The 69,680-nt window shown below is 34.9% G+C and overlaps 8 protein-coding genes, 1 long non-coding RNA gene and 1 pseudogene across 12 annotated transcripts; 5 read left to right on the top strand and 5 right to left on the bottom strand.

Moving 5' to 3' along the window:
- The first annotated feature begins 13,383 nt into the window (after positions 1-13,383).
- LOC107958962 (pentatricopeptide repeat-containing protein At4g21065-like) lies at positions 13,384-15,500 on the top strand (annotated as a pseudogene).
- Positions 15,501-17,245: 1,745 nt separating this feature from the next.
- On the bottom strand, positions 17,246-19,077 carry LOC107958961 (probable sugar phosphate/phosphate translocator At4g32390). Its single transcript, XM_016894889.2, has one exon. The coding sequence runs from the start codon at positions 18,717-18,719 to the stop codon at positions 17,670-17,672; it is 1,050 nt and encodes a 349-aa protein (XP_016750378.1). The 5' UTR covers positions 18,720-19,077; the 3' UTR covers positions 17,246-17,669.
- Positions 19,078-26,710: 7,633 nt separating this feature from the next.
- LOC107958959 (L-type lectin-domain containing receptor kinase IX.1) lies at positions 26,711-29,632 on the bottom strand. The gene is made up of 3 exons (XM_016894886.2): positions 28,866-29,632; positions 27,995-28,720; positions 26,711-27,888 (listed from the first exon to the last, which is right to left on the bottom strand). Exons 1-3 carry the CDS (start codon positions 29,269-29,271, stop codon positions 27,083-27,085), a joined length of 1,938 nt encoding a protein of 645 aa, XP_016750375.2. The 5' UTR covers positions 29,272-29,632; the 3' UTR covers positions 26,711-27,082.
- A 148-nt stretch (positions 29,633-29,780) lies between these two features.
- On the bottom strand, positions 29,781-34,123 carry LOC107958960 (DEAD-box ATP-dependent RNA helicase 15). 2 transcript variants are annotated; one of them, XM_016894887.2, is made up of 12 exons: positions 33,935-34,123; positions 33,703-33,822; positions 33,380-33,480; positions 32,854-33,026; positions 32,523-32,754; positions 32,303-32,421; positions 31,730-31,786; positions 31,452-31,636; positions 30,785-30,929; positions 30,617-30,700; positions 30,479-30,542; positions 29,781-30,171 (listed from the first exon to the last, which is right to left on the bottom strand). In XM_016894887.2, exons 2-12 carry the CDS (start codon positions 33,816-33,818, stop codon positions 30,161-30,163), a joined length of 1,287 nt encoding a protein of 428 aa, XP_016750376.1. In that variant the 5' UTR covers positions 33,819-33,822; positions 33,935-34,123; the 3' UTR covers positions 29,781-30,160. The 2 variants fall into 2 exon arrangements, with proteins under 2 accessions (XP_016750376.1, XP_016750377.1); XM_016894888.1 differs by lacking the exons at positions 33,703-33,822; positions 33,935-34,123 and having other exon boundaries at positions 32,854-33,128.
- A 2,051-nt stretch (positions 34,124-36,174) lies between these two features.
- LOC107958956 (RNA-dependent RNA polymerase 6-like) lies at positions 36,175-42,211 on the top strand. 3 transcript variants are annotated; one of them, NM_001400392.1, is made up of 4 exons: positions 36,190-36,464; positions 36,756-36,895; positions 37,574-40,353; positions 41,093-42,211. In NM_001400392.1, the coding sequence occupies exons 2-4, from the start codon at positions 36,841-36,843 to the stop codon at positions 41,966-41,968; spliced, it is 3,711 nt and encodes a 1,236-aa protein (NP_001387321.1). In that variant the 5' UTR covers positions 36,190-36,464; positions 36,756-36,840; the 3' UTR covers positions 41,969-42,211. The 3 variants fall into 3 exon arrangements, with proteins under 3 accessions (XP_016750374.1, NP_001387321.1, NP_001314612.2); XM_016894885.2 differs by lacking the exon at positions 36,756-36,895 and having other exon boundaries at positions 36,175-36,464; positions 37,585-40,353; NM_001327683.2 differs by lacking the exon at positions 36,756-36,895.
- Positions 42,212-43,074: 863 nt separating this feature from the next.
- LOC107958953 (phospholipase D alpha 1) lies at positions 43,075-46,200 on the top strand. Its single transcript, XM_016894876.2, has 4 exons — positions 43,075-43,217; positions 43,565-43,621; positions 43,698-45,555; positions 45,662-46,200. The coding sequence occupies exons 1-4, from the start codon at positions 43,113-43,115 to the stop codon at positions 46,093-46,095; spliced, it is 2,454 nt and encodes an 817-aa protein (XP_016750365.1). The 5' UTR covers positions 43,075-43,112; the 3' UTR covers positions 46,096-46,200.
- A 279-nt stretch (positions 46,201-46,479) lies between these two features.
- On the top strand, positions 46,480-48,924 carry LOC107958954 (uncharacterized). The gene is made up of 6 exons (XM_041112977.1): positions 46,480-46,492; positions 46,614-46,721; positions 47,837-48,065; positions 48,255-48,342; positions 48,584-48,650; positions 48,745-48,924. The coding sequence occupies exons 3-6, from the start codon at positions 47,960-47,962 to the stop codon at positions 48,796-48,798; spliced, it is 315 nt and encodes a 104-aa protein (XP_040968911.1). The 5' UTR covers positions 46,480-46,492; positions 46,614-46,721; positions 47,837-47,959; the 3' UTR covers positions 48,799-48,924.
- A 5,620-nt stretch (positions 48,925-54,544) lies between these two features.
- On the top strand, positions 54,545-58,657 carry LOC107958952 (EIN3-binding F-box protein 1). Its single transcript, XM_016894875.2, has 2 exons — positions 54,545-54,978; positions 55,924-58,657. Exons 1-2 carry the CDS (start codon positions 54,954-54,956, stop codon positions 57,855-57,857), a joined length of 1,959 nt encoding a protein of 652 aa, XP_016750364.2. The 5' UTR covers positions 54,545-54,953; the 3' UTR covers positions 57,858-58,657.
- A 1,050-nt stretch (positions 58,658-59,707) lies between these two features.
- LOC107958951 (uncharacterized) lies at positions 59,708-62,157 on the bottom strand. The gene is made up of 2 exons (XR_001700748.2): positions 61,670-62,157; positions 59,708-60,625 (listed from the first exon to the last, which is right to left on the bottom strand). It is a non-coding gene; the product is annotated as an uncharacterized lncRNA (long non-coding RNA).
- A 420-nt stretch (positions 62,158-62,577) lies between these two features.
- LOC107958948 (G-type lectin S-receptor-like serine/threonine-protein kinase SD2-5) lies at positions 62,578-66,222 on the bottom strand. Its single transcript, XM_041112976.1, has 3 exons — positions 65,951-66,222; positions 65,642-65,772; positions 62,578-65,230 (listed from the first exon to the last, which is right to left on the bottom strand). The coding sequence occupies exon 3, from the start codon at positions 65,214-65,216 to the stop codon at positions 62,742-62,744; it is 2,475 nt and encodes an 824-aa protein (XP_040968910.1). The 5' UTR covers positions 65,217-65,230; positions 65,642-65,772; positions 65,951-66,222; the 3' UTR covers positions 62,578-62,741.
- Positions 66,223-69,680: the final 3,458 nt, after the last annotated feature.

Here is a 69,680-nt window from a genome sequence, read left to right as displayed (position 1 = left end):
TTAAGATCTGAAGAAATTTGATAAAAATCGATTTTCGAGCCTAGGGGTAAAGTCGTCATTTTGTGAAAATTTAGGGGCAAAATGGATATTTTGCCAAAAATGTGAGTTTTTGATTGTATAAATTTATTCAGTGATTAAATGAGTGAAATATTATTATTTTAGATAAAGAAATACAAAATCTGAACCCAGATCTGGGGAAGGACAAGCAAATAGATTAAATCGTCTAGTCGCCTACATTTTGTAATCCGAGGTAAGTTGTATGTTAATAATGCAACTATATTGCTATGATGTATGAATGATATATTATTGCATAAATTGTTTGATTGTGATTTTGAGAACGCATGTCGAGAAATTAATGTGGTAAAACTTCCGATTGAACATTTAGAATAGACTTGGATATTCGTACCATGACATTGGGTGGTATGTGAGCCAGTGTAAGACATGTCTGAGACATGCATCGGCCACATTATAAGAGTTAGTGTAAGACATGTCTGGGACATGCATCGGCCTTGAGATATAGAAGCTAGTGTAAGACCTATCTGAGACATGGCGTCAGCTTGCGCGTCAGTGTAAGACCTGTCTGGGACATGGCATCGACACCGATAGATGAGAACCAGTGTAAGACCTGTCTGGGACATGGCATCGGCCTCGATATATGAAAGTCAGTGTAAGACCTGTCTGGGACACGGCATCGACTTTAATGTGCTAGGCAGTATAAGACCATGTCTAGGACATAGTGTCGGCATCTTATCCCACGTTTGGGGTTATTGAGTATCCGGTAATATTTCAAATGGTTCAACAGAAGATTTATGATTTATATCGAAATGAGAAAAGTTATGACCATGTAGTGAGTGATACAGGTACCTAATTGAAATGTATGAGATGTGGGCTCAATATATGCCCTATGAATTGTATTGGATGGTGATGAGTAAGTTGTACTTATGTCTATTTATTGTATACATGGACAAGCTATGAAATGTTATGAGCATATTGTTGTATGATAATTAGTTGATGTTTATTTTCATGCAACTTACTAAGCTATGTAACACCCCTTACCCGTATTCGTCGCTCGAATAGGGTAGGAGGCATTATCGGAGTTTACCGAATTAATTTTCCATTAATACGAGTTAAATACTATTCATTTACTAAAACATGTCATGGCGTCCTTTAGATGGGCCTCCAAAGCCCAAAACATGCTTCGAGACCAAACCATAATTAAATTGAAACCATAGGGAATTTTTCGTAAAATCCCAAAGTTTTATTTTTTTTTATTTTTTTATTTTTTTGCTCAATATAACCCCTTTATAAATATCTAACCTTCCCTGCAAATTTTAAAACCGAGACCAATCCAACCAACCAATTCATTTCAATCAATTTGATACCAAATTATACTACTATTATAATTATAATATTTAACATATTCATCATTCTTTACTTTAATGTATATTTCTTAAACAAGTCTTAGTATTTATATAATCATCAAACGTTATACATGCCATATAAATCAAAAAGAAATTTACAAAAGCTACCGGAGATAATCTGGATAGTGTGATCCTCTGTGTTGATCCGATCCTCCGTATACTTCCACGTCAATCTACAAGAGACATTGATTACACTCATGTAAGCTTATAGAAGCTTAGTAAGTTCATAGGTATAAAACATAAATCTTACCAAATATTTATACACTTATACAATATACACAATTATTAAGTTCACCTGTCAACCACAGCCATTGGTGAGTTCCCTTGTATAAACTTACTACTACTTATCCATTTCCTTTAATCCTTTTGGGCCCATTTGTCACATATCATTCTTTAACCAAATTAGGGAATGGTTACGGAAAATTGAGTACTTCACTTTCACTTTGCCATAGTATAACTATGGTCTTGCGTATGATCACTTATCACCTTTTGAAGTCATAGTCCTACCACGGTCTTACACTGATCACATTTATCACTTGTCACTGATCAGATAAGTGTAGCTAAAACTACCACTTATCACTTATCACTTGTCACTGATCAGATAAATGTAGCTAAAGCTACCACTTATCACTTATCACTTGTCGCTTGTCGCTTGTCACTTATCACTGATCAGATAAGTGTAGCTGAGGCTACCACTTATCACTTGTCACTGATCAGAAGTACTCAAATCCGACATTCCGCTCAATTTAACCATTTATTCGATTTTTGTGTTGTTATTTTATTCTCTATTTATTAATAAATATATTTCATCATACATATTACATTATATAATTCATAAAATTAACATATAATCATTAAACTTCAACCACATGAACTTACCTGGGTCGATTTGCAAAATTTGTGAAAGTTTAGGGACTAATCAGCTACTTTTTCTTTTCCTCGACTTGCTTCGGGTTCTCGATCTATCATTGTAAAATCATTCACTTATCAGTATTGACTTCATCTTCAACCCGCTTATAAGTAATATTATATATAATTTCATTATTTACTTATGTATATTCCAATGCTGCCCATCAGTGCCATAGTCACTAAATTATTTTTATCTTTAGCTACAGAACTCCAAATTAGGATCCGCTAATTTTACCTAAAACTAGACTCATATATCTTCTTATAATAAAGTTTTTAGAATTTTTGGTTTAGCCAATAAGTACAGTTTATTCTTTAAAGTCACCCCTGTTCTGCTGTCTGACAATTCCGACCCTTCTTCACTAAAAATTAATTATCTCTTTGTAAAGAATTCAGATGATGTCCATGTTTGTTTCTATTGAAAATAGACTCATTAAGGATTTTAAAAATATAAATTTAAGATCATAATTACTTTATCCAATTTTTTATGATTTTCCAAAGTCAGAACAGGGGAACTGGAAATCATTCTGACATTGTCTCACAAAATCTAATATATCTCATGATCTACAATTCCGTTGCTTACACCGTTTCTTCTATGAGAAACTAGACTCAATAAGCTTTAATTTCATGTTTTTTCATCTTCTAATTGTATTTATAAAATTTATGGTGATTTTTCAAAGTTAGACTACTGCTGCTGTCCAAAACTGTTTTAGTACAAATGTTGATTTCAATTTTTGCCCCAAATTTCACAGTTCATACAATTCAGTCCTTTTTCAATTAATCCCTAAATGAAGCTAATTTTTCCCAATTAATGCCTTACCTAAACATTCACTTTCTATTCAATTCTTTCAATAAAATCAGCATATAAACAATCTAAAACTCTAATTCCATGCTAAATCATCATATACTTCCAACACATATTCATAACAACTTCCAATTTCTTTCATAGAATCAAAAACTAATGAATTCAACAAGTGGACCTAGTTGTAAAAGTCATAAAAACACAAAAATTTCAAGAAATAATCAAGAATTGAACTTACTTGAAGTAAAAATATGAAAAACCAGCTTAAGAAAACCCTTCTATGGTGTTTTTTTTCTGATGAGAATGCAGAAAAATAATGAGAATTCTAGATAATTCCACTTTAGTCCTAGTTTATTAAGTAAATTTTGTAATATTCCAATTTTGCCATTAATTCATCAATTTTCCTGCTGATTTCATGCACCTTGCTGTCTAGCCCAAAAAGACATTGGGTCTATTTGCCTTTTAAACCCTCTTTCTTTTATCATTTAAGCTATTTAATCATTTTCCATAATTTTACATTTGTTACAATTTAATCCTTTTTATTCAATTAACTATCGAAACTTTAAAATTTCTTAACGAAACTTTAAGTCTAACTTATTAACACTCCATAAATATTTATAAAAATATTTATGGCTCGTTTTTAAATTTTCAAACTCTCGATATCTCATTTCCGATTCTAATTTTTAAAATTTTAATTTCTAGTACACTATTCGCTATTTCAAAAAATTTTCTAACTTCACACTTAACTTATATTAACTAAATTATTAATATTTTCTACTCATTTGCCGGATTTAATGATCTCGAATCACTGTTCCGACACCACTGAAAATTTAGGCTATTACAATTCTCCCCCTCTTAAGAAATTTCGTCCTCGAAATTTGTTACCTGAAAATAGGTTCGGATATTGTGATCTCATTGATTCCTCTGTTTCCCAGGTTGCCTCCTCCACACCATGTCAATGCCACAACACTTTTACTAACGGTACCCGTTTGTTCCTTAACTCTTTAATTTCCCAAGCTAGAATTTTCACCGGTTCTTCTGAATAAGTCATGTCGGGTTGGAGCTCTATTTCTGTATGTAATACATGTGATGGATATGATCTGTACCGTCTCAACATAGACACATGAAACACGTTATGAATCTTTTCAAGCTCCTGGGGCAAAGCCACAGACCGATTCTTTCAATGATTTCATACGGCCCGATAAATCGGGGGCTGAGTTTTCCCTTTCTACCGAACCGCATAACTTTCTTCCACGGTGACACTTTCAAGAATACACGATCACCCACATTAAACTCTATATCTCTTCTCTTTAAATTTGCATATGATTTTTACCGATCGGAGGCAGCTTTTAAACAATCTCGAATAATACGAACTTTTTCTTAGGTTTCCCGAATCAAGTCCACTCCCATTAGTTTTCGTTCACTTAATTCAGACCAATATAATGGATTTCTACACTTTAGTTTGATAACTATTATTATAAGCAAATTCGACTAAAGGTAAATACCTTTCCCAGCTGCCACCAAACTCAAGTACACAACACTTTAACATATCTTCTAAAATCTGAATCACTCGGTCTGACTTCCCGTCTGTCTGAGGATGAAAAGCTGTGCTGAAATTTAATTTAGTGCCCAAAGCCTCCTGTAATTTATTCCAAAATCTCGAAGTAAATCTCGAATCTCGATCCGAAATAATAGATATTGGAACTCCATGTAATCTCACAATCTCAGAAATATACAATTCCGCTAACTTCTCCAATAAAAAATTTGATTTGACTGGAATAAAATGTGTCAACTTTGTCAATCTATCAATGATAACCCAGATTGAATCTTTCTTTTTTGAAGTCACAGGCAATCCTGATACAAAATCTATCGTAATGTGTTCCCACTTCCATTCAGGAATCATAATAGGTTGTAATAAACCCGTTGGTACTTGATGCTCTGCTTTCACCTGCTGACAGATTAAACATTTTGCAACAAATTCAAAAATCTCTCGCTTCATACCAGGCCACCAATACATTCTTTTTAAATCGCAATACATTTTTGTACTACCTGGATGAATAGACTACTTACTATTAAGAGCTTCAACAAGAATATCATTTTTCAATTCTGGATTATTCGGAACACAAATTTTATTACGATAACGCAACATACCACCATCATCAACGCTATATTCCGAACTCAAATTATCCTGAATTGTTTGTCGGTTCAGCACTAGTTTCGGATCATCACTCTGTAATTCACGGATCCGTTGAAGGAATGTAGATTTTACTTTCAATTCTGCTAATACTGAGCCATCTTCATTAACAGACAAATGAACATTCATTGCTCGAAGTGCAAACAATGATGATTTTCGACTAAGTGTATCAGCGACTACATTAGCTTTCCCCGGGTGATAATCAATAACAAGATCATAATCTTTCAATAGTTCGAGCCACCGTCTCTGTCTCAAGTTCAGCTTTTTCTGTGTCATCAAATATTTCAGACTTTTGTGATCGGTATACACATAACATTTTTCCCTTATAAATAATGTCTCCAGATTTTTAAAGCAAACACAATTGCGGCCAACTCTAAATCATAGGTAGGGTAATTTTTCTCGTGCGGTTTTAATTGTTGAGAAGCATATGCCACTACTTTCCCTGATTGCATTAAAACACAACCCAAACCATTTAAAGATGCATCACTATACACAACATATGGTATACCTGATTCTGGCTGAGTTAACACTAGAGCTTCTGTCAACATCTTCTTCAACTGGTCAAAACTTTGTTGGCACTCTTCAGACCATACAAATTCAACATTCTTCTAAAGTAGTCGAGTCATCGGTAAGGCAATCATTGAAAAAATTTTAACAAATCGGCGGTAGTATCTCGCTAATCCCAGGAAACTTCGCACTTCTGTTACGTTCTTTGGAGTTTTCCAATTTACCACTGCTGACACTTTACTTGGATCTACTCGAATTCCTTCAGCTGAAACAATATGACCTAGAAATCCAACCTCATGTAGCCAAAATTCACACTTGCTGAACTTTGCATACAACTGCTTCTCTCTCAAAGTCTGTAACACACTTCTCAAGTGTTGTGCATGATCAGGCTCGGTCTTCAAATAGATCAATATATCATCAATAAATACAACCATGAATCTATCCAAATAAGGTTGAAAAATCCGATTCATCAAGTCCATAAATGCAGCAGGGGCATTAGTTAAACCAAATGGCATTACCAGAAACTCATAATGACCATACCGAGTTCTGAAGGCAGTTTTTGGTACGTCACATTATTTAACTTTCAGCCGATAATACCCAGATCGAATATCTATTTTTGAAAACACAGCAGCACCTCTCAATTGATTCGAACAAATCATCAATGCGGGGCAAAGGATATTTGTTCTTGATTGTAACCTTATTTAATTGTTTGTAATCTATACACAATCTCAACGAACCATCTTTCTTTTTCACAAACAAAACAGGTGCACCCCAAGGAGATGTACTTGGTCTAATAAACCCCTTATCTAACAATTCTTGCAACTGAGTCTTTAACTCTTTTAATTCAGTCGGTGCCATTCTGTATGGTGTTACAGATATTGGAGCTGTTCTTAGGATCACATCATTCACAAACTCAACTTCGCGATCTGGTGGTAAACCCAGCAATTCCTCAGGAAACACATTAGCAAATTCATTAACAACTGGCAACTGTTTCAATTTTGATTCAAAATCTCGAGTATCAAGAATATAAGCTAAATATGCTTCATTACCCTTCCGTATTAGCTTCTGAGCTGAAAAGGTTGAAATAATTCGGACATTATCTTTCATATTTCCAAACTCAGTCGAAATCATTTCTTCTGTCTGATTTTTCAAATCAATCCATTTCTCTCGACAGCTCACTACAGTGTCATGTTTTGTTAACCAATCCATCCCCAGAATAATATCAAATTCCCGAAAGGGTAACAACATCAAATCAGCAGGGAATTCACAGCCTTTCACTTTCAGTGGACAATTACGACATATTAAATTAACCATCACACTTTGACCTAATGGATTAGTGACTTGTATATCATAATTAGTGGACTCAACAGATAATTTCTTTTCAGATGCTAGCATATTGCAAATATATGAATGAGTAGACCCAGGGTCCATTAATGCATAAATAGTAACATCATAAAAATAGAAAATACCAGCAATTACATCAGGAGCCGTAGCCTCTTCCCTTGCTCGAATAACATAGGTACGTGCTGGTGCTCTATTCTCTGATTGACTAACTGGTTCTCTCATACCCGAACGGGTAGCCCCTGTAGCACTGCTCTGGCCCGAACCTCTACTTATTTGGGGAGTGGTTCTCTGTATCTTTTTCTGATCCACTTCATCTTTTTGTAGCTGGGGACAATCTCGAATAAGATGATCAGTAGCCCCACATTTATAACAAGCCCCCATCTTAGTCTTGCATTCACCGAAATGATGTCTTCCACAATATTGACACTTAAGCCGGAGAGTATTCTGAACACTGCTCACACTTGCTGCAGGTCTATCAAATACCCTGAAATCAAATTGCTTGATCTACCTCTACCCAATCTTCTCGGCACGGATGTAGTTTGACTAATTTCTTCTCTAGATTTCTTTACCGGTAAATCTGAAAATGATTTAGAAGCACCTCTTTTAAATGACTCTTTATTTTTCCGATCTCGTTGCATTTTTCTATTATATACTTCTTCGAGCTTTTGAGCACGGTCTGACAGAACAACGAACTCCCGTATTTCATTACCCCCAATCATCATTCTAATCTCATCATTTAACCCTTCTTCAAATCTGGTACACATTTCTTCTTCAGTAGGTACAATGTCTCGAGCATATTTGTTGAGGTAGACAAATTCTCTTTCGTATTCAGCCACTGACTTATTTCCCTGCCATAGATCAAGAAATTCTCTCTTTTTCTTGTCTAGATATCTTTTCCCCACATATTTCTTTTTAAACTCGTTCTGGAAAAATTCCCAAGTAAGTTTTACTGCAGGTACTACAACTTCTACAGTTTCCCACCAGTTATATGCTTCTTCCTTTAACAATGAGACAGCACATCATAGATAATCCTCTGGAGAACAAGCCATCTGTTTAAAAATTCTTACCAAACTCTGTAGCCAATACTCAGCTTTTACAAGGTCATCATCTGATCTCCCTCGAAATTCCTCAGCTCCAAACTTCCTAAGCTTTTCAATCGGAGAACGTTTACTAGTTTCAATTATTGAAGGAGGTGGAGGAGCAACCGGAGGTACCACAAGTGGTGCAGTAGGGGGAGGAGGTGGTTGAGCCTGACTTCTTTCTTGTATCATCTCCTTATACCACTGATTCATAACTCCATAAATCATATTTTTAAGTTCTAGTTCTCGCATCATAGAAATTGGAATATCACTACTTGTTCCTTGTTCAGAAGTCTGCACTCTACTGTTAACTTTCTCCTGTTCAGTACGTTCAGATCTATCTGACATCTTTATAATCGAAGAATATCTATAAAAATGACAAAGATTAGATCGGATCATACACATCACACTATCACAGATTTATATGACATGTATTTCTAAACACTTTACATGTAACACATGTTCCGAGAACCGGCTAAACCGGGCTCTGATACTACTAAATGTAACACCCCTTACCCGTATTCGTCGCCAGAATAGGGTAGGAGGCATTACCGGAGTTTACCGAATTAATTTTCCATTAATACGAGTTAAATACTATTCATTTACTAAAACATGTTATGGCGTCCTTTAGATGGGCCCTTCAAAGCCCAAAACATACTTCGAGACCAAACCAGAATTAAATCGAAACCATAGGGAATTTTTCGTAAAATCCCAAAGTTTTATTTTTTTTTATTTTTTTGCTTAATATAATCCCTTTATAAATATCTAACCTTCCCTGCAAATTTTAAAACCGAGACCAATCCAACCAACCAATTTATTTCAATCAATTTGATACCAAATTATACTACTATTATAATTATACTATTTAACATATTCATCATTCTTTACTTTAATGTATATTTCTTAAACAAGTCTTAGTATTTATATAATCATCAAACCTTATACATGCCATATAAATCAAAAAGAAATTTACAAAAGCTACCGGAGATAATCTGGATAGTGTGATCCTCTGTGTTGATCCGATCCTCCTTATACTTCCACGTCAATCTACAAGAGACATTGATTACACTCATGTAAGCTTATAGAAGCTTAGTAAGTTCATAGGTATAAAACATAAATCTTACCAAATATTTATACACTTATACAATATACACAATTATTAAGTTCACCTGTCAACCACAGCCATTGGTGAGTTCCCTTGTATAAACTTACTACTACTTATCCATTTTCTTTAATCCTTTTGGGCCCATTTGTCACATATCATTCTTTTACCAAATTAGGGAATGGTTACGGAAAATTGAGTACTTCACTTTCACTTTGCCATAGTATAACTATGGTATTGCATATGATCACTTATCACATTTTGAAGTCATAATCCTGCCACGGTCTTACACTGATCACATTTATCACTTGTTACTGATCAGATAAGTGTAGCTAAAACTACCACTTATCACTTATCACTTGTCACTGATCAGATAAATGTAGCTAAAGCTACCACTTATCACTTGTCGCTTGTCGCTTGTCGCTTGTCACTTATCACTGATCAGATAAGTGTAGCTGAGGCTACCACTTATCACTTGTCACTGATCAGAAGTACTCAAATCAGACATTTCGCTCAATTTAACCATTTATTCGATTTTCGTGTTGTTATTTTATTCTCTATTTATCAATAAATATATTTCATCATACATATCACATTATATAATTCATAAAATTAACATATAATCATTAAACTTCAACCATATGAACTTACCTGGGTCGATTTGCAAAATTTGTGAAAGTTCAGGGACTAATCAGCTACTTTTTCTTTTCCTCGACTTGCTTCGGGTTCTCGATCTATCATTGTAAAATCATTCACTTATCAATATTGACTTCATCTTCAACCCACTTATAAGTAATATTATATATAATTTCATTATTTACTTATGTATATTCCAATGCTGCCCATCAGTGCCATAGTCACTAAATTATTTTTATCTTTAGCTACAGAACTCCAAATTAGGATCCGCTAATTTTACCTAAAACTAGACTCATATATCTTCTTATCATAAAGTTTTTAGAATTTTTTATTTAGCCAATAAGTACATTTTATTCTTTAAAGTCACCCCTGTTCTGCTGTCTGACAATTCCGACCCTTCTTCACTACAAATTAATTATCTCTTTGTACAGAATTTTGATGATGTCCATGTTTGTTTCTATTGAAAATAGACTCATTAAGGATTTTAAAAATATAAATTTAAGCCCATAATTATTTTTCTCCAATTTTTTATGATTTTCCAAAATTAGAACAGGGGAACCCAAAATTATTCTGACATTGTCTCACAAAATCTATTATATCTCATGATCTACAATTCCATTGCTTACACCGTTTCTTCTATGAGAAACTAGACTCAATAAGATAAATGGATAATGAATGTAGACCGAATTAAATGGTAAAAATTTATAAGATATGAAGTGAAGTTAAGTGATTGAATTACTATGAAGTTAAAAGCTAAAGCTCGAATATATATATGAATAACAAATATTATTGTTTTATTGATTTACGAAATTACTGTAAAAGTTACATGGTTTTAAGCAAATATTATATTTTTTTATATGTATTTAGTTTATAGAAATACCACTGAGTTTATACTCAACGTACGGTTGTTTCATTGCGTAGGTTAAGCTAAAGAAAGATCGTCGAGTCAGCATCCAAAGCCGATCCCGAACTCAACAAGGTAAAATATGTTAATTGTTGATAATGGCATGTACCTAGGCTATTAAGTTAATAGAGTAAAAACGTTCAAGAATGGTTTAAAGATGTTAGATCATAAAATGAAATATACATGCTTGAAAGTTAATATAAATAAGTTGTTTAAAATTGTACACAAAAATTTTAAGTCAATCTAGACTATGGTACCACTGAGAGTACATTGGTTGAATGTTTTATTGTCAAGTTGGGTTAGCATTAAGTATGTTTAATCGAGTTTTAATCATGTTGAAAGTCGTTAAAAATGTTATCTTAAAGCTTAAGTTTTTACAGGGTTAGTAACTTGCAAAACGAAGCTCATCATAGGTCCACACGGTCAGGTCACACAGGTGTGTAATCAGATCGTGTGATACACACGGCTTGCACACGGGCGTGTCGTTAGGCCGTGTGTCTTCTGTACCCAAAATGTTCTTCAGTTAGTAAATTGGAAATACTACACGGGCTAAGCACACGGGCGTGTGCTTTGGCCGTGCGAAATTAACAGATTCTAAAGATAAAACAACACGGTGTTCCCACACGGACTTGTAAGAAGGGTACACGGGCGTGTCCCCTAGATTGCACGGGCGTGTGACATTGTTCACGAAAGGGAATTTTTAAGTTTTTACGAAAATTTTTATAAGCTTCCGATCAAACCCCAGTTGGATTCAAATGTTTATAGTAATCAATATAAGCCCATTTAAGATACAAAATGACATAATTTTAATTTATGTATCATAATTATCCCTATTTAATGCTTAAAAGTATTGTAAAGACTGGTAATACTCCGTAATCCTGTTCCGGCGACGGGACCGGGTTAAGGGGGTGTTACATGGGTCATGGACACGGGCGTGTGTAAGGCCGTATGAAAACCCCTGTAGGTTCGAATTTGGAATTTAATTCACACGGGCTCAGGGCACGGGCGTGTCCCCTTATGCTTAGGCCTTGTGAACCACATGGGCCTTTGGCACGGCCAGGTCAACAGGGCCATACGGACATGTGCCCTGTTTTAAGTGACATTTTTCAAAGTTTTCAAAGGCGTTCGAATTAATTCTAGATAGTTTCAAAAGCTCAATTTAGGCCTCGTAGGCCCATATTAAGAATCTCACTAAGATTGAAACGTTTTAAATTCGATCACATTTTATGATTTGAAATGATTGTATGTATGCGTTTAAGTCAAGTAATGCCTCGTGCCCAATCCCGGCCTCGAACTCTGGTAAGGGGTATTACAATAAAAGTGGTCCTTTTTGTTTTATTGTTTTATCTTTTAATTACCTAGTTTTCAAATTTTTCTTTACCAACTTTACTATTTGTCATGATTACGAATCCATGCTTATCTACTATCACTTGACCTAATTTCTGAATTTTCCTTTAGCAGCTTTACTATTTGTCATGATTATAAATTCATGCTTATCCACTATCACCTTTAATGGTCTAATTACCATATAAGGACCTCTACATTTAAGTTCAATAGTTATTTAATACATTTAGCTAATAGGACACAACTTTCGCACTTTACGCAATTTAGTCATTTTTATCAAATTGAACATGTAAATGGTAAAATTTCTTAACGAAATTTTTATATCATATCATTGTCATGCTGTAGATAATATAATAATATAAAAATCAATTTTTCTACATCAAATTTGTGGTCTTGAAACCACTGTTCCAATTTTACTAAAAATGAAGGTTCTGTTACTAACATGTTCACTTCCATTGTGGGTAATGTATTTGGGTTCAAAGCCCTGCGCGCTCTACGTCTAGAGGATCTGCGAATCCCTACTGCTTATATTAAAACTTTCCAAGGCCCGTCTCATGGCATCCAGGTTGAAAGAGATAAATTGAACAAGTATGGTCGCCCCCTATTAGGATGTACTATTAAACCTAAATTTGGGTTATCCGCTAAGAACTACGGTAGAGCAGTTTATGAATGTCTACGTTTACATTATAGATGAAAACAAGGAAAACAAAAAATGTGTATAAAATTTAAAATAGTAAATTTTCAAAAATATATCTAAATTCTTGAAAAGTTTAAAAATCAATAAATATGTAAAAATATTTCTAGAAAGCTGAGAACAAAAAATTCAAAAAAAACACAGTATTTTAGAAAATAAGAATTTTAAAAATAAAAAATATATAAAGTAAGAATTAAATTGAAAAAATTAGAAGTACAAAGAAAAAAAGATATTGTTCCTTAATTATCAGAAAAAATAAAAACTCCAGCCGGAAAATCCCCTTTCCATAAAGGGAAGCGAAGAACCCTGAGTCTTTGTTACAACAAAGCTCAATTATTAAAAACAGGAAAAGCCCAATCGACCCCGAGAAAGCTGAGCCCACAAGGCCCAGAACATTCTTTTATTGTATGAGTTTTGAAAACCCAAAACTTTTCCTTTCCCACAGGTTGCAGTCTTTTGATGAAAAAAGCAACCATGATTAGAAATATACTTCTTTAAGATCTATGTTTTCACTTATGAAATTAAAGATTGATTTTTGATGAACTGCAATGATTTTGCTTCCAACGTCTCTACATGCAAACTTCAATTCCAACACCCAAGCTTTTGTTTTTTCTCCGTACAATCGCAACATCGGCCACCGGCAGCTACAGCACTCAAAGTGCTGCGTCGGAACGCGGCTTCCTTACCCTTCTCCATTCTTGCAACACATTCTCAAACCTCCTCCAACTCCAAACCCAAATTCTCAAATTGGGCTTCCATAACAACCCTTTAATTCTCACCAAATTTATAGCCAAATCCTCTGACCTCAACTCCATTCATTACGCTCATTGCTTCCTCTTTTCACCCCATTCCAACACCGATTTCTACGATGCTTTCCTTTTTAACACTATTATCAAAGCTTATGCTCAATCTGGGGACTTGAAGCTCAAAGCTTTATGGGTTTTCAAATTGATGCTTGAATGCCAAGTTTTGCCTAATAATTTTACGTACCCTTTTGTTTTAAAGGCCTGTGCTGGCATTGGGGACTTGAATTTAGGCAAGTCCGTTCATGGATCATTGTTAAAATTTGGTTTTGATGGGAATAATCATGTTTTAAACACATTGGTACACATGTATTGTAGCTGCAAAGGAGGGATTGAGATTGGTCTTAAACTGTTTGATGAAATGCCGAAAAATGACTCAGTTCCTTGGAGCGCTATGATTGGTGGGTATGTTCGTTTGGGGCGATCGAATGATGCAGTTGACCTATTTAGGCAAATGCAGATACAAGGTGTTTGCCCTGATGAGATTACAATGGTTGCTGTTTTGTGTGCTTGTACTGATTTAGGTGCACTTGAACTAGGGAGATGGGTTGAGTCTCTTATTGAAAAGAGAAAACTGAACAAATCTGTAGAGCTCAATAATGCGCTTATTGATATGTTTGCCAAGTGTGGTGATGTTGACAAAGCTTTGAAATTGTTTAGGACCATGAATGAGAGAAGTATTGTTTCTTGGACCTCTGTCATTGTTGGTTTAGCCATGCATGGGCGTGGATTGCAGGCTGTCTCTTTATTTCAGGAGATGATAAGAGATGGGGTTGAACCAGACGGTGTTGTTTTCATTGGATTGCTCTCTGCTTGTAGTCATTCTGGATTTGTTGGGGAAGGAAAGGAATTTTTTGATTTGATGAAGGAGTTTGCTATTTTGCCTAAAATCGAACACTATGGATGCATGGTAGATATGTTATGTAGGGCAGGACATGTTAGAGAGGCAGTGGAGTTTGTTCAAAAGATGCCTATTGAGCCAAACTCTATTATTTGGCGAACATTGGTAAATGCTTGCCGTACACACAGTGAACTCAAGCTAGGAGAGAGCCTTGCCAAACAACTAATACAAAACGAGCCTACACTCGAGGCCAATTACGTCTTGCTTTCCAATATATACGCAAAGATGTCCCATTGGGAGGAGAAAACCAAGGCTAGGGAAGTGATGGACAAGAAGGGGATGAGAAAGATCCCAGGGAGCACTATGATAGAGCTAAATAATAAGATTTATAGATTTGTTGCTGGAGACATGTCTCATAATCAGTTTAAGGAAATATTTGAGATGGTAGATGAGATGGGGAGAGAAATGAAGAGGGCTGGATATGTCCCTTCTACTTCGTAAGTTATGCTTGATATCGATGAAGAAGACAAGGAAGATAATTTGAATAGGCATAGTGAAAAACTGGCCATTGCTTTTGCTCTTATGAATACTCCACCAGGGACTCCTATTAGGATTGTGAAAAACCTGCGAGTTTGTAATGATTGTCATTCTGCCACTAAGTGTATATCAAAGATTTATAATCGAGAAATTATAGCAAGGGATCGGAGTCGGTTTCACCATTTCAAGGATGGTTTATGCTCATGTAAGGATTTCTGGTAACAAAGGAAAAAGATGAAAAACTATGTTACTCGAGTCTTCTTTAATCACCAAAGTATTTAAAAGTAGTAGAACTCCATTGGAATGGAGAGTTCTTGCCTGTAACATGTTTGGCTGGTTAGTTTAAGGTACAAGAGAAATAAAACAGTTCACTGCTTCTTCTTTTTTTTATGCAAATCCTCGCTTGAATACCATGCTTTAGTAATGAATGCTGACCAAATTTTATCAGAATATAGATGGATATTCCTCAAGGTGAAAGTTAGGTAATCCCAATTAACGATATTGAAGGTTTGAAATGCTGCCAAAATTTTAGGTCACTACTCACTAGCCGACTGGAGGAGACAGGGGGTGTGAAACTAGTTAAAAGCCTTAAAAAACAAGTCTTTGAATCAATTCATTAACTCAAATTTTGGTTTTCAACCAAGGGTATGAATGAATATGTGAACTTAAAATGGATATCCAAACCTCCCCTCTTTCTCGCCATTTCAGCCAAACTTTACTTGTTAGCCGAAAATTATTCGACAGGGAGCCACTGCCATAGGTAAATCTGTTCAGATTTTACCAAACCAGCATACAAACTGAAATCATGCTCATAATCACACGCAACCAGGTATTATTCTCCTTGCTGAAAAAGAATCGACTCAACCACTGCAAACAACTACAAGGAATCCCTTGCAATCTTCTTTATTTTAAGTGTCTTTGTTCCATTTGATTCACCATGATTATCCATCAGTAACATATAAAGCATTACTAGTTTCCGTAATAGGTAAAATCGTTTTCATTCACCAACAAGAAGTTTATGCGGCACAAACTCTTTAGTATAGTGGTAAGTGCACCTGCGCACCAGCATCAAGTCAAAATCATAAGCGTGAAACTGGAAAAATATAAAGCTTTGGGATTAAATTATGATCTAAGAAGCCCACTTTAACTACCAAACTCCATTTTATCTTAGGAAGATTCAACCGCTAGTGCCCAACGACAGGGAAAGAAAGGATCCTTTTTGAGCATCTAATGCCCCTTTTGCCTTTCTTTAATCTAGGATGGTTTCCTCCATGGCAGGACCAAATATTTTTAATGCGAGTAAACTGTGGTGAGAAAATATCAGCCTGAACAATCCTTATAACAATCTCCGGCAACTCCCAGAACACGGTTGCGGTTTTCCCAAATCAAATTCAAGGAATTGAGAAACCAACCCATACCAAAAGCCATGGGGGACACAAGTAGCACAACAGTCTACAAGAGGAACTAGCTCAGTGTTGAAAAAATGAACCATAAACTCATCTTTTGCATAACTAGATACAAAAATGTCTGGTGCCTGCTGATCTTTTCTTTTGGCACAAAAGAGACTATATTAGAAAAAAAGCAGTTTCAATATTAGATTGAGTTTACGTCACATATTTGGACTGATTTCAGGGTAAATCTAATTTGTCACAGTACTATGTCATGCCAAACCTAGCTAACATGTAGGAATCAGTACACAAGAGGGCGATTTCAAGGTAATCCAATTCTCATGGTATATTTGGACTGATTTCAGGGTAAATCTAATTTGTCTCAGTACTATGTCATGCCAAACCTAGCTGACATGTAGGAATCAGTACGCAAGAGGGCGATTTCAAGGTAATCCAATTCTTATGAACGTCATGCCAAACCTTGCTAACATGTAGGAATCAGTAAGCAAGCTGCGTTATTAGCACTGCCATTGACAATACTTTCTCTAGTCCCTCATTTGTGCTTCAGAATCATTATATATCTCAGAATTCATAACCCTCCCAAGACCTAAATTTAAAACTAAGGGGGAAAAAACAAATCGAAAAGAGAATCTACAAATTAGAACCAACGTATGTTATTAATCAAGCTGTGAGCGAAACATTGAGCAAAAAAAAGAAACCAGATAATAAGAAAGAAACATATATAAAATAAAATAAAAAAGCATTAAAACCCCGTGAATGGAAGGAGTACCTACAGTAATATTTGTCAACATCCCAAAAGGAAGAAGACATAAAAATTAAATAAAAAACAACAGAGTACAGGGCATTTTAGATTGTTCTTCCTCTACTAACATACATTAACCTGTGAAATAAGCAACATATGTGAATCACAATCCCCTGGTATTACTAAGAAATGAACATAATAACTAGTCTATGGAACGGAGGCCTAAAAACACAACATACCAAAACCCAAATGCAGCCAAATGGGGCAAAAGAAATCCGATCCCCTCATTTCCTTTTGCCCTTAAATGCAAACCTTCACGATCATCATCCCAACCACTCTCCCTTTAGCCCTTATCTGCTACCTCCTTCCATATCTCATATCCTAAAATTAACCACCGACAAGATCTAATTCTGAGATTCGCTCTTTTTGTCAGTTCCCTCACTTTCCCTTTCCTCCAGCAACCTCCCACCTTCCTCATCAGCTTGTGCAGCCTTCTTTTGTGCTTCTTTCGCCTTTAAAGCCTGTAACTTGGAATGATTATAATAGGCAACACCCAAGAATGCCAGACCATACCCAAACAAGTTGATGGGTGTTACGGTATCCTTAATAACAGACCATGAGAATGCAATCAACAACCAGTCCTTGACAACCCCAGCTACATTCATGGTCAAAGCAGAAGTCTTTCCAACAAGCAAGAACACAGCTAGATTAAGAGCAAAAGCACATAAAGAATTGGTCCCAAAAATGACGAAATCGAAGTGGAAACTGGATGTCTCTTTCAAAACTGGGAGCTCAACAAAAATCCATGGCACCAACAAGAAAACGAAACAGCATGGCGCAACATAATACAGAGAAGTAATCGGATTCAAGGTGATCCCTTTAGAAGTAAGCAAGATCTGGATCATAACCAACCTGGTAGCCTCAAAAGCAACGGCTCCCAGCTGCAACATCACTCCCCAGGTATCAAATTTAGCTTCACCATAAGCAGCAATAGCGACCCCTAAAGAGATCGACAACATGTTGGCCATAGTGTCAGTCTTAAAGCCCTCTTTTTTAAAAAGAACCCCAATGGAATAAACGGCAACAGGCATCAGGGCTTTGAGCATCTGAATAAAGGAAACAGACAAGTAAATGTAAGCGGAGTTAGAGAGCCAGAGGCTGAGAGAGTAAAGAGCACCGATGGGGACAACGGAGGAGAGATAAAGCTCTCGAGACATGGAAACGGGCTCGACGACTTTGAAGACTTTGATGAGGAGGAAAGCAAGGGTGGCACAGAAAGACATGTGAATCATGGTTAGAGAGATGGGGAAAGGCCAATTGTACATCTTCTTGTCGAGGATGTATTTGTTGTAGACGATGACGGTGAAGCTGAGGAAGATCCAGATTGCAACATAGGTGTAAGAGAGAAGGATCTTCTTGATGACGCCGTCGCTCAAAGACCCGCCCTTGCCCATTGTGTGTGATTTGGTTGATTGGGGAGATACCCAGATGGGGGAAAATGGTGGAGGAGGCGGCGGTGGGAAAGGGTGAGGGTGAGGAAGGGGTCAGAGCGGATTATAGGGAAGGAGTTTTCTCTGTTTTGACTTTTTGTGTGTGAGCGATCGACTGATGAAAAGATCTGGTTTTTAACGTGGCAAATATGGTAACTTCCTTCGGCTGTTTCCGTCTGCCGATTGGGCCTCTTCTTCTTGGGCTTTTCCATGTTTTCTCTTTTCAAAAATATTATCCTAATAATTTATTTGCATTCTACCTTTCAAACTCACTGATTCGTGGACTGAACTTGTAATTTTTATATCAATAAATTGGAAATTATTTTTTTGATAAATTCCTAAATTACAAATTTTCACTTTTAATCTCATAACTTCATTTTTAAGTCGAGAAAGAATGGAGTTTTCATTTCATAAAATACAGCAATCAATTTAATTTCCGCCACTGCATCAGAAGCGTGGTAGAAAATGACTTTACGTTGTTACACTTATTTACGGATAACGCTATAGTACCAACTCTAACAAAGTCGCACCCTAAATTACGCTTTTTGTTGTAACGCCTATTTTTCATGTTTGTTGAATTTTTAAACATGAATTCTTACATTAAATATTTGTCCGTGAATAATTTTAGTATTATAATAATAAAATCTAATCCATCTTTTTGCCATTTTCAATTCAAACGAATATGTAATTTGGATAGGATTATGGATCAATTATACTTAGCTTCCATTTCTCATGAATAAGTCTAAAAATTACTTCACTATTTCAATTGAGAACCAAAAATCACTTTAATAGTTCCAGCTTGTTAAATTTAATGATTTCGCTAATTATAATCTTGTAACAGCCTAATTTTCAGTGGTGTCGGAACAATAATTCGAGATCACTAAATCCGACAAATTAGTACGAAATATTATTAATTTAGTGAGTATAAGTTAAATGTGAAGTTAGGAAAAATTTTGAAATAGTGAATAGTGTACTAAAATAAATATTAAAATAATTAGAATCGAAAACGAGGTATCGAGACCTCAAGAATTTTAAATCGAGCCATAAATATTTCTATAAATTTTTATGGAGTGTTAATATGTTAGTATTAAAGTTTCGTCAAGAAATTTTAAAGTTCTGATAGTTAATTGAACAAAAAAGACTAAATTGTATCAAATGTAAAATTGTGGGAAATGATTAAATAGCTTAATTAATAAAAGAAAGAGGGTTTAAAAGGGAAATAGACCCAAGGTCTATTTGGGCTTGACGGCAAGGGCATGAAATAAGCAAGAAAATAAGGAGAATTAAGGGTAAAATTAGAAAATTGTAAAATTTACTTAATAAAGCTAGGACTAAAGTGGAATTATCTAGATTTCTCTTTATTTTTCTGCATTCTCATCAGAAAAACGCCATGGAAGAGTCCTATTAAGCTGGTTTTTTATATTTTTACTTCAATTAAGTTCAATTCTTGATTATTTCTTGAAATTTTTGTGTTTTTGTGACTTTTACAACTAGGTCCACTTGTTGAATTCATTAGTTTTTGATTCTATGAAAGAAATTGAAAGTTTCTATGCATATTTTCTGGAAGTATATGATGATTTGGCATGGAATTAGAGCTTTAAACTGTTTATATTTTGATTTTATTGAAAGAATTGAATAGAAAGTGAATGTTTGGGACCTAATTGTAAAAGAGTTTGAAGTTAGAGTTTTTTGTTGAAATTATGAATTTCAATAGTTATGAAATAACTTATAATGTTTAGGAAAATTATTAATTGAGAAAATTATCTTAATTAAGGGGTTAATTGAGCAATGACTGAATTGTATGAATTGTGAAATTTGGGGCAAAATGGAAATCAACATTTTGCACTAAAACTGTTTTGGACAGCAGCAGTAGTCTAACTTTGAAAAATCACCAAAAATTGTAGAAATAGAATTAGAGGATGAATAAAATATAAAATTAAATTTTATTGAGTCTAGTTTCTTATAGAATAAATGATGTAAGCAATGGAATTGTAAATCATGAGATATGATAAAATTTGTGAGACAAGGTCAGAATGATTTCGGGTTCTCCTGTTCTGACTTTGTAAAATCATCAAAAATTGGATAAAAATAATTAAGAGCTTAAATTTATATGTTTAGAATCCTGAATTAGTCTATTTTCAAAGAAACAAATGGTAACATCATTCGAATCCTGTACGAGAAGATAATTAATTTTTAGTGAAGAAGGGTCGGAACTGTCAGACAGCAGAACAGGGGAGAATTCAATGAATAAACTGTATTAATTGGCACAACCAAAAATAGTGAAAATTTTATGGTAAGAAGATATGTGAATCTAGTTTTATGAAAAATTAGTGGATCTTAATTTGGAGTTTCGTAGCTTCAGATATAAATAATTTAGTGACTATGACACAGGTGGATAGCTTGAATATTCACATAAGTAATTGGTGAAAATTATGGATAATGTTACTTACAAGTGTGTTATTTATACCAATGATGTGGATGGAGAGGAGGAGGAGGAAAAATATATGAATGAATCGTGTATAAATTGATCACATACCCGATTATAATCAATAAGTGTTGAATTAGAAGCGATATAATGTTTTATTTGGAATATTTATTATGAAATTATGATTATCGCTATAATGTAAAAATCGAACTTGTGAGTTTATATAACTAAATTTAGTGACTATTTGTTAATATTATTAAATTTCAATATTATTTTATAAATGGTGATTAATATTTATGCATGTTAATTGTTGAAAATAAGTAAATTATGTACAAAAGTTATGAAATTGAACTGAGAATTTCGGAGGAACGAAACGCAGGAAATGAGTACGATCTTTCAGTGAAAAAGATGAATTGACGGAAAATTACCCAAGTAAACCGAGATTCAGCATTTGTTGTGAATTCTCGTGTTTGCTTTCTGTTTACCTCTTATGAGTTTCCGTTAACTTATATGAGTTTCAGTCAACCCTTTTTGGGGTTTCAGTTCAGCTCTGGTGAGCTTCAGTTAGCCTTCGGGCTTCCGTTTAGCACTTATGTGCTTCAGCTAGCCTTCGGGCTTTAGATCACGATGTACTCAAATCCGTAAGCCATTCCTTGAATGGACAAGTTGGTAAGTCGTAAATGTAACGTGTGGAAAAAGAAATGTAAGTAATGTTATCGTTATTATAATTGAGCTCAATTATGTGATTTTGTCATTCAGAGATTGTGTTTGACAGGATCTGTTAGTAAATTATGAGTATGTGAATCAAAGTGACAGAATTTAAACACCTAATGAGGTTGAGCTCATTCACACGAATTTGTCATTTGAAATTGTGATTAACAGGAGGAAACAATGAATTGCATGTTTATCAATGGTTACACATAATTATCTGAAAACAAGAAAAATGACGGTTATTGATATACGGAAACGTGAGACATTGATATATGAATGTGGAATATGTTTGATAAATGTGTTCATTCTTAATTATGGAATTATGTACCTCATGTGTGCTATTTGCATAAAGATGATATTTCAAATACTTTGGTGAGTAAAGCTTAAATATGAAATAGTATGAAATCGAGACAAGTTGTTATGAAAAAATATTTAAATTATCTGTAAGTGTTTTGTACTTCTCGATAATGCTTCGTACTCTATTCCGGCGACGGATACAGGTAGGGGGTGTTACAAATCCTACTCGCTTGATTGAATTATTGTTATGATGTCACGGTTTGATTAAAAAATTATCACATACTCCATTATTTTACAAAATACAATTACATATTTAATTTTTTAATAATTTTATACAATAATTAGAAAAATGTAGATATGATGATATTTAAATTCAAAATCTCCTACCATTCCAATTAAAATTTAATTTATTTATTTTTTATTATAAATATAACTTTTTTTACCTATATTATAAATGTTTTATAATCTAATCAATATCTATATATTTAAATTATTGTTGAATTAGTGACACCTACTAATTCAATCCCAACTCAATTTTATTTTTATAAACTCACAAATATTTTTTTATGTTTTTATATAGAAAATACACTTAGGTGACGACCACATTATATTTATAAACATAACTTTAACTCACATTTAAATTTTATTTTAATTTTTATAATTTTATTACATAATTTCCACATTCTGCTATCATCCAGTACCATTTATGATTTTAGTCAAGGGAGTTGCAAGGAACGGGAAAAATAAAAAAGTTTGGAAGTGGGGAGGGTAGATTCGGGATGGCAAAACCTGCGCGTCCAAAGTCCAATGAGATTCATCACGTGGGCTGCATGCGCTTACGCTGCGCCTTATTCACTGCCTTTGCCACGTGACTGCCGCGTGTCTCACTACTTCCCCATCAGTTTTTTCACTCACGCTTGCTTTCCGCCATTTTAACTTTTTTTTTTCTTCCCAAAATGATAAATTTTCCAAATGAATTTTCATTGTTTTCTTTTCATTTCTTCCAAGTTAATAATTTTAAATTTTCATTTAACTTATTCAAAATTATTAATCATACGCTGGCGATATGAGTGAAGAATGATCCCGTAATTATATAAAAATCAAATGAAATTTTACTTAAAATTATTAAATTAAAAGTTTGAAGATTATTTTACTCATAACATTAATTTAATTAAGAAATAAAAAATAAGACACTTTTATATGTTATTTAAAATAATACACATTAATTGAAAAGGATACACAACATATCGTGTTAAAATTTTCACTATTAATTAACGATATATTATTTTGTATACAACACAATAATCATTTCATATTTAAAATAATCAATTTGTCAGTTATAAATGCTACATTAATAATATAGTGGTTCGCGTTTTTCGTTTTTAATCATACTAAAGTTAATGTCATGCTTACGCAGGGAATTATAATTTTTAATAATTTATTGTATCAAATAATAAAAATTAATTATAATTTAAATTCTTTTAAAATAATAATACTTTTATACAAGTAGAGGATAGGATAACACGATTCAAACCTGTATTAAACAGATATTTAACAAGAGTTCTGATCATCATTTCATATAAAAAAGACTTTTAAGTAATAATACCTATTTTATCTTTTTAATTGTAAAATAAGAAAAAAAATAATGTATTTGTAAGCAAAAATGTGTATGAGTCATAAATTAATTAGCAAGCAAACACATTGAACAAAATATTTAAATATATGAAGCAATTGTTTACTTAAAAAAAACTTTAAATATATCATTTGAAGTAAAATTAAGAATATTATTATTAATAATATCATATTTGTTAATAGTTATAATTAAATGAATGGCAATTTAAAAAAAATTAATTATTAAAAAAGTGTTTTGCTTATAGAGTGAGCTAAGTTAAAATATTAAGTCAATCAATAAAAGTTTAAGGGTGTAAATCAAAAAATATTTTTTATATATTTTGACAGTTTAAATATATAATTGAGTAATTTTTTTTTTAAGTTTGAATATCTTTCCCTCCCAAACGAATGGAAGAAAAAAAAAAAAGCTAACGTGCCAAGATTAGACGGTAAAACATCTACAGTATCTTATTCCATCTTCTTTTTATCTATAATTATAGAAAATTTTCCTGGAGGAATGCAAAAATGGTGTCCAAATCCATCACCAAAGGGCAGATGAATAATATAAAAGCCTTCTTAGACTTTTCCATTGAGAAATGCAAATTGCAACGGGAATTGGTCGTTGTTTTCAAGACCAAATCATGTTCACACACTTGATTTCTAAGAATAACTATCCACTTTTCTATGTAAATAGATCGAAATCCAACAAAGAAGAAAACAAAATAGACAGATATAATAATAATAAAGTGAAAAAGGAATGAAGTGGTCAATTTGGAAATAATTCTTACCATGGTTGGAAATTCAATATTGATTACTAAATAGTAATTATGGGTTATTAAATAAATAAAAATTTTAATTTTATGATTTACAAGTCAATGCAAACGCATAATTAATAATTAATTAACCTTTGAAGATGCGAGGCATGTACTTGGAATATTACTTGTTTGTTGAGACGTGGGTGTTCTGTCTGAAAAATAAAATTAAAAGGAAAAAAAGAAGAAGCTTTTTTATTAATTGGGATTAGGCGAGAAATATAATTAAAAAACACTTTTAGCTGGCAAAATATGATATTTTTTTCTTAAAATAATAATAATAATAATAATAAAAAAGTGTGATCTTTTTTTATTTTTTTTGTTCGAACAACTTTTTGGCGTATTGAGAAAAAATATATTTGGGGGAGTTTGAATATTATTAATGCATGTTAAAGAGTCCAATATAATACCTAACCTAATTTATTGCCTCCATGGAATCTCCATATTTTCTTCTTTACAAAATTAGTCAAATTATTTAATGGGCCATATTTCAGTTTTGATTTCACTTTCAATTCCACTTATTTCATACTCTTTTTTTTTTTTTGCTGTTGTTGTTGTCATTTGGATGCACAAGGAACAGCTGAGTTTGAGTTGGTCATATTTTATTTATTATAGATCTGACCCCTTCTCTTTTAATGCTTTGCCAATTTCAAACTCTTCCCTTTCACCACTTTACTGAGAGGAGAGAAATCTTTTCCCCCCAAACGTCACTTACTTATTTTTTTTTTCCATAAAAAGTAGTAATATAAATAATTTAAATTTCCATACTTAATGTTGGATAAGTTTAAAAATATTATTTAAATTTGAATTTAACTTAATTTAGAATTCATTGTTATTATAAGTTTTAATTAAGTATGATAATTGATGCCAATTTTGTGCAAGCGGTTTCGCCATTATTACTAAATTAGACAATTAATTAATAAAATAATGTGAAGATGAGAGAGAGAGATCAGATTGAACCTTGATCCCATACGACGAGTCGAGCATATTCATTTTTTTTAAAAAATTAGCCAAAGAAAAGTATGTAATTATGAATTAATCGTGACAATACTATTAATATATATGTGCATATCCTCAATTTTTTATTAATTTAAGTGTTTAGGTCCTGTATTTAAAGAATACCCATTATTGATTGCTTGTAATGATTCTATATGCTAGTGCATAGGTTTGTAGAGAAATAGGGTTAAGCATATATTAATCGATAATCATCTTGCTTTGCCTTAATTTGATGAGTAATAATATAAGAGTGTAAGTTTAAACGCATTGAAGTGTATTACAAATTTCAATGACATATTCACATGATAATAAATTAAAATTTTGGTCAAACAAAAAATAAAAACCATTTTAATTGATATTAATAAGCATCTATTAAATTTCTGGGCAGTTAAAAATCTATTTACATAATTATTAATGGATATTTAAGGGTCAGTAATAGTATTTAACATATTTTAAAATATTTATATTGTGACACTTTAAAAGAATATAAATAGAGTTTTTAAATACGTATATTTTCCATAAAGTTTAGAAAATTCTTAGTCAATATGAATATACATTGACTACACAAACCTAACCAATAAAATAATCATAATCGATGATTAATGGAGAGCCATTAACACGACCCTCCTCTTGATATGGGGCAACGAGCACCTCTTTTTCATTAACGAGGAGGCCAAGTGTGAAGGAATGGTTTGCTGCCAATTTATTGAGACCCTACAAAGATTAATTATGGTTAAAAATTTGGTAATTTTAGGTGATGAGTCAGAAATTCCAAAGCACTTTTATGAATATAAGGAGAGAAGGTGCCCCTGTCCCATATGCTAAATGTCTGTGTAACTGAATAATTGATGTTAAGGCTAAGAATCAATCCAGACATATATGTCGGGTTCACTTAAATTGCGACAAAATTTATATTGAATACTGGTTAATAGAATTATTAACAGAAAATTCTGAGCAGGCAGATGACCATTTTTCGTTCAAAGATCTTCTGCTTCTCTGAGTCATTGGTGTGATTAGATTCATTCAGTTTCAGACAACGCCTGGAAAGTGAAGCTAAGTGATTATAAAAATGGTTGAACAGAAGCTTCACGTCAGTCACTTTCTGGTCCTACTGAACCTCAGAGTAAACAAAACAACGCCATTAATGTTTGTTGTCCTTCCGAGTAGGACAGATTTTCATTGTCGGTGCTTCAAAATGAAGCAAAGTTTTGACAGAAATTTTTTTCTGTACTTCTCTCAACTAAAGCTTAGGAGCAATAAACCCGGGTTCGACTCCCGGAAAACACTTTTTTAATGTAAATTTTTTACTATTAACGGGAAAGAATATTACACTGCATATATTTTACATCGATTTTACTCTCATAAAAAATTTGGGGAAAATGCATTTATTTACTTTTAATCCCTATAAAATCGAAGAATCTTGCGCGTCAGAAATCGCATTGAAGAACAACGTCATCAGCTTTTGATGAGTCAAGTTAAGGCAACTGTGGGGCACTCTTGGACTCAATATTGGTTGTGGTGGTGGAACCAGAGGAAGAAACTGTTATATAAACAGCACTGGGTCGTGATTCTGGCAAATCCATTAAAGGTTCATCAGGGTTCAGGAATATTTGAACCACTTTCCTTATCTTGGGACGTTGTGTAGAATCAGGATGCAGGCAAGCAAGACCAACTATTAATGTCCTCTTTACTTGTTCTTCATCAAATTCGCTTTCTAGCTTGGGATCCACACAGTTTAGCAATTCATTTTGACCATAGGAATTCCATACATAATCCACTAAGCTGTTTTCGTCCATAATTCCCTTTGATCTTCTCCCACAAACGACTTCAATTACTACCATACCGAAGCTATAAACATCAGATTCCGGCGTTGATTTCCCGGTGAAGCCTACTTCTGGAGCCAAATATCCTGGAGTTCCTGCTAACATGGTTGTCACCGAGTCATCGTTCTGGAGCAACCTTGCTAGCCCAAAATCACCTAGATGAGCATTGAATTCCTCATCCAACATAACATTGTTAGGCTTAACGTCTCGGTGAACGACGGGGTTACTGCTGTCTTCGTGGAGATAAAGCAATGCCGATGCTAATCCTGTTAATATCTTGAATCTATTATCCCAATCGAGAAATTTCTTGCCAAAATAACGATCAAGGCTCCCGTTCGGCATGTACTCGTAGACCAAGAGGTGATGTTCACCTTCATGGCACCACCCTTGGAGTTGCACTATGTTTTTGTGCCTTAGCCGCCCTATGGTACATATTTCCGCAAAGTACTCCTTCTCACCTGTTACGTGCACGTTAAGAAACCATGAAAAGTTCACAAAACTTGTTACTAATGAAATAACAAATCATGTTCTATAATTTCTGATGTATTGCTAAGTAGAAGAAACCTTGTTTTGAAGTTGCTGAAATCTTCTTAACAGCTACGATTGTTGGGGGATCATCTTTTAAGGTTCCTTTGTAAACACTTCCAAATCCACCAGTTCCAAGCAGATTTTCCTTACTGAAATTATGAGTAGCCTTTGCAAGCATCTTGTGGGTGAACATTTTCGGCACGTTTGCCGCAGTTCTCGATCGGATTTCGATATCAACTTTCTTCTTAACCATCTCCTTTTTCCTTTTTACAAGTCTTCGAAATGATGGGAGAAAGCATATTAATACAATCAATAATCCCATGATGAGAGGAACAACGATCAACAAAATAGTTTTCATCTTAAAGTATTTGGAGCCATGGTTGTTGAGATCCGGCAATGGAATTGTTGAGAAAGTCCAATCAAGGACATGATGGCTTTCTGGGACTCGGCCAGTTGCTGCAGTGAAGCCGACAAAGACACTGCTTGGAACTGTGTCTTCCATCTCAATAGAGTGGTTAAGTACTCTCACTAACATGTCCCCAGAGTATGCCATAGATATCTCGAGCAGCTTTTTCCAACCGTGATAATCGATTCTAACCTTGATGTTTCTTCCACTTTTAAGATCAATACCTGTAGCGTTAAGGCTTTCAGCAGCAACTGGGTTAATTATACTTATTGTGTCGATACCAATGTGGTTTGCATCTGGATCCCATTCATTCTTGTAAGTATCCAACTCCACAGCTAACTGCTGAACCACGCCACCTAAAATTTGGTATGAAATTGGTTCTTGATTACTTATAAGATGTAGTAATGCAAAAAGGACGAGAGATGGTGCAGATTGTGAAATTACATAAAAACGTACAAGGGATAGATTTTGTATAATGTTTTGAAGGAGATTTTGGGCTACCTTGAGTTGATGGGTCCATGATGCCAAGATATGATCCAGTGCTGGAAGGTGGTGAACTTGCATTATCTTGTGCAAAAATGAAAGCCATACCATCCCCAGAGACATTAGAATTTGGGAAGGGAGAAATCCTGATGGTAAAGGTGGTGGAGAAAGAGACTGGCCAGGCAACCACTTGTTGGTGGTATAGAACCCGACCAACCTTCTCCAGTGGTGAAGTTGAATTGTTGTTAGGCTCTGGTGTCAGGCTCAGGTATCCATTGCCTGCTGTCACGGAGCCCATGCAGATTAAGCTGCCATTTATGCAACTGTTAGGATCAAAGGACGGGAAAGAAAAAGTGTGTGTATCAATAAGAGAGGTTGAAGAGGCTTGGTCTAGGAAGGCATAGAGGAATAGCAGCAACAACATGGTCGCAATTGCAAATTTGTAAATGGAAACTACAATATAAAACAAAGGTTATTTTCCATTGCAACGAACGTATATAGAAGGTGAAATTTTGATGTTTATCTTGTCCTTATCGTTTGTTTTCATGAAATTGGAATGTTTCAAAGAAATATTGCAAAATAAATGATATTTGAGAGAAATTTCCAAGCAGAGGCAACCAAAATTCATTTTTCTGTAGCCATACGCAAGCCAGTAATAACCAGTATCGTTTGACTAAAACAAGAAATGCAAGTGCTTGTCTTTTTCAGCGAACTTCTAAATTAGAGAGAGAAAGAACGAAATACCATTGGACTTCCTTTCTAGCAAAAACAAAATGTCCAGGTAAATAAAAAGAGATTCTATTGTGATGATAAGGATATCTTCCAAATATTAATATTTCTTGTTCATACCATTACTGTCATCAGCGCCTTATTATAAAGGGCCGAGCTAGAATAAGAACAGATACTGGGCTAAAATAGACGTGCAACGTGATATAACATCCAAAACAAAACCCGTGATCATCATTTTTGTAATTAGTAAATCATAATGAGCTTCTAATCTAATTAATACAGATAGGTAGTTACTATCTCCAAACTATAACAGATACTAAAATATAGCATGCAACTCTAGCATAGTGAAAACAATGTCCTCAAAAGGGAAAATTTTCCCAAAAGATAAAGCTGAATACCAATTTAAGTTCTTAACAAGGCTACAATAAGAAAGTTAAAACCGACCGGCATTGCATCTGCTGCTCCTCCCAAGCAACTGATTTAAAAGCATTCCATATCTGAGAACAACACGTGGCCTCCAGCAAACCACACAATCAATTCCTGATTTCGACTAGAAAACTAGGCTTCTGCAGAACGAACTTCCTTTATGACGGCACTACAGCAACAAATCATTTAGCATTAGAAAATATTTTGGTTCCCACCAAAGAAAATGATATGAAAATAAAAACTGACATCCATCATAACGCCAATATATCATACAGAAAGAGAAACAAAAGTAAGGTACTTCAATGCTACGTAGTTAGGCCAACCAAATACCAACGGCAGCAATGAGTACAGCAAACCGAAAACATATTAAACCAAGCAAGAATGGAGAGATGAATAATGCCTTGAGATCACTGACAAGAAACATAAATGTCCTACTAGTTATATAAAATACAGATGGACGACAAAAGGAAACATACTGTATGTAGATGTATCAATCTGCTCAGGAAGCTCCTTTATATCCACCTCAAACCTCTCTTGGACCTGCAATAGATTCATTAAGTTGATTAGAGGATAAATCACGGGTCAAAATATGTTCGGAAGTTCTTAATACCAACCTGGTTGAGCACATCAGAATCTGAAGCAGAAGAAACAAACGTAATTGCAAGACCCTTGGTGCCAAACCTACCAGCTCTGCCAACCTGCCAATAAGATCAGCTATTATTACACATTAAATTTAAATAGAAGCAAGACTAATATGATAATGCAGACAGATCAAAACCCACCCTGTGCAGGTATGTATCAGCAGAATCAGGCATGTCATAGTTGATGACAATGTTAACACGTTCAATGTCAATTCCCCTTCCAACCAAATCTGTGGCCACAAGAATTCTTTTATGCCCCTCCTTAAAACCTTTGTAGCGAGTTAACCTACAAATCATCAAAAGTGAAACCACATAATATTTAATCAAGGAACATTACCTTCTGGATACTGGAACAGAAAAAGCGGCCTGAGCCAATAAGTAAACATTAGACACTCCAGCCAGATGCTAAAACAAGATACCAAAATTTGGGACCACAGGAAACCAATAATACTACGTAAACTCAAAAACCAAAAAAAAAAAAAGGCACTATTTTAGCTTGACATTTATTTTGCACTCTATTTTTTGGAGAAAAAAGGAATAAAGCAATAAACAATCATGTCACATTAATGTTTCCATAGACCCAAGTGCTAAATCAAAACATTCACTATAACAGAATACACAAAATAAGCAACCAAACCACCATACTTGGAGAACACGACAAAAAACTGCCTCAAAACTTTTGACAAGAATCCTTATACAAGATGGTCCTTAAGTCATTTATTTTACAAGAATATAAAGTTTAGCCAAAGTGTTTCCCATTCAAAATTGGACAAGGTAGCAAGAATGAATCATGATGACATGTGCAAACCTTTCTTCCTGGGACATGCCAGAATGAATGCATATGGATGGAAAATTGCACTCAACAAGTAACTTGTTCAACTCAGCTGCACGGTTCACGCTTTTGACAAAGATAACAACTTGGTTGAAGTCCAACGCATCAAGAAGGTCATTCAACTTGCGATTTTTCTCCATCTCACTCAATTTGATATAATGCTGTCATTGGAAGCATTTCTTTTAAATAAACATTTAAACAATATCTTAAACAAACAAAACGCTGAGGGAGGATGAGTCAGCTTCACAGCAAACCTGTACAAGACCATGAAGGGTCAACTTGGCCTCATCATCAACATAAATTTCCATTGGCTGAAAGGAACAAATGTCACAGTAAATCATATTAGGGAGCTTCGTCAAGCAAATGGAATCCAGTACGATATGAATTATGGATGGACATCCTTGAATTGAGATTCTTGTCCATCTGCCTTGCCTCCTCGCAGATCTGTTACTTAGTATTCTATTACATGACAGACACACACCCCAAACAAGGAAATGCCCAAACCTTCTTACGAACCCACTCTAAGCCCATACCAATAGCCTAAATAGAGAACTGATTAAAATTAAACAAAAATAAAGAATCAGCTCAAACAAATCAACTAATTCAGAAGCCTAAACAGTGCAAACCTATGACTTAACATTAATCTGCCCCATTCAATCTGCATAACCAATGAATGACTAGATGAAGCAACTGCACGCAAGTAGCACCACTGGGAAAGCATATAGAGATGGAGCCACCAGATGTAAAATTTTACAGAACTCTCAGGTGAAGCTGGGAATGAATTAAAAAGATACTAAATTCAAGTAGAATTGGCCATGAAAAATTACATCTTGCATAAATTTCTTGCAAACCGGGCGAATTTCTTTGCTGAGCGTTGCAGAAAACATCATAACTTGTTTATCATGAGGGGTCATCTTGAAAATCTCCTGCACATCTCTCCTCATGTCTGCAGAAGTTATGTGGGATAAATACCAGAGAGAATAGCGGCAGTAAATTAAACATTGACAAAACTAACACTTATATGGCTTCAGGTCAAGAAAACCATACCAAGTGATTCAAGCATTTTGTCACATTCATCAAGAATGAAATGCCTCACATTCTTCAAAGAAAGATCCTTGTCTCTAGTAAGAGCCAATATCCTTCCAGGTGTCCCAACAACAATGTGGGGGCATTCATTTTTCAGTAGATCTTTGTGAACTTTGATGTTGACACCTCCATAGAAGACAGCAACCTTGATATCAGGCAGATAAGTACTGAACCTCTCGAACTCGTGACAAATCTACAAAAGGACAACACATATGTCTTATAACAGGAAGCAGACAAAGCAAAGTTTTATGAGCACAAAGTTTCCAACAATCGATGCAGATCACTATCTGACCTGGTAAGCTAACTCCCTTGTATGGCATAAAACAAGGGCAATAACTTGTCCTGGACTAGGTTCAATTTGCTGCAGTGTTGATAGAACAAAAACTGCAGTCTTCCCCATCCCTGATTTAGCTTGGCAAATGACATCCATACCCAATATGGCTTGGGGAATGCATTCATGTTGCACTGGTGTAGAACCAAAGAAAAGTGCATCGAAGGAACCCGTAGTAAGTAAAATATAACCTCCGTGATCCATTTAATTGAAACTTTATGATAGTGGTATATTACCTGCAAAATAATGCAACAAAGGTTCATATAAGAAAAATCAAAAAGCAGCATTTTGCATACAAAGCACCAAACACTAGAAATATAGCGTAACAAACAGCCAAAAGATCAAGCCATCTATAAAATTTAACTTCATAAAATAGGAATGGGAAGTGGAACAAAAGGTATGATCCATGAATATTGATATGCTTTAAAGGTGGAACTGTATATAAAGGCTAACAAATATAAAAAGGGAAGGAGAGTCAAAGATTTGCCTTCAGAAGGGTGCTCAAATCCAGAGTCAACAATGGCCCGAAGAAGCTCTGGTTTCAAAAGGAAGTCTCTGAATCCTGAACTGTGAATGCCAACATAGCCCCTACAAAGACCAAAAAAAATAAAAAATCAACAAAATTAGAACGACAGTCCTTCCACATGGATCATTTACCAATTACCACCGTAAAAAAAAGAAAAAAAAGCAGAACAAATTAATTTTTTTTCTTTCTCCAACCAAAGGAAAACTAAGTTTGTTTCATAAATATTAAATAGCAGTTAAATAAAGCGAACGGAAAGCGAATATTTGAAATAAAGTCAAACTCACTTCTTGCCGCCCTCGCCATTGACTTTAGCAGTGACAGAGTCAGGGGCTTTCTCTTCTTCTTCCTCGTAATCAAGAAGCTCCTCCTCGTAAGCATCGTTGTCCCTTGTTTCTCCCATTTATCTACAAAATCCCAATAAAACAACAAAACGTTAGGGCTTCAACAAAAATAGAAGATCGAAAAGTAAATAACCCGAACAAGGGTTTCAAAGAGAGGTAGATTCGGGAGCTTTACCTTTGAACTTAATTAAAGCAGGGAGAAAATTGAAGGTACTAGGGTTAGGGTTTGCGGTGTCTGCAAAGCAAAAAAGGGTTAGCTCTTTAAATGTGAAAAATATATATATATTTTGAGTACTCGTGGAGAGAAAAAGATGGGGATTTTGAGAGAGAGAGAGATCTTTATACACAGCGGAAATTTTATTTTATTTCCCCAAATGCCCTAGCTTCTTTTTATTAATTACCATCTCCTGCAGCTCTGGGCTGGACCTAGATGGCTGCTGACGCTATGGTACATACAAGCCCATTTTGGGCCCAAAATTTTCCCCTTTTAAAGTCGGTATTAATTAAATGTTAATAAGGTTATTAATGTTTACTTAATTATTTATTTTTTCTTATTTTAATCGTTGACTATTAAATGGAGTTTACATGAAATTAAAAGAAGAATAACCATCTTATTAGATATTTAAATCATTAAAAGTTAAAAAATTATAAATAAAAAAATTTTCAAGATGTAGTTTATTGGTTGATTATTTATTTATTTTGAGAATGATATAAATTTAATATCGTTGTAAAGAGAAACAAAACCGGATATGATAATTAATATTGTTTTTTAATTTATTGATTAATTTATTAAATTATTTAAATTTTAAAATAATTATTTAAAAGATATTTTTTTTAATTAACTAATTCGTAATGCATGGAAGAATTATTTATAACATTAAAATTATTTAAAATGGCACTGGGGCACTTCTTGCTAAGCCTTCCCTGTTGCATCAAAATGGCATCTACTTCCTCTTTAGTACAATTAGATGTCCTCGCGATGATATTGCTGTTGCAGATGATGCCTCCTTCGACGGAAGCGAACTTGTATTCATTTAACGTTGGTGGATTTTGCAGTGGAAGGGAGCATTCGTTTCTCTTTCAATTTTTATGATGAATATCTCCTTCTTGACCAACCTTTGCTCTTGGCTTGCTTCTCAAACAGTGCTTTCAGTTATTTGGTGAATCTTTGCTCGCTTTTAGCTTTCAAGTTGGTCTCTTCCACTACTGGTGTTTGTAGGGGAATTTTTTTAGTAAAGAAGAAGATAAATGAAAAAAAGAAAAGAAAAAGAAAAATCTTGTATTGTTATGAAAAGAAATTAAAATTACAAGTTGGCATTTTAGTAAATAAAATGACGTGGATTAAGTGTTAATGTATTTGTTTTTATCGATTTAAACGTTTAGATTATATATTTTTTTAACGAAAAATAGTTAATGCGTTAAATTTAGTGTCTTTAAATGTAATATTTTCGTCAATGTACATTTGAATTTTTTGAACAAATTGATTTTTACTTTAGTATCCTTTGCATATTATATTTAATGATTTTTACATGCAAAACAAAATAATATATCATTGATCTAATATAATAAGATGTGAGTTTGAACGTATTGAAATGTATTTATCCTCCTATTTAAGAGTTAAATAGGGATAATGCTTAAACTTAAGCATTGTTGCAAGATTCTTTAAATGTGTTTTCCATATTTGGAGTTGGATTTTCAAACATTCTCCCGAGGCATTAGTCTCATTTTTCTACCAGTGTTAAAGTTATTGAAATTAACTCCAACATGATTTTTTATTATTATAATTTTACAATATTTTAATAAATTCTAATAATTTTAAGTCAGAGCAATTCAAATGTCACATTTTCCTTGTTAATTTTATTGAAATTTTATATTTTAGTATTTTATTCAATTTCAATTTTTTACTTAAATAAAGTATAAGTTTAGTTACAAACACTCCTTTCAACAAGCGTTTCACTTTCACACACTTTTTACCACTTGATTATTATTAATTTTTCATATTACTTAAAAAAATATATTTTTTGAGTTTCCAACAAATTTAGTTGACGATGCACTCGGATTTATAAATTAATTTCAACATTATACAATTATTAATATATAAACTGTAATAAAAATAAGAATTAACACAAATTATATGAAAGAAACTAAACTGGTTAAAAGATTTGATAAATAAGACAGTTTAGTAAAGTTGTTAAAAAAGTTAAGAGTCTAAAAAATATATATGAAAGAATGTTTTAAAAATATCATAAATAGGAGAATTGAGTAAAGTAAATTTCAAGATTGTCTCTAAACATCAAAAATTTACGATGGAAGAAAGCGCACTCAATTTTAATGCAGTTTACCTAATTTAAATTCTATTAATAAAATATTTCTTTTGTACTCAATACAAATGACAATAAGAAAGGCAAAAGCGGGAAACGGAAACAACTTCTCCAGCAAGTAGTAAGAAAAAAAAAGAAAAAAAAAAAAGGGGAAGATCTGAACTGGAGACTTAAGTTCTTTGTCTCTCTCCTAAACAACTTCTTCGTGAAGTGCAAAACCTCAAGACACGCTAAAAGCACACTTGTTTATATACTGGGTCCATCCCTCTAACTCTAAACTCACTCCCTAAAACTCACAAATACTTTGCTCTCTTTCTCTCACTCCTACTCTGCAAACGCGTTCAAAGTTGCTTCTCTTCTTGTGTCAAACCAATACGCTTTCAGGTTAGCAGATTTTTCTGACAACCCATTTTTCTTTTCAAGTTTAACTTCGTTTGTTTTCTAACCTTGCAATGATCACTTTTTGTTTAGAAGGGGTTTCTGTTTGAAATTAAAATGAGAAACTGGATTTGGGTATTTCGTTTTTTATCACATCATGTTAAATTTGAAGTTCTCTTTTTCTTTTTTCTTTTTAATTTCTGTAATTTGCTAAATTGTCGATTTGACTGTTTGGCTGTAATGTGGTTTAGCAGAAGATTAAAAGGTTGAATTTGATCTTCTGATTAATGGACACAGGGTTGACAATTAAAGCGAGGCATCATGTTGTTTGTTATGGTCTCTTTAAAGAGATCCAAGCTTTTACCTAAAACAATGCAAGAAGATGAATTTCATACTACTAGTGATAATTGGAATGGATTCTGTTTTGCATCAATTAGGTATATTTTGTACAGTTAAATTACGAATCCTCGATTAGTATGTGGAATTTAAGGATAAGGGCAGAAAATGAAGTCTAGATAGTATACATGTTCCATAGAATAAGGGTGGATCGTTTCCATTTTCCTTTGTTATTTCCTACTAAAAAAAAAAGAAAAAAAAAGGGGTTAAATCACTGTTCCGCTATTAACGATTCTTCAATTTGTTCCGAGAACATGAAGAAGTTACTCCATAAGTTTCAATTGCATGATACATTCTGTTTCTACCATTGTCGAAGCACAAAGCTCTAACCTTTGAAACTAAAGTATGTAGTTTGTTTCTCAGTCCAACTTGGTGCTAATGCATTTTCAAAGATACCATGGTTTGAATTAAGATACCATGGTTTGAATTAACTTTTTAGTTCCATTATTTGCTCACCTATTATGGGGCACTTAAATGGCTTGAATTCCATGGGTTGGTAGCAAATTGATGCCTGTAATTTCCCCCTCTGGATAAAATGCTTTTGAGAGGAAATTTACCTAGTATTGTTGCTGAGTATGTTAGTGTTAATCCACCTAGTCGCTGCGGAGGTTGTTGTAAAAGAAAATTAAGGCTTATTTTCAATTGACTACTATGACAGAAGTCTGTGTGCTGATTTCTTAATTTGTGTTCTTTTTCTCTCATGAATATGTTGTGTCTAGTTTTGTTTCAGGAACTTATTGGCTTTCAACCCGAACTGGTTAATTTTCTGAAATATATGGAGTTAGAAGGGAGTGTAAAGGAGACTGTGGTGACACAAGTTAGTGTTGGTGGATTTGACCGACATGTCAAAGCCAGAGATTTGATGAAGTACTTGGAGAATGAAGTTGGCCTTGTCTGGAGGTGTAGACTGAAGACGTCATGGACACCACCAGAATCTTATCCCAATTTCGAAATTACTGACACTACTGTTATCCAAAGAAAAGATAACTATAAGAAGGTGGAGCCCCATGCCTTTGTTCATTTTGCTTCACCGCAAGCAGTGACTTGGGCTGTGGATGCTGCAGGTCGTACTGAGCTTGCTTTCAACAATCAGCTGTTGAAGGTTAGTTTGGGGCCTGAGAATCCTTATTACTTGAATCGACGGAGGAGGGACACAACACCCTTTAAGCTACCTGATGTCTCCCTGGAGATTGGAACACTAGCTAGCTGCGATGAATTCTTTGTTGGCTGGAGAGGACCTCCTTCTGGTGTTGAGTTTCTTGTGGATCCATTTGATTGTACCGGCAAATTTTGTTTCTCCAGAGATACAGCCTTCTCGTTCAAAGGCACAAATGAGCATGCTGTCATAAAGTGTGACTTTAAGGTTGAATTTCTGGTTAGGGATATCAATGAAGTTAAGCAGTATAAGCAGTATTCAGAGCCGTCAGGTTTTGTAGTGCTCTTGCAGCTGGCTTCATCACCTTGGGTCTGGTATAGAACTGCTGATGACGACTTTGAAAAATCAGTTCCATTTGATCTGTTGGATGATGATGATCAGTGGATCCGGACCACTGATTTTACTGCAAGTGGAGCTATCGGTCGTTGTAATACATACAGAGTCCTAGTCCCTCCCCGTCATGGTTCAAAGCTGAAGAAGGCCATGGTTTATCTCAGAGAACGAAGAGTACCAGTGGAAGATCTCAAATTACAACTTAGGATCCGTGATGAACCTGATTTTGGGAGGTTCATGTCTGATCATTTCTATTATATTTACAAGGAAGGGATTCCTTTTGAAATAATGTTTTTGGTTAATGCTGTACTTCACAAAGGCATATTTAATCAGCACCAGCTATCAGAGGACTTCTTTAAGCTACTGAGAAATCAATCAATGGAGGTCAATGTGGCTGCACTAAAGCACATCTATTGCTATAGGTGTCCAGTGTATGATGCCTATGAGAAGCTGAAAGTTGTTCATGACTGGCTGTTGAGGAATCCCAAACTCTTTAAGAGCCCTCCACAGTTGGATGATATTGTTGAAATCAGAAGATTGGCCATTACTCCAACCAAAGCTTATTGTCTTCTTCCGGAAGTTGAGCTTTCTAATAGGGTTCTCAGGAAATATAAAGATGTTGCTGATCGGTTTTTAAGGGTCACATTTATGGATGAAGGCATGCAGACAATGAATGCAAATGTGCTCACTTACTATAATGCCGCAATTGTAAGGGATGTGACGTCTACCTCTTTTTCTCAGAAAACGGGAGTGTTCAAAAGGGTAAAGTCTATTCTAACAGATGGATTTTACTTGTGTGGTCGCAAATACTCTTTCCTTGCTTTCTCAGCCAATCAATTGAGAGACCGCTCTGCATGGTTTTTTGCTGAAGATGGGAAGATAAATGTGCTTCAAATTATAGGTTGGATGGGGAAGTTTACAAACCGGAATATTGCTAAATGTGCTGCCAGGATGGGTCAGTGCTTCTCGTCAACGTACGCAACAGTGGAAGTTCCTTCAGAACAGGTTAACATGCACCTTCCAGATATAAAGAGGAATGGATATGATTTCTCTGATGGGATTGGCAAGATCACTCCCGATCTTGCTATGGAAGTTGCTCAGAAATTGAAGCTGGACTTGAATCCGCCTTGTGCTTATCAAATTAGATATGCTGGTTGTAAAGGGGTCGTGTCTTGTTGGCCAGAAGAAGGTGATCGGATCCGTCTTTCTTTACGGAACAGTATGATTAAGTTCTTTTCTCACCACACAACACTGGAAATCTGTTCCTGGACAAGGTTTCAGCCTGGCTTCCTGAATAGGCAAATTATTACATTGCTTTCAACACTGGGTGTGCCAGATGAAGTATTTTGGGGAATGCAAAATTCCATGGTTTCTAAGTTGGACAAAGTCCTTGTGGACACTGATGCAGCATTTGAAGTCGTTATTTCATCTTGTGGTGAGCAAGGGCATACTCCAGCAATAATGTTGAGTGCAGGTTTCAAGCCTCAGACAGAACCTCATTTACGAGGAATGTTGACTTGTGTGAGAGCATCTCAACTTTGGGGCCTTAGGGAAAAATCTAGGATTTTTATTCATTCAGGCAGATGGTTAATGGGCGTTTTGGATGAACTAGGTGTACTTGAACAAGGTCAGTGCTTTATCCAAGTGTCAAATCCATCTCTACAAAACTGCTTCCTCAAACATGGTTCTAGGTTTGCTGAAACAAAGAAAAATTTTGAAGTAATTAAGGGGCTGGTTGTCATAGCTAAGAATCCTTGTCTTCACCCTGGAGATATAAGAATTCTAGAAGCAGTTGATGCCCCTGGTTTACACCATTTGTATGACTGTCTGGTCTTCCCTCAAAAGGGTGAGAGACCCCATACGAATGAAGCTTCTGGAAGTGATCTTGATGGGGACCTTTATTTTGTCACATGGGAAGAGGCTCTTATCCCCCCTAGCAAGAAGAGCTCACAACCCATGCAGTATGACCCTGATGCGCCTCGAGAGTTGAATCGCTCAGTCACTCATAAGGTAACTGTTTGTTCTGTTTTATTATTATCATTGAACTTTTATGAACCTGTGGTTTTCCAGAATTGTTTTTCTCTTATTTCCTTTTTTCCTATTGGCGAAATTCCAGAATTTTTTTTTTAATTTCCTTATTCTCAATTGCAAAATACAAGTACCAGCACTTCTTAATAAAACCAACAATTTGTTCCTACAAAACAGTATTGTTTTCTAGTATGGTACTTGGAAGCTAGTATTGAAAGGAATGTTTCTATCATAGACATGCATGTTTGAGTGCCTAACTATCTGTTTTAATGTTATTATTCTTTTATGGTTATATAACCGGCTGTCTTAATGTTGTAATGGCACTATGTTATTGGGTTGAAATCTGACTGACAGACTGTTTTTGAAATGGTTTTTCTTGTCACTGGTAACTGTCTGTGTTGCTATAATTTCCATAGGGCAATGAGAAAAACTGTGGCAATAACACTAGGAAGTTCTCAAGTATAACATATTAATAAAACAGGAAAAGCGGGTTTTGGATTTATGTCATGGTGAATACTTTATTATAATTTCCTAGTGTGCTAAAGAGGAAAAGAATCCTCAAATGGTAGAAACTGGAGCACAATCGTGGGAATATAATCTTGTATACAATATATCAAAAAGGGGGTCATCAGTTTATATTCTGATGAATGAACTATTTTTAAGTTCCAAGTAGGTGAAAGACATAATCTTTTGACTCTTTTGTTTCACATTTACTCTACAGGACATAATTGAGTTTTTTTCAAAAAACATGGTGAATGAGCACCTGGGAAGTATCTGCAATGCACATGTGGTTCATTCTGACCTTAGTGAACATGGTGCTTCAGATGAGAAATGTATACATCTCGCAGAGTTAGCGGCTATAGCTGTTGATTTTCCTAAAACCGGGAAGATTGTGTCGATGCCTGCTCAATTAAAACCAAAACTTTACCCAGATTTTATGGGTAAAGAGGAGTTCCAGTCATACAAGTCAAACAAAATTCTGGGAAGACTATATCGTTATATCAAAGATGCATATGACAAAGATGTCTCTGAATCTTCTGAGCTCAATTTTGGTGCTAGTGACATCAATTATGATGCAGATCTTGAAATTACAGGATCCGCTGACTACATAACTGATGCATGGGCTAAAAAGTGCTCCTATGACGGGCAGCTGATTGGACTACTTAAACAGTACAAAGTTAAGAGGGAAGAGGAGGTCGTAACTGGCCAAATCTGGTCCATGCCCAAATATGCCAGTAAGAAACTAGGGGATTTGAAGGAGAAGCTTGGTCATTCTTATGGTTCCCTCAGGAAAGAATTCAGACAACTTTTTGAGAACATGGACTCCGAATTTGAGCAGCTCAATGAGGATGAGAAGAACAAGTTGTATGAAAGAAAGGCTTCAGCATGGTACCAAGTCACTTACCATCCTGAATGGGTTCAGAAGAAGTTAGAGTTCCAGAAGCCTGATGGCGATGAAGGCGTTGTGATGTTAAGCTTTGCTTGGATTGCTGCTGATTACCTAGCTCGAATAAAAGTTAGGCACCAGGGGACTGAAAATCTTGACTTTGCTAAGCCTGTCAACTCTCTAGTAAGGTACCTAGCTGATCGAATATAACCAGTATTTGACTGTTTTGGCAGCAAATTCTTTTGCTGGATCAGGCTTCTTGGTCGCAAAGCCACTCTGCCATTTTGAAAGATGAAGTTGTAATGTTGGTTTGTAATGCAGTACATCTCTGCTGTTACCCTATTGTTGCTATGACCTATTGTGATTGTTCAAAGATGATTTTCCATGCTTTGTATGAAACTAATATTTTTCAATTTTCTTGCTTTGCTTGAATATAATCATGGTCTTGTCTCAGTAAATGGATTAGCAAGTGATTTTGGTCCCTCCAGTATAACCGTTGCTCATTGTAAGTTCTGCTTATTGTGATCCTTCAAAGGCTATGAATCAAGAGGCTGCCCTGCCTGACTCAATCATTATTGACCCTTTCTTTTGGCTTAAGTTTCATTTTTACATGCTTTGTTCTATTTAGGTTCTTTATTATCGATGAGATCAATAATAAAATATTTCTTCTTATACCCATCCTAGCATTTGCCTTCTCATTTGTCTATACCCAAAAGCTTTTAAAGGGAGAAGAAAAAAGCAAAGAAAGAGATTTGGAATCTTGACATTTAATACCTCTAATGTCTTGTTTTAGATTCTGTCTTTGATTCACATGCTTCAATATCCAAGCAAAGAATGACTTTAAATGCATTGCTAAACCCAGTTTTGTTGGATTACCTTTTTTTTTTGGGGGGGGGGGTGGTTACGAATCAAGCACACTACCTGTAATAAACAACATTAACGTTTAGAAAAAAACCTTAATGGCCTATCCTTGTGCATGTAAAATGTTCCAAATGTTTTAACATCTGGACTCTAATAAGTCTTAACGTTGCAATTCCAGCAATTCCGGTTTTTGTATATTTATTTAAAGAATTCATACATTGCTTCTGGCAAAGTGTTTACCGGAAAGCAAAGTTGGGAACTGATTCCTACTTTAAATGCATATGAATATTTTTCTTCACACTTCTATACTAAAGAAAGCAATTCTAATTATAATTTTGAACAACATGCCACATCAAAATCTCTCCCCTGGAGTTCATCCATTAAGCTGTCTTTAAGGCAATCACCCAAAAGCTTTTCTCTTTTGCTCTGTTTAGAAAAGTTCATATTGTGGGTGTATTTTTACTCATCTCTTTAGGAATTCGCTGGTCAAACAATGACGCAGGAGGAGCAGAAACATTTGCTGCATGGGACACTTTCTGCAACAATATATGGGATAGATGAGCTACCATTTGGATGTAGAGAGAATTTTTGCCTCCAGGTAAACCTGTACATATTTAGGGACTATTTATTAGAGCTGCATTAAAATTATATCATGTCTGGAATAATTTCTCATATCTTATGTTATCCATTCTCTTCATTTTAGTTTAAACTATATCCGTTCTAACATATTCGAATTTAACTGTAAGAGAATGGTCCTTTAAATATACATAATACGAAGATACTACAATGTCTTGATCACGATATTACAGTGATTTATAACACGCACACATTCTTAACTGTCTGATTACCATGTGTTAATGTTGAATGTAAACAAAACTAATGGACCTTTTTATTTTTATTTCTAAAGGAATTAAATCCTTGTGCTATTGTTTTCTTTAAATGTAGGGGACGATGACTGCAAGCAAGTTCCAGAAAAAATGTCTTGCCACATTCAAGAGAACGGTGCGATACCTGCCATACTCTTCCACCTTTCATTCATCTCGCGTGCTCTGAAATATTCCAATAACTTCTTTTGCAGGCGTTAGGTCCACAGCTGTATGCAACGGTTGATCTAGACAAAGCCAGAGTTGCCCGAACAGGTGTTGTAAGACACAAGCCATCTTCGCCCCAATGGAACGAGACCTTCCGCATATATTGTGCCCATTTGATCTCACATGTTATATTCACTGTAAAGGATAACAGTCCGATAGGAGCAGTGCTAATAGGCCGAGCTTATTTGCCTGTCAAAGATATTATTGTAGCCAATGGGGCTACCGTGACTTGCAATCTTAAAATACAGGATGAGGAGCGTAAGGCACTACCTGGACAGCCACAAATCCGTGTTGCATTGCAGTTTCAAAGTGTTATCCAGGAGGAAAGTTGGGGTGTGGGAATTAAAACCCCGGGTTTTGAGGGAGTTCCTTACACTTTCTTTCGACAGCGACAGGGCTGCAAAGTTACTCTGTATCAAGATGCCAATATCTCCGATGGTTTCAAGCCTGACATACCTGGGATGACTTATGACCCTCGAAGATGTTGGGAAGACATCTATGATGCAATTAATAGTGCCCAACACTTCATTTATATAACCGGTTGGTCTGTTTACACTGAGATAACTTTGATAAGGGATCCAAAGAAAGAAAAGCCTGGAAGTGATGAAACACTTGGGAACCTGCTTTTGAAGAAGGCCAGGGCAGGGGTGAAAGTTCTTTTGCTTGTTTGGGATGATAGAACTTCCATTGAATTGCTGAAACAGGAAGGCTTGATGTCAACCCATGACGAAGAAACATCGGCCTATTTTCGGTTTAGGGGAGTGCATTGCGTTTTATGTCCTCGTAATCCTGATAATAAACGAAGCTTTGTCGAGGGCATTAAAATTGCTACCATGTTTACTCACCATCAGAAGACACTTATAGTTGATAGCGAAAACCCGAATCCAGGAGAGAACCGAACGGTTGTCAGTTTTATCGGCGGTATTGATCTTTGTGACGGAAGATATGATACGCAAGATCATCCTTTATTTGATACATTGAAAGACATCCATCATGATGATTTCCATCAGCCAAACTTCAATTACTCATCAATCGAGAAAGGCGGTCCGAGGGAGCCTTGGCATGATATTCATTGCAAACTAGAAGGTCCGGTTGCTTGGGATGTCCTTTACAATTTCGAACAAAGGTGGTTAAAACAAGCTGTGTGTAGGAAACATCACCTGTTTTCTACGAAGAAGCTAGAAGAAATGACATGCCGACCACCAAAGAACCTGCCTTTAGATCACAGTGAAACATGGTGTGTCCAGTTGTTTCGATCCATTGATAACGGGGCGGTTGTTGGCTTTCCTGAAAATGTTAAGATAGCACATCAATATGGCCTTCTAAGTGGAAAAAACACCATCATTGAACGAAGCATTCAAGATGCATATATCAATGCAATTCGCCGAGCAAAGAACTTCATTTACATTGAAAACCAATATTTCCTAGGAAGCTCCTTTGGTTGGAACTCTGAGGACGTCAAGGATGAAGATATTGCTGCTTTAAATCTCATACCAAAAGAACTCTCCCTAAAGATTGTAAGTAAAATTAAAGCAGGCGAGAGGTTTTCAGTGTACATTGTGATTCCAATGTGGCCTGAAGGTATACCAGAGAGTGGTCCTGTCCAGGCAATCTTAGATTGGCAAAGGAGAACCATTCAAATGATGTATCGTGATGTTGCTCAAGCCCTTCACAATAAGGGCAATCCCCGAGACTATTTGACGTTTTTCTGCCTTGGGAACCGGGAGAAAAATAACAAGAGTGGAGAGTACTTACCTAATGAGAAACCAGACCCTAATTCAGATTATGGGAGAGCTCAACAGTCACGCCGATTTATGATCTATGTTCATTCAAAGATGATGATTGGTATGTAATGAACTGATCATAGTTTTATTTTAGCAGAAATCTCTCAACCTTTTTATTTATTTAATTTTCCCATTTGAACATGTTTATAGCTTCTTGTTCTTCTCAGTTGATGATGAGTACATAATCATTGGCTCTGCCAACATCAATGAGAGATCAATGGCTGGCTCAAGAGACTCTGAGATTGCAATGGGGGCATTTCAACCATATCATTTAGCTACTAAGCAACCGGCTAGGGGTCAGATATATGGTCTTCGTATGGCTCTTTGGAAAGAACATCTCGGTCAGCGCCATGACTCTTTCGCTACTCCAGAAACCGAGAAATGCGTCCAGGAAGTGAATTCTATTGCTGAAAGAAACTGGGTTTTGTACTCAAGTGAAGCACTAGAGGAGGATCTGCCGGGTCACCTGCTTCGCTACCCCATTAATGTTGGAGAAGATGGCTCAGTTTCATCCCTTCGAGGGGCTGAAAATTTTCCAGACACCAATGCTCCTGTCCTTGGAAGCAAATCAAACATCCTTCCTCCAATAGTAACTACTTAGTTTCATAGCTGCCAATACAGGATTTGCTTGAAAAATATTTGTAGCCATGTATGCTATCTAACTTCATTATTTCAGCAAAAGAAGCTCTCAAGTTAAATCTTTTAAGGAATCGGAACGGATTTATATATTTAATAATATATATTATATTTTCAAAATTTAGGAAAAAATAGTATATACTAAAAGGTAACCAACTTCGAGGTTAAGATTTTAAAGAAATTTACAATTTCAAGCCATTCAATAAAACTAGAAAACAGATTAATTTAGGAGGCTACAAAGGAGAACTGAACGAGAGCCCTTTGGTAACTGAAGGAGCTGGAAACCAACGTCTTTCCAGTAACAAGATTTACGTTTTAATCACGAAATATCCGTATCCATTTCTAAACATGCCGTTTTCAAGGTCTTCTTTCTTTTCAGAAAACCCCTTTTTTTTCCTTGTTTCATTTTCTAGGAAAAAAGTCCGGGGAAAAGATTTTAAAAAAGAAAAGCAAAAAGTATTGATTTTTTTTTTAACCTTGCAGGAATTTAAATCTTTTCTTTCCTGGAATTTTGGTTTTGCTTTGGGGATTTTAGATGCAATCTTCTGGTTACCTTCCCACTTGGATCTCTGCCCTTTTTGCTTGCATGGGGTCAGTTCTTCTTCTTCATATTTTTTTTTTTACTGCAAGGAAAAAAGTTTGTACCTTTTAAGCTGTTTGTTTGAGTGGATATTATCACATTTAGCTCTTAGCTCTCTTGGTTATAAAACAATGTTGTCAATGCTTTGTTTGTGTAGTTCAAGTTTGCTTTTATCTTTAAGTATAGAATCTTTGGGATATGTTTAGTGCTTACTTGTTGTGTAAGCGAGCTATAAGATGAGACGTACGGAGGGAAGGGGGAAACGGTTTTAGGGGACTTTTTCGATTTTGAGGGGCATTCTTTGCTTGAAGCATTGGATAGCTGATTGCATGACACAAGAGATTTTGTTTTGCTTTTGGGATTTGAGGTTCCACGGGAGCTATGAACCCTAGGTGTTGTTTATTACCTCAGACTGAGAGATGTTTTGGGAAGAAACCATTTTGTTCGTTTGTTTTCTTTTCTGGAGCTTATTTACGTGCTCTAACACACTGGCTGATGGACACATTCAAGGCTAAATGCAAAGCTCTCTTCAGTGTGAGAGACGACTTTTCTTTTGTATGTTTCTCTGTATTGAAACTTTAGTAAAATGGGCTTAAGTGATTTTTGTAATTGCATTTAGTTCCTGCACGAAATATGATCCTCTACATGTTGGAGATTAAGCTGGTGCAATTTGCATAATTTACCTTCCCTGCATTTATGTATTAGGGAAAATGGGCTTGATTGATATTTGCATGTTTGCTTTTAGTTACTGCACAAATTTGATCCCCTACTCATTGGAGATTAAGCCTAGATATCGCCCCTTCGCCACCAAAGGTTTAGCTGTTTGCCTGGCGTAATTTGCATTATTCACCTGCCCCGTGGTCATATTTGTAGTTCATGTCATCTAGACTCAGGAAAATGATTGATATGTCAATGTCACTATGTTTCATGTGCAACCACTCATTGATTATCTTCAACATCACACATTTTGAAGCTTCCCTTTTTTTTTCAATTATTCTCAGATTTTTATATTATTATGGCTGCAAAATTGATGGCTTTTTCTTCCAGCTGGTAGATTTAAGGATTAAGTTGTTATAGTTGATACTTGATACCGATCATGCACTTGGTTAATCCTGGTTTGTAACAGAGCAGAGGTTGTTTTGGGTGCTTCATTGCGGTGGATGATCCATCTAAGCGTCTAAAGATTCAAGGCCGGAAAGCAAAGAGATCTAGCTGTTCTGAGGATTTCTGGAATAGCAGTGGGTGCGAGATGGAACATAGTGGAGTCCAGTCCCAGGGAAGCATTTCATCAACCAACGCATCTAATCTCGATCCTTCTGGCAGCACAAGTCATCCTTCTGAATTTGAAAATCATGGCAAGTTCACCTATGTTAGCTTCTATATGCTACTAAACAAAGTTGAATAGCATCCCCTTGTTTCGTTTATTTTCATGTGATATTGCAAGTTTGTAGCAGCATTATACCGAATGTACCGGAAAACATCTGCCTACAGAGGGATAATCATATTGGTAGGTAAATTTTTTCAAGATGAAATTTTGCTTGCAGGCCTTCTTCTTTGGAACCAAACAAGGCAACAATGGCTTGGAAATAATAAGTCCGACAAATGGGTGCAACCTCGGCAACCCACGATAAGGTTCGTAATTTTAGTTCTTAATTTAAAAGCATAGAACATTAACTCCAATACATAGGAGAGGGAACTTGAAGCCCAGACCTTAACCCTCTTAAGGAGAGGATAACAACCATTAAGCCAAGTTTAACTTGTTTCAACCACTCTTTACAACTTACATGTTAAAAACAGGGCTTTTTCATTTTTATTCTTTTTTTTAAACACCTATATCTTGATGGTGCTTATTATCTACACCATTTTATTGCAGTTGGAATACAATCTACGAGAGTTTACATGGGAACTTTAAGCCATTTCCGCACCCAATCCCCCTTCCTGTAAGTTTTGTATGCTTGTTTTCTTATCCTTATTAGAAACTATAGATATCCTCCTCGTACTGTTCCTCAAGCCTTGTCGTGTTAACTGTGACAGGAGATGGTGGATTTCCTAGTTGATGTTTGGGAGCAAGAGGGCTTATATGGTTAAAGCAGGATGATGCAAAACTAGAGAAAGGAAATATATTTTTCCCCATGAATTATTGAGATTGTCTATTTACTTATCATCTTCTCTGTATTATTCTTGCATAAAGATGCAAATATCCCACTATTTCTATATGAACTTCTTGGCCCCTTTGCTGATAGTTAACAATGGACTGTCGTTTGTGCGTTTTTGTCTTTTTTATTAAAAGAAACAAGATGCCATCAATAACCCATTTAAAGGGAGCTGGGTCTAGCCCACTGTGTCTCAAAACTTGGAAACAGTTGCCCTTTGCAAATGTTAGGCTCAAAACATTAATAGCACCTCTTGCCTGTGGGTTCCTTTGTCACAAAAAAAATCGGCCCCAGTTGTATTACAATGCACATGCACCACACCACAACTCCATATACTTTACATATATAAAAGACAAACTCCAAAATTACAAATATCATGATCTAATATTACATAAAATAAAAAAAAGGTTTTTGAAGGTTAATCTTAAGCTGCCTCAAAGGTGTGTTGTTTTCGTGTGGAGAAGCCATAGGAAATTTCTTGATAACCACCAGACAATCAGACCTTAAATTCAACTAAAGCAACTTGAATTGACTAAATGTGTTTCACATTTAATTTAAGAATGAGCATATTAACCTAATGTTGTAACACATAATATAATGTCCTATATTTTAATTAATATTCTAAAAGATCAGTTTCAAAAGTAATAGTAAATGAAAGTTTGGAGAATACTTTCACAACCGTGTTTAAACTGGAACTTGCTAATGAAGTCACTGTTTCTGGAAGCATACATCGAATTTGACAACAAAATTTAAAGAAAAGATGGCTTCTTCATCCTCCAACATACAAAGTGCGCGTTGTTGGGCCCCACTATTGCCCCATCCTTGACTCGTATCTTTTCCTTGCCCCCCTTTCAAACAAAACAAAATGGTCAGCCTTTTTTTTTTTTGTTCCTTTTACCACGTACATCATTGAGGCAAAGAACCCGGTGTCAAGTTGTCTTTTTTTTCAACAACCCCTGTTCCTCTTTTATACTTTCCTTTTTCTTTAATACCATTAGCATTTTATGATAATATCATGATTAACTTTATATCATTAAATTTTAAAATTAATTACTTTTCAATTATCACGTCCCATTTGATATTTTGTGTTATTTATATTTGCTTTTTTTTAATATATAAAAAATAATATGATAAAAACAGTGAAATAGAATAAATATAGATTGAAACTGGGAGGTTTCACGTATTGAACAAGCAATTCCCTCACCTTAATTAATGCACCCCAAAAAAAAATAGAGAAAGCAAGTGGATGATGATAATAGATTAGTCAAATGGAGAATATGAACATTACATGATGAGTTGGGCACATTTAGAAGTAGTAGTGATAAGAAGATAAAGAAAGACTTGGGGATGGTCCTTGCTCCTTTTATAATTTAATATTATCCCTCGTGGATATCATGGAAGATTTTTAGTCCAAGTGGTTGGTTTCAACTTTTAAGATTAAAATCAATTTAAAAATAATAACAACCTAGGAAAATAATTAATGCACTATATTTGTTAATTATTTATGTTTATACTAATGCAAGTTAAATTACCAAAGAAAGGGAACCTTAATCTTTGGTCAAAAGCGTATATTTACGTTCACTAAAAATCAATGAACCTGGGAAGAAGAATCTATGCATCTGCCTGTGATAAACTCAAATGATGCATATATATATTTATGTGTATGCAGTAACCTAGAAATAATATTTATACTTTTCATGTGTTCACAGTAACCTAGAAACTGGGGTAATTCAAAGGTTCCTTAGTTATCAATAGTACATACAGTAACCTAGAAACTTGGGTCATTAGGTAAAATGGAAGTATTGCATTTTGATCCCTGTTAAAATTAATAATTAAATTTACATCCGTTTAATACAAAATTCTACGCATAATTCAAATGGATGGACGTCGTTTTCATTGTCTATGGCTGATTTAACATTCCAGAATGAACAATGAACCTATCCATTTTCTTGCATACCTTGCTTCTTAATGGTTAAAATTAACATATATATATAAAAAAAAGCCTTATATATTCAAATCATAATTACCAATAATTAAATTTTGAGTGGGAAAATAGTTGTTGTTAATCTCTCAAACCCTGCCTGCTAAACTATGAATTTCATCTTATCTCATCAATTGGTTTTTTATATATGTTTTACACTAATCAATAATACTGATATTTTTCCAAGTCAAAATGTTCATATTTGAGAAGTGCTATAGCCTATGAGGGCAGGGTCGGACTGCCGTTGGAGGTGGGGCAAATTATGCTTCAAATGGTATAGCTTTTGTTAACACTTAACAATAGAGATCTAAAAAAATTTCTAGGATTATTCTATTTATTAAATATATTGAAATTAATACAGAGTTTATCAATAAATGCACTTGGCACAATATGTTATTATAATTAATGCCTAAATTCTAAAATATCCTTACTTTTTGGTGACTAATTATCTCAAAAAAATTAATTTATAAAATAATTCATACTTTTTTATATTTTTTATTTGAAAAACTGTGGATTAATATTCCAAGTGTCATATGTGGTTGAAATTTAAGATATGGGAAATGTATGTATGTGGCCATCAATCTTTTCCTATTGCCCACATACATTGCAATTTGCAAGTTGATATATTATAGAACAACTTGTGGTGCTTTTTTTTTTCTCATTAATATTAAAAATTCTATTTCCATAAATTATTAAGTCCCTCATTTTTCTTTAATAACGCTTTCCCCGTTTCACGTCCTTCTCATGGACTAATAAAAATTTATCACAAAAATTTTCTTTTATAAATAATAAAAATAAATGTGTAGGGTAGTACGGGGTCCTTACCAAATCTTTTCGAATTATTTTCTTGGTCCACTGAGTTAGTGACAACACATAATATACATTTTTATATATAATATTAATTACTCTAATTTCTTCGATAATAATAATTAAAATGCAATGTATATGAGTTGGGTTTAGCTCTGCGTAATTATGGCTGTCATTTCCTTTATGCTATTATTATTAATGTCCTTAATTCATGGGGGGATTCATCTCTGGATATACAACTGGATCCGTCAAAGGTTTGTATAAAATTCCAACATGAACCGATCTATAATTATATATGAATGCATATGCAAATGAAGATTGGGAGATCAGCAAAAGCTGCTAACACTTATATTTATATATATAATGAAATGCATGCATACAGGTGCATTTCTGGATTTCATGAGTTGGAAGAGACAACTTGTTAATAGATTTTTATTTAATTTTCATTGATTTCGAGTTGAGTTTGTTTATCCTAATTACTTGTAGGATAACAATCACCTTATTAAGGAACCTCATACTAATGTTTAACTTGAGTTGCAATTAAGCCTAATAATATAATAATAACAAAAATAAGCTACCACATATTAATTAATGTTTGGCAATCAAGTAATATTAATTAATATGTTTAAAATTAACTAATAGCCTTGTATGGTATTTTCCAAGTTGCAATTATTTTTTTTCCTTCTTGAGTTTACAAGTTACAACCATAAATATATGATTGAACAATAATTAATTTAATTTAATTTAATTTAAAATATAAATAAATTAAAAACGGAAATAATTTGAATCTAAAATTTGTGCAGTAAAAATAGAGACCTAAACATAATAAAAGTTACAATTATTACTATTTTTGGACATAATAAAATGTTATAATTCAAAGTGACGAGTGATTTTGAAATAATCAAATTCAAAAGTTATATCATACAAAAATTGTTATTTATGTTTTTTTAGAAATTTTTAAAATTTTAAATTAATAAATATAAAATTATACTTTGACTCTCCTAATTTATAAAAAATTAATTTAATTCATTAAAAATTATAAACATATATACTATTAAAAATTAAAATTTTATTTCGGTCCCTAAAAAAATTTCCTAACTTCACCCCTGGTCATACACGATAATATTATGTATTAAATACATTATTGAAGCATGTCCTAAGACAGTCCATGTTTTTGCTATATGCATGGTGTATAATAACAACAGCAATACAAATATTTTAAACATGTTTTAAAACAAAATTATTGGAATTCAACGCCAAATGATTTTAGCAATTGGGTTAATTTCTCTTAATTATTATTTTAAGTTTTTATTGATAAAAAAATTTAAAGTATTTTAATTAAATTCTTAATGTGTCATATATATTAATTAAGTTATTATGATAATCTATTCTTTGGTTTGAATGTTAGATGATGATATAAATATGATGTAAAATATATTTAAGGTAAATGGATTAAATTTAAGGATAGCAATGAAGGGATGATGATGAATACATGTTGTCAAATATTTTATATGTGCCAGCCTCAATTTGATTTATGCTGCTATATTTGAAACAAACCATCCAAGGTCTTGAGCAAATCCTCAGAATGTGGCAAACCAAGGCTTCCTCGCCTGCCCAGTTCTGTTGATTCTGCAACAAATTATCACTTTCCCATTCAAACTTTCCTAAGCCCCATTTCTTAGACAATTTCCAAACCGTCTGCTAATGCGGATGCTCTATACTCGCTATTAAAAAAAATCCGTCTCACACCTGCATTTCAGAAGAAAAAACAAAACTCCACTTAGGGTAGACCTATTTGAAATACATTAGACGATTTAAAATTTGTCATTTTTAATTAAATTATAAACATGTTTCTATCTACGACATTAATATCACAAATCTATTGTGTTAAAAAGAAAGAACATATTTTCTCAAAATTAATTGACATGTTTGTTTTTAACACATCAAATTCAAGTTATCTATGAGGTAAATACACACATGTTTACAATTTAATTAACATATTTTAAATATGCATCAATAAAAATAATATATTTTAAATATGCTCCACATCACACATCTAAAATGATTAATCGACTGAAAATCTTAATCAAATGAATTAACTCTAAACAATTAATAAAGTAATAGCTAATCTTCATGCGATTGGTTAATAAGTATTTATAGAAATACAATATTTAGAATTATCCTTAACTCAATTTTAACCTATAAATAGGAAGCTAAAATATGTATAAACGCACTTGAACCCGCAACTTTTTATACCGACACTAATATTAATATTAACCGAATTAAAATTCAATTTATAATATAATATTTTATTAAAAAAAGAATGGACCTAAAAAATCATTGAATTAATATTGCAGGAATGGTTGGTTGTTAGCATTGTGTAAAAACACCATGTTATGTATATGTACCCACTTAATTAAGTAGGTCCAAAATAAGAAGTTTCCCCTTTATTTCCTCTAAATTATATTTTAGAACACCCAAACCACAATAATAGTATTGATCTTTTGACTTTAAACATGCATTAATTTTCAAATTTAATACTCTCACCTCGTTTTCTAACCTAACCCACAATTCAATCTCAAAGGAATAAATATATTCCAAAATTGCAAGGCGTATATATTGTGTAATTGGTATAGAATCTTCTACATAAAATAATAAAAAATAATTATGAAATGATAAAAAAATTAGTAACAATCTTTTTACTTGATATCAAATTTGGATTCGATTCATGGAAAATCCTCAACCTATCCCCAAATATTTAAATTAAGAATAGCTTATTCCCATGTAGGATTCAACAACCGTATGGGAGTATAGATTAATTGAGTATCCAAACACATGACGATAATGAAAAAAAAAATCAGCAATAAGCGGTAAGCGGTATTGAAAATAGAAATGGTTGTAAGAGAGGAGAGAGAATATTGATTAAGAAGGAAACGGCAGAGCTTTCCACTTTCTTAGCTCAGATACATTGCATGTGGGTTATTTTAATGTGTATTGTTGCATACCCAAATCTCTCTCCTATCATCATAAAAACCATCCCTTTTTTTCTCTTTGCTCATCCATCTTTTCCTTGCTCTTCCTCCACACTTTCCATTTTTCTTTTTCTCTTTTTTTTACCCTATTTGATAGGGTTTTCATGTCCTTCTAGCTCCAATCCATCTCATGCATTCGTGTCTTCCAGCTACATACGTTGACGTTTTAGCTTTCTTCCTTGTCGGGTCTCTCTTTTTTCTCTCTTTGGAGGGTTTTTGGGCGGCTAACGGTGCAGATTTCACCTTCCGGGGTTTTTTTGAGCTGTACCCATGTCAAAGCTCTTTTCTTTTAGTGGTAATTTCTCCAACTTTGCTAGTTTTTAGCTTCGTTTTTTTTTGTGTGGGTATCTTCTATTTCGTTTTTGTTCAACTTGGTTTGTAGATGGGATATGATTAGGTTATACTTTATTTCAATATGGAAAAAGACTAGAGTTTTGAGAACGTACATGGTAGCTTAGGGTACTGATCTTTGTTATTATCGTGAAATATCATTGATGATTTTTATAGCTTTTGATATATTCCCAATTTGATTTTTACAAAAGGGTCTTTCTTTGGTATTTGTTTGATTAGGTAAAGTTTGAATTTGGAGTCTTGGTTGTGAATTAGTCGGATCCAGGTTGATCTAGTGGAAGAACTCCAGTTGACTTTACGTTTTCTAGTTGCTGATTTTGTTTCTTTAAATAACCAAGTTCGTGAACGGGTTCTAGTTGTAGATCAGGCCGTGAACTGTCTAATTTATGGGATCTTTTGATGTTGCAGAGGAGCTACGTGTGTTTCTTACCTGGATCTATTTGTGGTTTTATGTATCTTTCATGTTGAGAACAATAGAAGGGTTTTGGTTGTAGATCTGGTCTATTCTGAAGGGATCAGCTAAGGTTTGAGGTTCAGATGGCTTTCTTTTGGGTTGTAGGTTGATTTTTCTGAAATATACGGGTCTGTGGGACTATATATGATATGGATTTATGAGTTATAGGTTCAAAGCTTCATATAGTTCATGGATCTTGTGGATTTGCATTTATGGGGCTTCATATGAACCACTGGAGTCGAAAGTTTGGCCTCTAAGAATATATTCATAGGTTTCTTTTCATTTTTCTTTGTTTTGTTCGAAATGATATTGGTAGAGATGTGGTTTTTGAAAGTTTTTATATGGTCAAACAACTTGATTTCTAAGCTGGATTTTCTTATTATCGTCTTGTGTACTTCTCTGTTCTCATCAATGTTTTCTTATCTTGGTTTTCAGGAACTGATGATTTTTGCCCTGGGGGGTCGATGTACCCAAACCCCAAGGAATCAAGTCTCTTTTTGTCCCTTGGACGTCATGTGGATGTATATTTTCCCTCTCGCAAGAGGTCCCGCATCAGTGCGCCTTTTGTTTTCTCTGGAGAGAGGTTTGAGCTGAAGAAACCATCAATTGAGGTTCTCCCTGATGAATGCTTATTCGAAATTTTCAGACGATTACCTGGCGGCCAAGAGAGGAGTTCCTGCGCTTGTGTCTCCAAGCGTTGGCTTACAATTGTAAGCAACATCCGCAGCGATGAAATCAGTGACAACAAGACTACCCAAGCATTGGATCTCAACTATGAGAGCACAGATAAGAAGGGTGGAGATGTTTCTGAGGTTGAAGATGAGGATGTTGCAGGTGGATACCTCTCTAGGAGTTTGGAAGGGAAGAAAGCAACAGATGTTAGACTTGCTGCTATTGCTGTTGGAACTGCTGGTCGTGGAGGATTGGGCAAGCTTTTCATTCGAGGAAGCAATTCCAGTCGTGGAGTGACTACTGTTGGCCTGAGGGCCATTTCTCGTGGGTGTCCTTCTCTAAGGGTTCTTTCCTTGTGGAATTTGGCTACTGTTGGAGATGACGGTCTTTGTGAGATTGCTGAGGGATGTCACCAGCTACAGAAGCTTGACCTTTGCCACTGTCCTGCTATTACTAATGAGTCTTTGCTTGCCCTTGCAAAGGGCTGCCCTGATTTGACTGATCTGACCATTGAAGGTTGTGCAAACATTGGAAATGAAGGTATCCAAGCAATAGCTCGCCGCTGTCCCAACCTAAAGTCTGTTTCGATCAAAGATTGCGCCCTCCTTGGAGACCAAGGAATTGCAAGACTTTTGACTTCAACCTCATATTCCCTCTCAAAATTAAAGCTTCAGGCCTTGAACATTACTGATGTCTCTCTAGCCGTTATTGGACACTATGGCAAGGCAGTGACTGACCTATCTCTCACTAGCCTTCCAAATGTGACTGAGAAGGGCTTCTGGGTTATGGGTAATGGTCATGGGCTACAGAAATTGAAATCTTTCACTGTTAAAGCCTGCTGTGGAGTGACAGATTTGGGGCTTGAAGCTATTGGCAAGGGTTGCCCGAATTTGAAGCAGTTCTGCCTCCGCAAGTGTGCCTTCTTATCTGATAATGGGTTGGTGTCTTTTGCTAAAGCAGCAGGTTCACTAGAGAGCTTGGAACTGGAGGAGTGCCACTGGGTCACCCAATTTGGGTTTTTTGGTTCTCTTATTAACTGTGGTGCAAAGTTCAAATCTATCTCTCTTGTGAACTGCTTGGGGATCAAGGACCTAAATGTAGGATTGCCTCCTCTACCACCTTGTGAGTCCCTTCGATCGCTGTCTATCCGTAACTGCCGGGGGTTTGGTGATGCTAGCTTGGCTGCGTTGGGGAAGTTGTGCCCTCAACTGCAGAATGTGGAGTTGAGTGGGCTTCATGGAATAACAGATGTTGGGTTTTTCCCATTGCTCGAGAGTTGTGAGGCCGGTTTGGTGAAGGTTAATCTCAGCGGTTGTCCCAATTTGGGTAACAAAGTTGTTTGTAAGATGGCTGATTTGCATGGTTGGACTCTAGAGATGCTGAATCTTGATGGATGCAAGATCAGTGATGCTGGCTTGGTTGCAATTGCAGAGAACTGTCAGTTGCTCAGTGATCTCGATGTCTCCAAGTGCACAATAACCGACTCTGGAATTGCAGCTCTTGCTCGTTCTAATCTGATCAATCTGCAGATCCTATCTGTGTCTGGTTGCAATCTGGTCTCCGACAAAAGCCTGCCATCACTTGGAAAATTGGGTCAGACCCTCTTGGGGTTAAATCTACAGCAGTGCAAGGCAATCAGCAGTGGTGCAGTTGACCTGCTAGTGGAGCAGCTATGGAGGTGTGATATCCTTTTCTAAACGATGTTGCAGTATGGGATTGTCAACAACTCGGGTTTTGACCCTTCGAGAAGCTTCAGAATAGCCTTTGTTAGTATTAGCAGTTTGTGTAGTTTTTGGGTCCATCATCTATGGGTCTTCCATTGTCCAGTACTCAGTCCCCTTTTCCAGGGAATACGGCCATTTTCCTTGTTTCTTTTTTGCAGGTCTCTTTACATCAGAGATCTGTTACCAGGTTTTGAATCCCAATAATGGGTGTTTGTTTCTTCATGGCCGGAGTTCCCTGAGAATATAGTCGCTGCTGGGTTCCGGATTTTAGGGAATCTTTTCTTCCTTCCTCGTAAAGGTTTTAGTCTGCTGGGTTTCTGGTGTTTTTGCTGAGCAATGTTCATTTCTGCTTGAGCTAAGCTTTTTGTTATTTGTTACTGTCTTTCGTCCATCATAGTTGGTTTTACCGAGTCTCCCACGTTTTTGAACTCAAATGTTCTACACGTGATGGTTGGGTCTTTTTCTTTTCTTACAGTGGCGGATTGAAGATCTCGAGTCATTGTAGTTATGGTTCGCTTTTGGCAGTTCAAAGTGTGGTGTCTAGCTTTCACGGGCTTTGGCCATGGCAGCAGTTTATGTAGTCTGCCATGACAACTCTTGGAGTTGTTTTTGTTTTATTTTTACCAAGCCCTAGTTTTGCTGGTCTCACTTGCTCCGAACTGCAGTTTGTAACCTTTCTGAAACAATGTAAGGAGTAGCATTAAATCTGCCATTGGAGGTCATGCATGTATGTTTCTGTGCCATAATTAATAAAAGTGATCGAAGTTTATGTATGTAAAAGCTTGATATTAATCTGCTAATTTGACTTATATATCTTCCTATAAATTCTGTTGTTTCTGAATGATCGTAACTTCATTTTCCTAGCATGTTAGAAGAAATAAATAAAAATTCTGAAGAAACTATTAATCTTTCGAGATGATTAAAGATCAGACGTCTACATTCAGCTACAATAGATAAAAAAAATAAAAAATCTGGAGTTGTTGGAAACAGCATCTTATAAAGTGGGAACATGATCTTTGTTTATCTGCTACAGTTCAGCATCTCAATTATATAAAGTTTGACTTCGTGGATTCCAATAAGTGTATAATCACAAAAAAATCTATTTATATATGGTTAGCATTAGCGCGAATGCTACTGTGAAAGATAAGTTAAACGCAAAATAGTTTCTCATTCGTCGTCTTATTGATCTGTCAAATATTGTCACAAGAGAAAGAGAATAAAGGATTGCTCCTTCAGCTGGGCCTGATGTGGGGGTCTTCAGTCATATACAGACACAGCCATATATGGGGAAATTTTAAGAATTAAAAAGTTAAAGTCCTTTATATTTTCATATTTTTAGTATATTTTACATTATATTTAGATAAAAAAAAAATCTTTTATTAAGAAAATGAGATGAAATGAATCAAATGCTCAACTCAAAAAGTCTTGCTCCAAAACCTAGCCTGATTCGAGCTAAGGTCACTTGTTGGACACCTAATCACTTCAAAGAAATTATGTAAAATTCACTACTTATTCCCGTAAATTCCAGATAGACACTCTGAATATTACACATATCGGAGTTATGAGTGAACTATTAATTTATAACGCAATAATTGCAGCAAGTACGATATCAGACAAATAACTGACTTTGCAAATTAATTTGAACAAAGAGCCAAACATTGCTTGTATAATCCGGTAAAACCATACCGTTCCCCCAAAGAAAATTAATAGGTTAATGGCCATTCTGAAATTTTCAATCATAGTATACTATAAATAGTGCCCCCTGCCTCCCAAGCATGAAATGATAGTCAGATTGAGTGCAGCAGGTTGACTGATGCTCAGTCTGCAAAATAATGTAGGCCCTAATTTCAAAAGCATAAACGAAAAGCATTTTACAACTTCAAAATGGACATAATTCACAAAACAAAGTTTCCATTCGGTTTGGACAAACCCCGATCGATCATGGATCCTCAAACAGCAACAGACTCCAAAATTTCCGAAAATTAGGACAACTCAGTGAAGGAGGATTGACATACAGTGGTTCAAACAGGAAAGCAGGAATCCTAACTACAAGCCCAGCAACCTTTGCAAGTGACACACGAAACAACCAAAACTGCCGAATATAGAAGGCAACATATAACCCATGATGTAGAATTTTTCATGCTTGATTCATTGATGATTTCAGTCTTTAGACATCTTTATTTACGCAAAATGAAGTCAAGAGCTTTGTATATGAACATCCACTTCAAACCATTGCCTTGCTTGGTGCTTCATGTAATCGGCTATTGTACCAAGTCCACATAACCTTGCTCTCCAACCATTGGCTCTCGATCTGTGTCAGCCTGACTTTCACCTGAATCAGCTCTAGAAACTGTCTCCTGCTGTTGGGATGGAGATAATTCCCCATTTGTCACATTAGATAAGTGGCCTTCTCTTCTATCACTTCAGATGACACTGAGGCTATCTTTCCCTCAGTAGTTGCTTTAGATACAGTTGATCCCAGATCGAGTGCCTTTGATGCATTTTCCTCATTTGTTGTACTGGACAAACTAGTCTTCTGAGAAGGCAATTTGTGAAGAGATTTCCGTTGTGGCTTCTTTAAGCGGACGAGCAATTACTTTGGCAGAGCTACCTGGATTTGCTTTCTCATCCAAACTTAGCCGAACTAATTGGTGGCCACTATTGCTGTTACCATCAGAGTCCAAAGTAGTTGTGCTTTTTCTTCGACCAAGCTTTGGAGATTTAGCTCTTGTTGTTGGTACCTGCATCCAGGCAATAGAAAAACGATCAATATTGCATATCCTGATAAATCCAATGCTCCCATATGAAACACAAAATAGAAATAAAGTTGAACCATGGTTAACATGTGTATCATCCAAAGCGGTACATCAAATATATTATAGAATGATGAATCTCCACACACTCGGGAAAGGATAAATAAAGTGGTCTTTGAGATGAGGAATGGGCCAAAGCAACTTAAAGCAGTTCAATTCAAAGTTATACATTCAGAAGTTCAATCAAAACAGAAAAATGTTGGTCGAAATAAAATCTCCTTTGACGATACTTAAAGTGAAGTTGGACTTCCTATAAAAATAAATGTGTCAACAACTTAAAACATCGTGCAAAAACTAGGATATTTAGGATAATAAACGTTTGGCTACAATGTCTTAACATAAAGTGATATTACTTGGGCACCGTTTACAAGTCATGGGGACTGGTACAAGGTTGCTCCAAGGAGAGATGTGGCAACAACATAGTACCAATAAACAACGGAAAATAAGGGGAAAAACATCTAAGTTTGCATCTTCCGACATAACATACAGAAAACTCAGCCCTTCAAGATCAACCTCATGACAGTAATGTACCAATTTTATCCTCGATGTCATTGAGAAAGGTTTTCACTAATTACAACAACATTGATTTAATTGCTAACCAGTTCCAAGTTGTTACAAGCTATATGTATCAGCTCCAACTAACAATGACAATTGACATAGAAGACGCATGACTTGCAACTCGACAATCTAAAACAGCATTTTGCAGAAAAGAAAACAGCTAGTAACATAAACAGTAAAGATTAGAGGATCTAAGCAAGGGAAAAGCAAACTGAAAACTTGCTTTGAAATTTTTAAAAAGAGGAATCGAATCAGTCAAAAACCGAGTCATAGAAGAGCAAAGCACCAATGAGTACAAAGATATCCAATGCCACCAAACAACTATCACATTTCGCTTCACATGTATAGGAATCAAACAAACAAGAAATTCAAAAAAAAAAAAAGAGAGAAAGTTTTACTGATTTTGCTTCTTACCTTGTAAAACGTGCGATAAATCAGAACTCCATGAAGCCGAGAAGAAGATCAATGCGAGAAATTAGTAAAATAAATCCAAAGGATCTGAGGAAAAGGAAGCTAGTAACATAAACAGTAAAGATTAGAGGATCTAAGCACCTAAACAGGAAGATCTTCAAAATTATATTTGTTCAAAAATAAACTTCAAATTTATATTGAGTTAAAATTTAATTGGAATTTGAACTTCTGTTTTTTCCCCTGTTTTCTTGAAAGTTGTACGAATTCTATTTCTTTCAAAGCTGAAAGTTGTTTCATACGAGCGGCTTTCAAATCCATTTCCAGGTAACCCTCCCTTTCAAGCGAAAATGACCACTCCCCCGGCAAAATACGGTTACCAAATACGTTTTTTTAACGACTAACAAAAACAATACGGTTTTCACTTTTCATACAGTTTCATTTTTCTTTATTACCGGAATTTTGGAAAATTACGGACTGTTAAGGAACTAAACACTGTTCCCTCCCCCTTACTAGAAAATGTATTTTTTCGGTCACAAAATAAAATATGTCGTAATTTATATTGGACAAACGTTGCACAAATACAAAGTGTTTTTCGTTCTTTTGTTTTGGAAAAATATATATATAATTTCTTAACTTTGAGGACACTTTAATGATTATAGTACAATTAGTCAACCTCAGAGTAATTCGCTTTGCTTAATAAACTGATAATGCAGAAAACAGAAATGCTTTTAAGCCAAGTTGAGACAAGATAAAGAATTTTGGTTATGTTTGGTTTTTTTCAACCTTGTGTATCATTACTAATTTGTAGATGATCTCATCGTTGAAAATTGCAATATTTTTAATAATCCTATTATTAATTATCTTTTTTTTTTCTCCAATCACCTCTGATAACCACCAAACTAGAAGAGTCGTAATCAAAACTAATAAGACTTAAAACTTGTATTAGCTAATAGCTGGTATTACAAAAAATTTTAGTAATAATCTAACGAATATACAGGCCAGATGAGACGCTAAACATGATACATTATACAAATCTACGGAATAATTCCAGTAAACTCTCCTATTTAAGCCATTGTTATCTTGGACCAGAAAGCCGCACGGCTGAAAGATATGCATCACTGTTGCAGTCTGATGGCCCCGAGGCGGAGGCGGAGGCCGAGGATGTGCCCTCTCCACTCGTGGTCATCGATTTAAAGAAACTTGAATAAAGGCGAGATCCTAATGGAGAAGACATTGGTGGCTTTGTAACAGGGGAGAGACCCTCTAGCATTTGAACAACTTTGGTCATTGACGGCCTTAAGTGCATATCTTCTTGTATGCACCATAATGCAACTTTGATAGCAGTGTAAACTCTCTCATCTTCCCCTTCTATATTCAGCCTCGAATCGAGGATTTCTCTCAGCTTCCCTTCGTCTAACATCTTGAAAGCGTAGGATGGAAAATAAGATTTCTCTGAAGATTCTCCCGGATCGAAGTTTTTTCTTCCGCCAATGATTTCGAGCAGTAGCATACCGTAGCTGTAAACGTCGCTCTTCTCTGATATTGCGTAGTTTGTGATCCACTCAGGTGCAAGGTACCCTCTGGTGCCCCTTAGAGTGGTGAAAACATGGCTTTGCTCTCGAGTCATTAGCTTTGCCAAGCCAAAATCCGAGACTTTGGCTAGGAAATGGTCGTCAAGCAATACATTTTCTGGCTTTATGTCGCAATGTACAATCTTTGCATCACAATCTTCATGGAGATAAGCTAGCCCTTTCGCCGTTCCTACTGCAATATTGAATCTTGTTCTCCAATCCAGCAAGGGTTCTTCTTCTCTGTTTCTTTTGAAGATCCATTTATCTAAGGAACCATTGGCCATGTATTCGTAAGCAAGAAGTCGATAGCTTCCTTCGGCACAAAAGCCTTTCAATCTCACCAGGTGAACATGATGGATACTGCCGATAATACCGACTTCAGCTCGAAATTCTTTCTTTCCCTGCCCGATGCTTTCCAGTTTCTTCACAGCAATTTGAGTTCCGTCCGCAAGAGTTCCTCGGTATACTGAACCAAATCCTCCATGCCCGAGCTTAACCGAGAAGTTATTTGTAGCAACCCGGAGGTCATTGTAAGTGAACCGAGTAGGCATCCCAGTTAAACTCTCCAAGAAGATATCCTCTTCTGAAGAATCATCAGGAGATCCTGGAACTTTTTTCTTTTTCTTGTAGTATCGATATGACACAAAGAGTAAGCCCAAAATAACAAGAACCGTAGAAACTACCATAATCGCAACATATGGGAAGCTTTTGTTGCCGCCTCCATTCCCTACACCATTTGCATTGCTCGACATTTTGACAAAAGCAACTAAATTAGACGGCTGATTAGAGTTTTGGAAGCTGCCAACCTGGTCAAAAAGGAAACAGTTCCTCGAGCTGTTGTCATAGAACGCAACCATGCAAGAACAATTACTCATGCAGGACGCTTTGCAACCATCCATATTGGTTTCCGATGATGGAGAAACGTAGTCGAGTGCAAAATAATTCAGCCCAGTTCCGGCATCTACGAGGCTTACAGATTCCTTTCTCTCACCACAAGGAGAGGTAATACCTGTTTTACAGGAGCCCGAACCAAGCGCCGATGGACACTGGCACTTAGTCCTGTCCGAAGGTGCTGAACAAACAAAATATGGCTGACAAACTTCTGGTGTACCACAGGGGTCATCTGGAATCTTTATTGATGATGAAGCCCTTCCAGCATGGAGATTGAAGAAAGATATAACGCCATCATTTCCCAGCACTGCAATCCAAGTGGCATTTGCATCATTAAGGTCTGAGATTTTAAATTGCCACAACAAGACCTTGCTTTCATCAAACAAACTCCATGAATTTGTATCAATAGTTGCTAAAGTGACCTCTCCACCGTTTTTATTAATGTTTTTGCGCGCGTCTTTCCCCATGGACCAATATGGCTGCGGAGTCGAGTAACCGGCCGAAAGGATCATGTCGCCAGACTTGATCTCGAGAATATAGCTTACGTTAGTACTGGAGCTAGGATCGCTTATAAGTTTCATTCCTTGTCTAAATTCTTGGTCCGAAATAAGGGTATCTGTGGGATGAGCAAAACTCTGCCACATTACTTTGCCATCATCCCCTTGCAAAACCAAATTTCCCGAATCCTGCAACACCATTGCAGAAACGCCTTTGCCACTGGTATTTGTCGTCCAAACAACATTCCTTCCTTTCTGTAATAACACGTTGCCGTTTTTGTCAAACACAAAGGGGTCAGAATTTGAAACAGGGGAGCCCCTGTTAGCGGTCCAGATTACTTTCGTAGTATCAATGTGCACGACAACTAGCAGAAACAATGTGACATCCGAGGTAGTTGTAAAGCCGAAACCAAATGCAGAGTTGTTAGAGACAAGAAACAACCCGTTATTGTCGATCCAATTCATTTGAGTGCCTTGAAAACCCGGATCAATCGACCCAGTACTTCGAATGCTAGCCGTACAGATTTCTGAGAGAAAAAGGCTAGACAGTGCAAAAAAGCCCAGGAAACGAATAAAATCCCCACTTTCCATTACAAAACTCCGAGCTGATAGTCAAAACAAAGAATCTTCTTAAAACAGAACAACAAGATAACCCCCGAAGGACCCAAAAAGAAATGAAATGAAGAAAGACAAACAGGGTTTCTAGGCAAGCATAATTTCTGGGTTTCAGGAATTTAATCCATTAGGCTCCTCCCAAAACACTATTGGCAGATCTTTGGCACAAAGTGACAACATATTGTCTGGACCACAAAATTTTAGCCATAGAGGGAGCAGATTTGAAGATATAGACCCATGAAGCTAACTATACCTAGTCCTAGTCCTATTAGAAAAGAAGTTTGGATTTTAGAATACGAAGAGAAAAGAAAGCAAAACAATTCAGGGTCGGAAACCAGTTAATGGTTTTCACAGCTCAAAAGGAAGAAAAAGAAAACTGATAAACTTCAAGCAAGACATACCTATGATAGGATCAAAAGAAAGGAGCAGAATCAGGCAAGTTGACAAACTGATGGGCACTCCTCATTTGACCATGAAATGGAACGTACAAAAGGACCGGACCGACTAACTAGAACTGATGGATGCTCTTCACCTGGCCATGAAATGAATCTTTTATTTGGATAAACACAGACAGTGGTAAAAAGAGAAGCAAAGTCATAACTGTTCCCCAGTTTATACCAGCAACAATTATGAAGAAGATAAAGGTCAAAAGGGAGAGACTGAAGAGAGCATAGAACATGGGAATAAAAGGGCAGCTCTCTGCCTCTCACCTCATTTTTTGTTGGATGAGATTTGCATAAACAAGTGGATTTGTAAACATGGGTCTCTGGCTTTTTCCTAAATCTGTTTCTGCTTCTGTCATTGAGTTGAAGAGAGATCTGAGCTGCCTTTACATCCTTTTCAAGCTGTTCTTTTTTTTTTTAATTATTTTTTATTATTTTGTGTTTGCTAGTGCTTTGTTCTTCCAAAGATGATATAGAAACCGTCAAAAAAGTATTTAGCTTTTTACATGGGAGGGGTTTGGTTGATAGATCCAATAAATGCATGTAAGAAAGTAAATTGCAGAGAATTGAGAATCCAATTTTTCTTTTTCCATGAAAAAAAGACGAAGAACCAGTCAAAATTGTTTGTGCAACAAAAACATAGCGTGGAACCCTGTTGGCTGGCTGTTCAAATTATAACGCTACAAATAAGTATCCCAATTAACCAAAGTTCCCAACTTAAAAAACATTACTAAGAAATTGGCTGTTTTTTTTTACCATTTTCCCCCTATTGTCACTAAGCCTGCGAGTCTTTGTTTCATTTACAATACCATAGTAAGTTTTGAATATTAAATGGATTTCACTTTATTATATTGTATTTTAGTAAAATTTGAAAGACGTGTGTTACTCTCTTAATATTACAACATTGAATATAAATAGGGGTCTCGTATATTTAAGAGGGAAGAGGGGATGGAGACATTTGGTTGGTTTGATGTATTTTGGGTTTATTAAATTGAATGATTAAAGGGTTGGGTGGTGACTGGTGAAGGAAGTTAAATGGCAATAGCCGATTGGGACATAATTTAATGCCAAGTGGGAAGAAAAGTTAGGGGGAAAGGCGTCAAATGGTCAGAGTATTCTGTTTTTTCCCACCCAAAAAACTGATGCCCCTTTCTTTGCGTTAGCCAGGATGTCAACAAGGTGTGGGTCCCTAAACCCCTAAACTTCTTTCACCTCCAATCCAAACCCATCTTCGTATTCGTACTATTTACCGGAAAAATATTACATGTTCTCCCCTATTATATTTTAGCTTCTCCGTAAAAAAATTTAATTAATTAATTTTTATAGCAAAATTATCTCTCCATTAAAATTTGATATTAATAGATATAAGGTATGTATTTGTTTATATTCTTATTTCAGTTTTGAATGACTGAATTCGACCAAAAACTTATTTAAATTACTGCATTGTAATATTAGTAAGTTTCAAATTTCAAAAAGTAATCAATTAATAAAGTCAAAGAAATCTAGCCTTAATGTTCTTAGTCTAATAACGTAAAGCTACTCAATGACTATAATTAGGACGGTGCCATATGCCTACTGTTAAACTCAAAAGAACATAATTTCGAATTGGGATTTTTTTTTTGTAATTACTAATTACTGAATAACAAAAATTTAAATTAATTGCCTGTAAATTAAATGTTAGTCCAAAAGGAAAAAGAAATTCAACAAATTAACCCCAACTGCAGCAGACTTTGTGGCTTTTGCTTGAATCAGTGGAATTAATGCATATGGATAGGATTAGGAAGCAAATATTTGTAGGCCACTGCCTATGCCTTGTCAATTAGCACACATCACATGCAATTTAAATATAAATATAGGTTTGAAACTTTATTCCATTACAACTTGACATATTGTAATTGTCACATGACCAAAAGTTTACTATGTACTAAAAAAGAATTTGATATATAATGATATCCAAGTGAAAATTAAATAATAATGATAAAAGTCACTCAGAAAAAAAATGATAAAGCCGTTTTATTGCTATAAACAAAAGGGGAAGCCGCCATGAAATTATTAGGTTAAGTTATAACATATTGGTGAGAAATTAGATTAAACCTAGGATTAACAAAAATGCAGTGATACATAAAAACGAAGTGGAGTTAGGTGGAAAAGATCCTTTATAATTTTAAGGATACCATCCATTGATATGGTTGAAAATTATGAAGAAGATCAGCTCACAAATTTCAAAACAATTTACTCGGTCGTTGCCTTGTTCAATTGTAAAACATATAACACTTTTAAATAATTTGAAGGATGCGATATAAAGTTGTGGTTGGTTACTTTGGAATTCAAAAATAAGAACCAATATGGTTTATTATATGCATTTTCCTACTTACTTTTAACCCAATCTTAATTTGTTTCTGCCTCTTCTACACGTCTCCCACTGGATTAAATTCACAGAATTTAAATCATTAAATCTATTATATTAAATATCACAACATATCGTCTTGAACACTAATTTACCTAATCTCTTAAAAACAGCAAAATCTTTCTGATGTGTACAAGTTGCACTTTTTTTTTTATCCAATATTGCTTTCAGCTTTTAATATATGTAAGATTACTACTAAAAGTTCTCTTCGAAAATTGGTTCGAAAATTGATTACAGTAGTTGGCTGATTAACTTCTTATATTAATTGATTATTTAAAATTATTTGGTAAAATTTAGTTTATAACTGAAAGCTGATATATGTAAAGTCCCAAGGGCATGACATATTTCATTATTAAATATTTATTTATAATATTTTTAGTTTTTTATTGATGAAATTATTGAAATAAAATACTATTACCAATGAATTATAACATTTATTATGTAAATTAATTAGTGAATATTTTTGAAAATTTAAATAAATAAATTTCTTAAATTCTTTATTTGTAAATATTAATCTTGTGGAAATTGATAAATATTAATAATGTTTCAATGTAATCGTAAGCTATATTATTGATAATAATTATGTCATGTTCTTAGTATATAAATTAGTTATAATTAAGTTTTAGATCATGTGACCAAATGAGCAATTTTCGTGCAAACATTATAAGATATGTCATTTTATATATCTCATTCACAATCAGTTATAAAAAGGGTTATTCATCCCAACTTTTTTTTTGTTTTGAAGGTTTTAACTCAATATATTTTTACAAACATCCATTCACGAGATACTATAATTAAAAGGTTTGACTACCCAATTTTCTATATGTACCCAAATCAACTATAAAAGAACTCAAAACTCCATTTACCAACTTTAGTATTTTAACTGTTTCTAATTGAGACTTGAAAAAAAAAAAAGGATTTATTTCTATTTGTTTTACAAAATTGCATCGCATTATATATGCATGTGGAGGGGAATATAATGGAAGCCATTTAGAGCTTTCGATTGTGCTAAAAATAAATTAGTTGATGTCAGAGAGATAACCATAAATGTTAGTACCAACTATGTATTAAACAATATATATTTAGAGCTCATTTAATCAACACATTAACTAATTACAATTAATAATGGGACCCCAATACTGTACTCGCCGGTTGCCGTATCCCGTCGTATCTTCCATATGATAACTCCATCTGAAATACAATGGGGCGATTTTCACTTTTGCGCTACTGATTGTTAATCATTTTAATACTTCCACTGCTATTCATTCAAATCATTATTTGCTAAATTACGTTCCTGCTCTTATAATACTATTATTTCTCACCATATTTTAATATATAAGTTAGTGATAAATCAATTTTAATTGGTATTTATTAATCATTTATATAGCTTGTTTTTGAAAAAGATGGAAAAAAATTTTATTTATTATGAAAGGATTTTATTTTTCTTATAAGAGTTTTTACTCATATTTCTAATTTCAAGTTTAAATCTGCATTAACGGCTTTTTCTTTCATGTTAACTATTATAATATATACGTAATGAATAACCCATTTCATTGAGAGTAACCAAATAAATCATTAATGTTTACTCTT

The sequence above is a fragment of the Gossypium hirsutum genome, chromosome A05 (assembly GCF_007990345.1).
Source record: "Gossypium hirsutum isolate 1008001.06 chromosome A05, Gossypium_hirsutum_v2.1, whole genome shotgun sequence".
NCBI lineage: Eukaryota > Viridiplantae > Streptophyta > Magnoliopsida > Malvales > Malvaceae > Gossypium > Gossypium hirsutum.
This window is presented reverse-complemented; position numbering and strand designations above follow the sequence as displayed.

What these genes read in the sequence shown, in the direction of transcription:
- LOC107958959 (XM_016894886.2), bottom strand. Translation starts at nt 29,271, where the DNA reads ATGTTGTTGCTGCTATTCCTCTATGCCTTCCTAGACCAAGCCTCTTCA. An exon ending in CATGGACCCATCAACTCAAG is followed by an intron (nt 28,721 to 28,865) that starts GTAGCCCAAAAT and finishes ACCAAATTTTAG; the next exon opens with GTGGCGTGGTTCAGCAGTTA. An exon ending in TTCAGCAACTTCAAAACAAG is followed by an intron (nt 27,889 to 27,994) that starts GTTTCTTCTACT and finishes TGCACGTAACAG; the next exon opens with GTGAGAAGGAGTACTTTGCG.
- LOC107958956 (NM_001400392.1), top strand. Translation starts at nt 36,841, where the DNA reads ATGAATTTCATACTACTAGTGATAATTGGAATGGATTCTGTTTTGCAT. An exon ending in TTCTGTTTTGCATCAATTAG is followed by an intron (nt 36,896 to 37,573) that starts GTATATTTTGTA and finishes TGTTGTGTCTAG; the next exon opens with TTTTGTTTCAGGAACTTATT. An exon ending in ATCGCTCAGTCACTCATAAG is followed by an intron (nt 40,354 to 41,092) that starts GTAACTGTTTGT and finishes TTTACTCTACAG; the next exon opens with GACATAATTGAGTTTTTTTC.
- LOC107958954 (XM_041112977.1), top strand. Translation starts at nt 47,960, where the DNA reads ATGGAACATAGTGGAGTCCAGTCCCAGGGAAGCATTTCATCAACCAAC. An exon ending in TTCTGAATTTGAAAATCATG is followed by an intron (nt 48,066 to 48,254) that starts GCAAGTTCACCT and finishes TTTTGCTTGCAG; the next exon opens with GCCTTCTTCTTTGGAACCAA. An exon ending in CCTCGGCAACCCACGATAAG is followed by an intron (nt 48,343 to 48,583) that starts GTTCGTAATTTT and finishes ATTTTATTGCAG; the next exon opens with TTGGAATACAATCTACGAGA.
- LOC107958961 (XM_016894889.2), bottom strand. Translation starts at nt 18,719, where the DNA reads ATGGGCAAGGGCGGGTCTTTGAGCGACGGCGTCATCAAGAAGATCCTT.
- LOC107958952 (XM_016894875.2), top strand. Translation starts at nt 54,954, where the DNA reads ATGTCAAAGCTCTTTTCTTTTAGTG. An exon ending in AAAGCTCTTTTCTTTTAGTG is followed by an intron (nt 54,979 to 55,923) that starts GTAATTTCTCCA and finishes CTTGGTTTTCAG; the next exon opens with GAACTGATGATTTTTGCCCT.
- LOC107958953 (XM_016894876.2), top strand. Translation starts at nt 43,113, where the DNA reads ATGACGCAGGAGGAGCAGAAACATTTGCTGCATGGGACACTTTCTGCA. An exon ending in TTGCCACATTCAAGAGAACG is followed by an intron (nt 43,622 to 43,697) that starts GTGCGATACCTG and finishes CTTCTTTTGCAG; the next exon opens with GCGTTAGGTCCACAGCTGTA. An exon ending in TCATTCAAAGATGATGATTG is followed by an intron (nt 45,556 to 45,661) that starts GTATGTAATGAA and finishes TGTTCTTCTCAG; the next exon opens with TTGATGATGAGTACATAATC.
- LOC107958948 (XM_041112976.1), bottom strand. Translation starts at nt 65,216, where the DNA reads ATGGAAAGTGGGGATTTTATTCGTTTCCTGGGCTTTTTTGCACTGTCT.
- LOC107958960 (XM_016894887.2), bottom strand. Translation starts at nt 33,818, where the DNA reads ATGGGAGAAACAAGGGACAACGATGCTTACGAGGAGGAGCTTCTTGAT. An exon ending in CAAAATGCTTGAATCACTTG is followed by an intron (nt 32,422 to 32,522) that starts GTATGGTTTTCT and finishes TAACTTCTGCAG; the next exon opens with ACATGAGGAGAGATGTGCAG. An exon ending in CTGATACATACCTGCACAGG is followed by an intron (nt 30,701 to 30,784) that starts GTGGGTTTTGAT and finishes TCTTATTGGCAG; the next exon opens with GTTGGCAGAGCTGGTAGGTT.